This window comes from Neltuma alba, unplaced genomic scaffold (assembly GCF_004799145.2).
Source record: "Neltuma alba isolate B1F8T4 unplaced genomic scaffold, ASM479914v2 tig00010614_pilon, whole genome shotgun sequence".
In the NCBI taxonomy this organism is placed as follows: domain Eukaryota; kingdom Viridiplantae; phylum Streptophyta; class Magnoliopsida; order Fabales; family Fabaceae; genus Neltuma; species Neltuma alba.
The window spans coordinates 228,740-300,828 of record NW_021635471.1 but is presented as its reverse complement, the minus strand read 5'-3'; the positions used below and the strand labels follow the sequence as shown (position 1 = coordinate 300,828).

Below are 72,089 nucleotides of genomic sequence, written 5' to 3'. Positions count from 1 at the left end.
ATATAAGAGGAAAAGTTGGAGTGATTTCTATTGATGAGAAAATGGTAGAAAATTGATTGAGATGGTTTGATCACGTGCAAAGAAGGCCTTGGGACATGCCGGTAAGAAGAGTTGAGAAAACAGTATAGAGTCCTCTAAAAAGGAGTAGAGGAAGGCTGAAGACAACGCTTAATGAAGTCATTGAGAGAGATCTTTTAATTAACAATCTATCCAAAGATTTGGCTTTGGATAGAGCTCAATAGCGTCGTGTGATCTATGTAGCTAACCCCACCTAGTGGGATAAGGCTTTGTTGTTGTTGTTGTTGTTTATTAATATAATTAATACTTATTGAAAGGCTGAAGCTCAGATTTAGTGTTTTGCAGGGGACAGAAGTGTACTGGATGTGTTATAGAAAAGCTTATTCAGTTCCAAATCCAATCTTGGAGAAGATTATTCACTTGAAGTAGGAGAATGGTTCAAGACTTGTAAATATATTAGAACACATTGTATCAAATCTAAGTTGATACTAAAACACATTATTTCCTATATTGTATCTCCATTACAAAATTATTGATTTTGTATTTCCATTAGGCATAAGTAGGGCTATTTATTGTCATATTGCTTTTATTAGTTGTATTCATGTAATGATGCTTTGATGCTGTCAAGGTATGGTGTAAGTCCCAATGAGGCAAAGACAAATATAATCAAAATGAAAATGTGTTCATGAATATGAATTTATGACAGAACAAATACACAATGCTATCAAATACATAATATGACTTTATGACAGTGCAATACACAATGTTGTCAAATATATAATCTGAACCTTTACATAGATTACATAATCTAATAGTCAAGCCTAATACAACACCTAATATGGGAACAACAAAATATTTCACCTCCCTGTCACAAAATCATTGTTGATCCACCTACAACAGCAACTTCAAATCTGCTTATGCTTTAAAATCAACATAGGAGAGGTGTCTTTAATGTCAATATTTTGAAAAGCAAATTTGATTCATCTTCAAAATCCATCCTGCATTAGCCTTGTTTCAAATAAACAAATGAACATAAAAGGATAAAAGAATGTCATGTGTTTGACAACCAATCATGTTTCAACTTCAAACATGCACAGCAAATTTCAACACATTGGCATTAACATAAAGAGATGAATAAGGTCTCTAAATATCATCATGGAGGTATAATCCAATAGGACACTTTGATTAGCATGAGCCTTTCATGTTAAGATGAAATCAACTACCTAAGGGACAATATTATGCTCCAAATATAGAAAATAACATTCAAATATCAAGTTCTACAAGAGTTTATAGAAAGTTGCAGCAATTACAAATTACAGCAAGCAAAATCAAACCCAATAAGGCAATAACACATTTCTTTCACGAACTAAGAAAACTTGCAACCTGTATCACTTAACTAAGAATTGAAAATGAATACCAAATGCCCAAAAATTTATAAAAGTCAAGCAATGATGCTAAAGGAATCTAAATGAAACAATCACACTGCCTTTTAAGGGATCACAGAACCATGCTTGATGCGAATCACAGTAGTGCTACAGTTTTTGACAATACACATTAGCAATTACTTTAGCAGTTGAAAATGTTTGAAATTTCTAGTAGATAAATATTCTTTCCAGGAAAACCAATGAACATCTTGAAGGCTAAGTCACAGGGTTATTTTATTCTAATAAAGAAATAGTAGTTTCATATTGAGAAGGTTTTTTTCATTAAAAAAAAAAAAGATTGAGAAGGTTTTGATCATATAATAATGAAGATACATAAGGATGGTTTTCTCTTCAATCAATTAAGAAAAGAAGCTTGACAAGTATGAAGGATATATACAATGCTTGGACAGAGACCCTTTGATACAACTAGAAAGTTCTCGTACAACGAGTAGCAAGAGTTCTATGAATGTGAGTGCCTTTCAGAATGTGGAATAGGATTTAACAATGGGCATTTTTCAAAGAATAAGTGTCTTGCTTTATTTTCCTTTTCTCCTTTCAGTTTCACATGATCCAGATGGCAACAAGAGAACTATAGGTTGACTAATTTTGATGAATGCCTTAACAACAATGTTTTGTCTATCAAGTAATGCGTCCTACATGGCTTCTGATAGAATCTGAGCTCAAATTTTCAGTACATGTGCCAAAGTTCAAGAAAAATTTAAACTAGAAAAGATGTAAATTCATATTGTTGAAAGCCATACAAGGATCTAATGAATAGTTATTCCCAGAAATTTCAACTCCACGAATTCTAAGCAACAAGAAGACTTGAGTCCAGATTCCTTGTCCTCAGAGTTTAGATTACTTGTTATCATGATCTAGATTCTGGCCATCTTATGAAGCAAGCCTCGTCAAAGTTGGGATCTCAATTAATCATTATTGTAATCTCAAAATTCTAGGGGCATGCTAAATCTGTGCTCGCAGACTACTGGGGAGTCACCGAGAAGAGGAGTGCCGAGTAGAAAGGAGGGATTAGGGTTCATTGTTCTGTCTGCCAACTAATATTCAGAAGGTGCCAGATCAAATTAAAATGCTCCTGATTTGTTAGCTTAGTATTGGTCAGACCACAAGTGAGGTGGCAGTCTAGGTTTATGTAAGAATTTCTCCTTATTCTCTCCCTTCTCCATAATTACATTAGTTTAAATTGTTTTTAATTCTTTTTCCCCTAAAAAAAATCACCATCTCTCTTTTCTCCCTCTTTCTTTTTTCCTCCTGATGGTCTCTCGAAAAATCTCTCCTCCAGTTGCCTTTTGACAAAGATGATGAAGACATTGATCTGGAATGGACAAGCCTCCCAGATGCACATCTTCCTATTAACTTGTTAAGGTCAACTCAAACTTCACCCTAATATCATGATCTTGTTTCTCTCTGTCCCTCATAGACAAAAATGTAACCCTCATCTTCACTCTGTGTAATATCCTTATTTTTATAGCTAGTATTTAGTTAAATTTATAAATCAATATATTTTAGTACTAAGTTAATAAAAATTTAGGTATAGGCAAATTATTATTATTGTTATTGTTATTATTTTTGTGTGAGTGTGTGTGAATGTGTCTATGTGGATGATATTTTAGAAAATTATACCATGGTATAGAAGTCCCACATTGACTAATCATTAAAGTGAAGGAGCTTGAGGAGCCTATATATAGGAGGTAGTGGGTAGAACTTGAAGTGAGTAAATAATTTTCGCACATATCTAAAGTAGTCTCAGAAAAGTACTAGTTTTGAGTATACTAACTGTTAGATCGGACTAAAATTTGGTAAACCCATTTGGGACATCCAAATCATTAATTTCAATGGTTAGATTATCATTTTGATCTCCAAGTTACAAGTTATTAGATATAAACTCTATTGTGGTATTTTCAAGGTTGGACTTTGATTGTATTTGACTGTTAGCTAGGAGACCAGGTAACTAAATTTCTATCTGTCGCATGCTGTAGTATGAAGTTGGTGAGCAACTTTATAACTAATTCGATAAAAGTATATTATGTATAAACTGTATTGTGAGACGCTATTTTAAAAAAGATTGACGTAGTTTGTATTGCAAGAAATTGGTTATCATGATTATGATATGCTATTATGAAATTCAGTTGATTATGCATATAAATGTGTCATTTTGAACCTGTGCATTTATTTTGGGTGGGGAAAGGAGATAATTAGAGTTATTGAGATTCATATACTTGCCACGTGATATTAGCCTCCATACGAAGCTCTATGGTTGGTCGCTATTATTGTCCCACTAGTTCTTCAAGGGACTACGACACCCCACTAGTTCTTCGAGGGGGGACCCATGGTACATTGAGTGCTCTGTAGTCTTTAGTCGGTCCACATCACTTGTGTGGTGAGCTTGTCAGAGTTGCTAGTCAAATGGGAAGAACTCAGCCCATGGGTTCAATAGGCGAAAATAAGGAGGATATAAGGATGGATTTGGGTTCAGGAATTGCATATGACATAGGATATTCATTGATATTTATATCTTTTAAATAAATGAAAAATATGTTATTTCTTTTGAAATGTATCAACTGCATGAGATTAGTGGAAATATTTGTCTTATATGATTATTGTGAGTTTAAATGTTAAATAGATGTCTATCAACTATTATTAACTCTGTATATCCCACCTAACACCTCGCTAGCCCATGTTAAGGTGTGTGATAGGTAGGGATTTATTTACTGAGAACTCTCGTTGCTTTACCATTTTCAGGAAACAATATGTTAGCAAGATCTTTGGGAAAGACTTTAGAGGCTCAATAGCTGTAGTTGACAGTGTAGACGTTCTGGACCTTATTTTATACAATCTTTTCGTATATTGCCATGCATTAAGACTGCATTCAATTGGGACTTATTTTACCTTTTCATATTTTTATGTCATTTGACTTATGAACGTATTATACCATCTATCTTTGATTTATTTTGTCTGAATATGGGACTAGAGTGCTGGTAGTGGGCCTAAGACCCTTAGATTGCATGTGATTAAATTATTGTGGATCCACAATGTGATAATGGCAATTTTCACAAGTTTAATTATTGCTAGTATTGACTACATAGTCAAACTTGAACTGCTATTATAATTTATTGAGGCGTGTTGTCTTATAACCTTGTTAGCTATGATTACATATATAGGTTATTCTTTTTCTAACCATGATAGTCTTAATTGAGGTCAAATGCTTTTTTATCATGGTCAGCCCCTTAGTGATGTGATTACTCCTAAATAACCATGATAGGGTATGTTTAGTAGTTTTATTCCTTTTTATCATGGTTAGTTCTAGTTAGTAAGTGGCGATGTTACATTTTGGTATCAGAGCCTGGGGTTTTTCCTTTTTGTGATTTTGAATTACTTCCTGCATGCATATAGTGACAATATACATAGTTGCATAAACTTTCCTGAAATGTCTTTAGTTTTCTTGTGTTTTCTTTCATTTGGTTAGGTTCCATCCTTAGGTGGGGAGAATGGCAAGACCATGAAGGACTGAACCCATAGTAAAGGAGGCTTCTTCTTCTCCAGAACAACCTCTTGATCAACCTCATGATCAACCACCTGAGAAACCTCAATAGCATAATAACGAGGGTCTACTAACATAGGTATGACAAATAGTGGTTGAAGTCATGGAAGAAAGGCTTAAGAAGTTAGAGGAGGATATGATTGGAAAAAGAAATTCTAAGATCAGAGCAAAGGGAAACCCAGTTAAGAGTAAGAGTATAGGTGACTTGCAGTCTAGAGAGCGGGGTGCTCCAAGTACTGAGAGCAAGAAAGAAACTATCTAACGAACTCCTCTAGTGGATGTTTCAATGAAAATAGTATGGAAAGATGTGAGCCGTCATAATCCCCCAAGATTTAAGGGTGACATGAATCCAGTTTAGGCTGAAGGTTGGATTAATAAACTGGAGACCATTTTCAAAGCTGCCCCTTGCACTACTCAGCATAAGGTGCAAGTAGAGGGATGAGCTAAGCGTTGGTGGGAAAGTGTGAGCCCATTCGATGACTCACAAGTTACTTGGGATGAATTCAAGAGGATGTTCTTCAATCACTATTTCCCGCTACCCCATGTCAAGATAAGGAATCAGAGTTCTTTGCCTTGCAACAAAACAATATGCATGAAGATGACTTCATCGCTAAGTTTATAGACTTGTCCAAGTATGTGGCATTATTGCAGAGGGATGAGGACTCAGGTTGGATGGCTAGGCAATTACAAGAAAGAGCTAGACCAGACTTGAAGCAACAACTGGCCCTGGTTCTAGTGACTAATTTTGGAGATATGTGTACCAACCTTCGAGTTGCAGCTAGGCGGACTCGTGAGGCTGAGAAAGCTCGTAGAAGGGATTCTCAAGGGCAGTTTTCCTCGTACCCTAGACCAACTAAAGGGGTTAGTAAGAGAAATAATATGGGCATAGGAAGTGTAGGTCCATATAGAAGGAATCATGGTTTAAGCCATAAAAAGTCTATACAGAAGGGTTCGACCTAGAAGAGCATAATCTCAAGATCTCAGTCTAATAGGAATCTAATCACTCATCATGAATCAATAATGTCAACCCCTACTATCCATAGACCTTGCTTATAGTGTCAAAGGAACCATCCTGGAAAATGTTAGAAATGCTACAAGTGTCACAAGATGGGACACATTGCTCGTTATTGTCCTAAAAATCAGCATAACACTCAGAACTCCAAGGACACTTGATCAAATAATGCCAGGCCGTGTCTTTACTATTACTCAAGAAGAAGTAAGTCCTCCCCCTAATGCCATTAAAGGTATGATATCCCTCCAAGGACATAACGTCGAAGCACTATTTGATTCTGGTGCTACCCATTCCTTTGTTTCTCATCAATATGTCTTGCATTCTAATTTACATATCTCTGAGATGCCTTTTATTTTGAGTATGTCTACTCGTGCAGGTTTGTTTGTTAGAACTACTAAAGTTTGTTTAAACCTTGCGTAAGATTTTAAAGGCCGTAGAACAACAATAGATCTAATTTGTTTACCATTATAAGGGATGGATGTAATTATTAGGATGGATTGGTTATCACGTAATAATGCTATGCTAGATTGTAGAAAAAGAGTAGTTGTCTTCCTTGAAGATGTGGTGCCTATAGGACCATCTAGTGGGTCAATATTCTTATCTGCCATGCAAGTAGATGAATGCATATGAAAAGGATGTCAAGCCTATGTAGTATTCTTCTCAATACAAGTAAATAACGAGGAAGGAATCGATCACATTGATGTGGTTAGGGAATTTCCTGAAGTCTTCCCTAAGGAAATGACCGGGTTACCTCCTGAATGAGAAGTCGAGTTTACAATTGATTTGATACCAGGCATGACACCTATATCCAAGACTCCTTACTAAATGTCTCCATCTGAGTTGAATGAATTAAAAAGACAAATAGAGGAACTTCTCAAAAAAGGGTTTATTAGACCCAGTGTATTCCCATGGGGATCCCTAGTGTTGTTCGTTAAGAAGAAAGATGGGAGCATGTGTTTGTGCATTGACTATCGACAGCTGAACAAGGTAATAATCAAGAACAAGTACCCTTTACCTAGAATAGATGATCTATTAGATCAGCTGGTGGGATCTTCAGTCTTTTCTAAGATTGATTTGTGGTCAGGATACTATCAATTGAGAGTTAAAATAAAAGATATCTCTAAGACTATTTTTCATATAAGATGTGGACACTATGAGTTTCTGGTGATGCCATTTGGGTCGATTTAATGCCCCGACAGCGTTTATGGACTACATGGATCGAATTCTTAGAACTTATCTGGACCATTTCATAGTTGTATTTGTTAATGAAATCTTAATCTATTTAAAAAGTAAAGTAGAACATCGAGAACACCTAAGAGTTACACTACAAGTATTGAAAGATCACAAGCTCTATGCAAAGTTGAGCAAGTGTGAGTTTTGGTTTAAGGAAGTAAACTTTCTAGGCCATGTGGTTTCAGTAGAGGGGGTAGCAGTAGACCCGAGTAAAGTAGATGCTGTGCTGAAATGGGGGTCACCCAAGTCAGTTACAGAGGTTAGAAGCTTTGTGGGATTAGCAGGATACTATCACAGGTTTATCAAAGGATTCTCTCAGATCGTCATTCCATTAACGAAATTGACAAATAAAGATCAACCATTCATTTGGACTAATATGTACGAAGCTGCATTCCAAGAGTTGAAATCCTGATTAACAACCGTACCTATTCTTACTATCCCTAACCCGAATCGACCATACACCCTATATACTGATGCCTCATTGAAAGGTTTAAGTGCCATATTAAAGCAAGATAGGAAGGCAATAGCATACGCTTCACGACAACTAAGATCCCATGAGGAAAATTATCCAACTCATGATCTAGAGCTAGCAACCGTGGTATTTGTCCTTAAGATTTGGAGACACTATCTTTATGGGTCAAAATTTATAGTGCTTAGTGACCATAAGAGCCTAAAGTATTTGATTGATTAGAAGGAATTAAACAACTGATAGTGAAGGTGGCTAGAATTCCTAAAAGATTATGATTTTCAATTGAAATATCACCTGGGTAAGGCAAATGTGGTAACAGATGCCCTAAGCCGAAAAACTGTTCACGTACTCTATATGAACCTAAAGAGTACTATTTACTAGAGAGCTTGAGGGATAGCAGGGTTTCTCCTAGTTCACCTACCCTATTACGGTCAGATGTTAAGGTGATTGATTTAAGGGAGGAACTTGTGACTTCTCAACTGTAAGATGAGAACCTAAAGAGAATTAAGGAAGAGTTACAGAAAAGAGAGATAAAGGATTATAGCTTTGGGGAGGATGGCATTTTAAGATACCAAGAGAAGGTGTGCATTCCAGGTAATAGAGAAATTAAGAGGCTGGTACTAGAGGAAGCCCATTGAAGTAAATATACTATGCATCCAGGAGCCACTAAGATGTATCATGACTTGAGGCAACAATATTGGTGGCCAGGGATGAAGCAGGATGTGACAGAGTATGTACAGAAGTGTCTCACTTGTCAAAGAGTCAAGATCGAACATTTAAAACCCCAGGCTTGTTGCAGAATCTAGAGATACCCAAGTGAAAATGGGAGAGTATCTCTATGGACTTCATTATGGGATTACCAAGAATGCCGGCAGGTTTTGATGCCATATGGGTTATCGTGGATAGGTTAGTAAAGTCCGCCTACTTTTTACCCATTCAAATGAACTACTTGATGGAAAAGTTGGCACAAATATATGTCTTAGAAATAATTAGACTTCATGGAACCCTGACTAGTATAGTCTCAGATCCCGATCCCGGGTTCACATCAGGATTTTGGAAGTCGTTACAAGAGGCAATGAGATCCAAATTGTATTTTAGTACAACATACCACCCACATACTGATAGACAAACCTAATGAACCATATAAACATTGGAAGATATGCTTTGAGCATGTGTTATTGAGTTTAGAGGGAGTTGGGATAGCCACTTATCATTAGTAGAGTTTGCTTATAACAATAGTTACCATTCTAGTATACAACTGGCACCATTTGAAGCATTATATGGCAGAAAGTGTAGATTGCCATTATATTGGACCGAGTTGAGTGAAAGGACTATTATTGGCCCTGAGTATGTGGATGAGACCACTAAGAAGATTAAAGTAATCAAACAAAAGTTACTGACTGCACAAAGTAGATAGAAAAGTTACGTTGATCAAAGACAAAGACCGCTAGAGTTTGAAGTAGGGGATCATGTGTTCCTGAAGGTATCTCTTACTATCAGTATTGGTAGATCTATGAAGGCTAAAAAGTTGACACCCAGATACATCAGACCGTATGAAATCCTAGAAAGAATTGGGTCAGTAGCCTACCGTATTGCACTACCTCCACATTTGTCAAAGGTGCATGACATATTCCATGTCTCCCAATTAAAGAAATACCAGCCAGACCCATCACATATTATAGAATTAGAAGAGGTGGAACTACGAGAAGACTTGACTTATAAAGTAGAACCAGAGAAAATCCTTGATGTTAAGGATAAGGAATTGCAGAATAAGACTATTAGACTCTTCAAAATCTTTTAGAAGGGCATGTCACATGGTGATACTACTTGGGAAAGTGAAGAGAGAATGCGTCGTGACTATCCTTACCTCTTCAATAAAGGTATGAACACGTCATCCTTTATTGAATTTTGAGGACAAAATTTCTTTAGGTAGGGAGAACTGTAACATCCTTATTTTTATAGCTATTATTTAATTAAATTTATAAATAAATATATTTTAGTACTAAGTTAATAAAATTTTAGGTATAGGCAAATTATTATTATTATTATTATTATTATTATTATTATTATTATTATTATTATTATTATTATTATTATTTTGTGTGAGTATGTGTAGATTATATTTTAGAAAATTATACCATGATATAGAAGTCCCACATCGACTAATCATTAAAGTGAAGAAGCTTGAGGAGCCTGTATATAGGACATAGTGTATAGGACGTAGTGAGTGGAGCTTGAAGTGAGTAAATATTTTTCACACATATCTGAGGTAATCTTAGAAAAGTGCTAGTTTTGAGTTTATTAACTGTTGGATCGAACTAAAATTTGGTCAGCCTATTTGGGACATCCAAGTCATTAATTTCAATGGTTAGATCATCATTTTGATCTCCGAGTTACAAGTTATTAGATATAAACTCTATTGTGGCATTTTCGAGGTCAGACTTTGGTTGTATTTGACTGTTAGCTAGGAGACCAGGTAACTAAATTTCTATCTGTTGCATGCTCTAATACGAAGTTGGTGAGCGGCTTTTAACTAATTCGATAAAAAGTATATTATGTTTTGTATGAACTGTCTTGTGAGATGCTATTTTAAAAAGGATTGACATAGTTTGTATTGTAAGAAATTGGTGATCATGATTATGATGTGCTATTATGAAATTTAGTTGATTATGCACATAAATGTGTCATTTTGAACCCTGTGCATCTATTTTGGATGGGAAAAGGAGATAATTAGAGTTATTGAGATTTATATACTTGCCATGTGGTATAGGCCTTTATACGGAGCTCTATGGTTGGCCGTTATTATTGTCTCACTGGTTCTTTGAGGGATTGCAACACCCCACTAGTTCTTCGAGGGGGGACTCATGGTCCACTGAGTACTCTGTGGTCTTTGGCCGGTCTACATCACTTGTGTGGTGAGCTTGTTGGAGTTGCTAGTCAAATAGGAAGAACTTAGCCCATGGGTCCAGTCGGCAGAAATAAGGAGGATATAAGGATGGATTTGGGTTCAGGAATTGTATATGATATGGGATATTTATTGATATTTATATCTTTTAAATAAATGAAAAGTATGTTATTTCTTTTGAAATGTATCAATTGCATGAGATTAGTGGAAATATTTGTCTTATATAATTATTGTGAGTTTAAATGTTAAATAGATGTCTATCAACTATTATTAACTCTGTGTATCCCACCTGACACCTCGCTAGCCCATGCTAGGGTGTGTAATAGGTAGGGATTTAGCTACTGAGACGTTATCTCACTCCCGTTGCTTTACCCTTTTCAGGAAACAATATATTAACAGGACCTTCAGGGAAGACTCCTGAAGCTCAATAGCTATAGCTGACAATGTAGAGCTTTTGAACCTTATTTTATGCAATCTTTTTTTATATTGCCACGCATAAGGACTGCATTCAATTGGGACTTATTTTACCTTTTCATATTTTTATGCCGTTTGACTTATTGAATGTATTATACCATTTATCTTTGGTTTATTTTGTCTAAACGTTAGACTAGAGTGCTGGTAGTGGGCCTGAGGCCCTTAGATTGCATGTGATTAAATTATTATGGATCCACGATGTGATAATAGCAATTTTTGCAAGTTTAAAATTGCTAGTATTGACTATATAGTCAAATCTGAACTGCTATTATAATTTATTGAGGCGTGTTGTCTTATAACCTTGTTAGCTATGATTACATATATATGTTATTCTTTTTCTAACCATGATAGTCTTAATTGAGGTCGAATGCTTTTTTATCATGGTTAGCCCTTTAGTGATGTCATTGCTTCTAAATAACCATGATAGGGTATGTTTAGTAGTTTTATTCCTTTCTATTATGGTTAGTTGTAGTTAGTAAGTGGCAATGTTACACTCTGTAATAAAAAATCATAAAGCTCATTGTTACCCAAAGAGTTGAAGCATCACGTTCGCTGAGGCGATTATGCTCAGAAATTTGAAGCATGTGCCTTGCTGATGCTTGAACCTTGCTCTGCTATCTTAATCTGTGATTCTTGGTAGTCCCGTATCGTGCTTTCACTTTGAGATTGATTTAGCTTGGTGGCGGCGTTCTCTGGAAAGGTTTAGGGCTAATATTGGGCGTTCTTTGTCGATTGAGGCTTGACAGAGAAAAGGGGAAAATTCTTGCCTTCAAGGTTTGGATTCCTCATGCCTAAATCTTTCTTTTCATTCAAACTTTCAATGATGCGGTTGTAGTTTTCCTTGGCTTGTACATGTTGTGAATATTTTCGTTTGAGTTTGAGTAGTAAATTTGTTGATGCTCAGCTATGCGAATTTATTATCATGCTGGTTTGAAATTATTTTTCAGTCTATGCAAATATTTAGTAGACATTCAATGTAAGTATTAATTTTTAACTTTTTTGGTTTGCTTTATGTTACCGGCGAATGAGGAGGACAATAGAAGGGGCCAATGGTGATGGTGGCGCCTATGGGATGATGGTGGAAACTGGAAAGGGTCAGTCATGAGGAGGAAGAGAAAGGATGATAGTGGCCTGGAAGAGTTATCATAATTTTTTAGATTTTTCAGTTAGAATATTATTATTCCATGTATGCACCCATATTAGCATCATTTTTCAGTCAAAATGTTCTCTAACGGTCATCGTTGAAGCAATTAACGGCATAGGCACTATTGCCCTGTTTTCAAAAGCTCATACGCATTTTTGCACCTAACATTTTATTATGCCTGATGCTCTTTTTGAATATTATAATGGGTAAATTTGCCTCTTCACCCTAGGTTTTAAATATAGAAGATATATAAATATATAATTAAAGTAATATAGAGAGTAGTCAATTTTTTTTTTAATTTTTTACCCACACATATATATGTTAAAGGACAATACTTATAAAATTATGATTATAATATTACATAAAAATAAATAAATGAATTTAAAATATTAAAATTTGTTCTAAACAATATACAACTGTAGACTACCTAAAAATAAAAAATAATAATTTTATAAAATATAAATCTCAATTATTTATTTTTTTATTAAATGGTGATATGGAATGAGAAGAAGAAAATGATAAAAAGGATTCATATCCATATGTATCACGCTGGTGGCATTCCATTGGATGAGAGTAAAAAATGACTTATGAGTAACTTTTTAATCATAATTTATGAAATACGGGTTAATATGTGAGAAGAATTTTATTTTGACTCACATAAAATGTGCTTATAAATATTTAAGTAAGTCAATCCAAGCCCGCTACATCCCGTACAACCCTTTTTCAACACTTTAAAGAGGTGGGGGCTATGATTATTAAGGTTGGTATCCCTGTTTACTATGAATAATAACATAATTTTTTTTAATAACTTTAATGTGATATATAGGTCTGCATAAGTGGGTATGTAGGTGTTTGAATTAGCTTTTCAAAAATAATTTTATAATATTAAAGATGAGTATATCAAAAAAGTTTTATTTTGGATACATAAAAAATATTTTTTTAATTAATTATGGTGTTTTCTAAACATCCCCTTAAACAAAGCTAACAATTCGTGTTGGTTTTCGTTGCTAACTACAAAATCTTGAGTTTGAGTTTCCGTGGATGCAAAAAAAATGTCTTTACAAAAATTACTTTTAATTGAGCACATAAAGATCTCAAGGATATTTTATGTAACTCGAGATAAAATTTTTTTATATATTTATTTTTTATTCCATAAATTATAATTGAAAAACTGTTTATAACACATTATAAACGGCTCTTGATACTCAAATTTAACCTGCTTAAATAGTCATGTAAGAAAAAATAGATACACACATTTACATAAACAATTGGGAGACCATTAGTATAGGTGTCTCCATTTCATTGGCCAATGTGTTTTACGTCAAGACCACATCGTCTCTTCGGTCAGCATTCTCGACTTTAGCTTTCTGTTTATTGAATGCGTGGGAACTACATGCGTCAAATTATAAAATTGCTCACTAAGCTAGTGCTCCTTTCGATTCTGTTTATAAGAATCATTTCACTGAATCATATAAATTAAAAATTTAATTAAATTTGATTAAAAATAATAAATATATAAAAATTATAATTTTTCTTTAAAATAATCTTATTTATGATGGGAAAAGAGTATAAGAAAATTATTAAAATAAAAAAAACTATAAAAGAGAATGAATATGTGATGGAGAAAGATGATGGTCTTAAGAATGACATAATAAATATATTAAGTACTAAAATAAATAATTAATATGAATAAAATAAGAAACAAGCCAAGAAAATTTGAAGTACCTTGGAGATGCTTCTTATAAATACGGACGAGATAAAAATAATAGTTGCTTCTTATAAAAAAAAATACGGAGGAGCGAGTAAATCGCAACATAGTTATGGATATCTACATATGAAGCTACTATATTAAATATGTAGGCAAACATAATCCCAAACCCAGCGTCCCCAGTTCATTTCATTATTATTATTATTTTTTGGATATGTAGTTCAACTTAAGCTAAGCCTAATTTCAACCCATCAAACCTAAACTTTAGTATAATATTTATACTGAATTACAAAAATTAAAAATCTTATGAACTTTGAATCATCTGCAAATAACTATTAAAATGTAAGAACAAACGTTTATCAGCTTTCAAGTCCATGTGGATAACCCTCATTATCAGTAATATAACCTCTTAGATTTTATTGTGTGCATATAGTCCCTCAAACTTTAATTGATATGTAAATAATCCCCCAAAATTTTAAGCTGTATGAGGGTAAGTAATGTACAAAATTAATCATACGGGCATTATTTACACAAATATAAAAGTTTAACAGGTTCATTGTGAAGTTCCAAAGGTTATGGAGGTTATCTGTACATGGTCCAAAGTTCATGAAGGTTATATATAATTTAGCCTAATTCTTATAAAACAATATCCTTATTTGGGATTATCAAACAAAGTTATAGAATTCCTTATATATATATATAGATAAACAATAATATGGTTTCTTTTGGTGAAGCTCTTAAAAAATTTAATTAAATAAATGCTAATTCACTAGATTTTTAAGAGAAAATTACCACAACATCAGCAACTGTTTTCGTCAGATTAAACTTTATGAATCAAGTATACTATAATGACAAATTTTTAAGATATATTTTCAGTAACATTCGAAATTAACTCATTGTACAACTATTTCAAAACAAGGATAATATAGTACATGTAACTAATTATTTAAGATTATTAAATTTAAGTGTTTTAAAATTAAATTCCACCTCCTTACGTTATCATTAGTTATAAATATTTAGTGGCAATATGATCGACATTTGAGTTGTAAATAATTAACGAGAAATGAGTGTAAACTATCCAAAAACCAATTTTAATATGTCATTTGGAATTAGACATATTAATGGTTTGCGCATCCCTTTAATTTTTTATTAACTTTTGACAAATTTGAATCACTAGCCTGTAGCCTGATCAAGCATTCAGTGATGAGCAGCTTACCTTTTAATATGTTAATATATGTATTATTTAAAAATTAAAAAAATTAAATTTAGTATACAAACTTAATATCTTTTAAAATATTATAATATTACCAATAAAATTAAATTAAATATAGCCTGTCCAACTTCAGTTTGGATGGTCTTGATTTATACTCATCATTAAAGTAAGAATGAAACTGAATCCCTCATGGCTTGTAATAGTAAGGTAGATGGAAAATAATGCACTTTCTTGGACAAAATATGAGCTCATTCTACAGACAAGGAAGAATTTTCAAAATTTTCTTTTCTATTCCTCAATATCTGATTCCTTTAACTTCTGCATCGTCTAATTTATGAATATTTCAAACAAGATGTAACTAATTAAAATTGTTTATTACGACTACTGGTATTATTTTCCAGTTTTGACATCTCAATAAAGAATTTTGAAACATCTCGTTTTAATTATTTATATCTGATATGGACGCACACAAGTTAAAGGCAAAGAAAACTAGAAAAGCGGGGAAGCTGAATATTGAGAAATTTCAACCAGTGAATATATGAACTATTCTGTCTCCAACGCCATGACTTTAGGAGGACTAGGTTAAAGTATACATTTCGTTCTCTAAATTTACTTCAAATTTCAATTTAATTTTTTAAGTTTAGGAAGTGTATATTTAGTTTCTTAATCTTGACGAGATTATTTTTATTTGAGGAAAAATGTTAGCTCAAGAAATTTACATGGTGAGTTTGCAATTAAATACTTACAAAATATGCCCTACATCATAATTCGTTGATATATAATCATTTTATATTTTAAAATTTAATTATACTTTATCAACATTTAGTTGTAAAGTCACTATGTAAATTTGATGAATCAGCATTTTTGTTAAATAAATCTAACGGTGTTAAAATTAAGGAATGACTAAAAATATGGTTTATAAACTTAAGGGATTAAATTAAAACTTAATGTAAAGTTAGAGAACTAAACACATACTCCGTCCTAAAGGGGAAAAAAGCTCCAAAGTGAGGCAAGCTTTTAAAGAATTAATATAAAAAATTTTAAATGTTATAGCACATTATAAATAGAAAATTAAAATCGTATTGTCTTGTAAATTTTTCACCAAAAGCAAACAATTCCACTAGGCTTTTTGCTCTTCTATGTTTTCATTCCTTCATCATATCTTACCAAACAAACTATTGAAACGATACTCTCTTCTATTATGAACCATACCAAACATACATAACCCTCTCCATTCCATCCTTCATTCATGTTCCATTTAAATAGTTATGTAAACCAATATAAATCTACCCACCCTTTGTTCACACCGCAAGTGCACGGGTTGTCACAAGTAATAAAATAATTAGTAGAGTATCATTCTCATGAGGATTTGGTTCCAAAACCCGATCAAGCACTGATTATCACACTTTTACTTAATTTGAATGATAGAAATATATCAAGAATGAAGAAAACTACTTTTAAAAATAAAAAATTAATAAAAACAAGTTATTCTTGGACTTCAAGGATAAATTGGGATCTAGGATTATTATCTCCCTTGTATTTAGTAACATCCAGTTTCACCTCCTCTCATAAAAGCTTTTAATGAAAATATGTGTTAGTTTAGGATTCAAAATGTACTTGTAAATGCTTTCTCAAGTCAAGAACAAGTGTTTAATTCTATTAGTTGCTTAATCTCTTGTTACAATTAATAAAACCCAATTTTAAGCTTGAATCCTTAGGTGACTATGTAAGGTTAGCAAGAATATCTCTATCTTACCATCAAAACCATCCATTCAACAAGCAAACTTTAAGTTCTCACACAATTTTACCCAAGTTGTGATCAGGCACTTATAAGTATTAAGCAAGGGGTAAAATAAATACATGTATATCATTAATCACGAAATGAGAGGAGGAATCAAGAGTTAATCCATATGAGGGTTCAAAATAATCCTAGAATCAAAGCTTTAGCCACACATGCTCAAAACTCCCATGAGAAAATACATATATTCAGCACAAACATTGAACAAGAGGAAGGAAAAGGAGAATGGAGGAGAAGAACCAAGATGTGAAGCCAAAATCTCTTCCAATCTTGAAATTCCAACTCAGTCTTCACCAAAGTCCTTGTCCTAACACACAAAAGAGCTCCCAAGATAGCCCCAACAGTCTAGAATACCCAACCAACATGTTTCTCCTTCCAAGTGCATTAGTAATTGAAATGCATAACAGCGGATTTTCTTCATTTGTTGTGGATTGGTTGTGGCAAATCAACAGCGAATAGCCACAAATTTCACCCCTTACATTCATTGTAGCAGTGCCTATGGTGAAACAACAGTGAATGTATTAGAAAATGAGAGTTTCCTGCATTGGTCTTCAGAGCTCTTCCATGCTTCCTTCCATCTAAGCTACTCTTCAAGGCTGTCCTACACAACTTGAAAATACTTAGTCTCCATTCTCCTGCTTAAAAGATAAATGTGTAAGTTCTAAACAACACCAAATAATCACAGTTATCTCAAAAGTGTTCCAAAAAGCTAAACTAAACACATTTTCCTTAATGGCTCTATTTCTATGCACAATTAACTCTTAAAGCAGGAAGTTAAGGAGGAAAATGTGATAAAAAGATATGAATTTCTTGGAATTAACACCCTACCTATGATATCTTACTAATTATGTCACCAAAAATGAATAATTTAATACTACTCTGGTCTTAAATATAAAACCCATTTTGTAATGTAATTTACACTATAAAATGGGTCTTATATTTAGGGCTGGAGGAGTAGTAAAGAAGGTGCATGCTGTGCTTAAATTATTGATGTTCAAACCATGCCTCCGTCTTAAAATTTTTTAATTTCTCAGTGAACATCAAAATTCATATTAGAGGCATGTGAATGTAGCCCGTGTTCCATTATATTACACGGCAACATATGTATAGCAAACAAACTAAATGAGACAAAAATTGTAATTATGAATTACAAATTTATCACTATGTGTTAGTTTTCTATTGGCCAAGAAAAAATTGTCGATTCCCCCATAAAGTTGTCACTTTTGCCGCAAAATGTCAAATCGTTCTGCGTTAGGGGTGGGGGCTTAAAGAATTAAATATAAAGATGAAAAGACTTGATGAAGTCCATATGCCACAAGTGTTGATTCTATGATGTTCTAATTGCACAAGTACAAAGTGCTTTGATTGTCTTTTTCCACACTCAATTCTTAATGATTTTATTTTATGTTATCTTTTAGGAAAATTAGTAGATCTTTTAATTTTTGTCATTCGGGATTTTTGATTTTCTCGTTATTTATTATTCATGGCATGAAAAGGATAGTATTAAAAGTAATTCCATGATTATGTTGTATAGTCTGGTTATATGTTTTGGGCTTGGGCTTACTTGCCGTTCCTACCATTTCGGTCAATAGTCAGTAGCTTTATTTAAATGTAGATTCTCGTTATGATTTGTATGGACTTATGTTTTCATAATTCAAAGTATTATTTAGTTGCGCAATTCTCTGATTGTTATTATGGCATCAGAGCATAGGCTAGTCTAGGTCGATCAATAGTGTTTTGAGCCCATCAAATAAAGCCCAATTCACCCAGTCGAAAATGAAAGAACTGAAATACAACCTCACCTCGTAATAATCCAACATTCTCTGTCTCTTCTTGTCGAGTCAAGAGACCCTTGTACACTCAGAACAACGCCGATTAGCGACAGCAACCAGCTCCATGGGTGAAGAAAAGGTCTCCGCGAATTCAGTAATCGATTTCACAAGTCCTCTCTTCCTTTAACCCAATACATAGGGCACATCTATCATCGGCTTGACTCTTACCAGAAGTGATATACAGTGTGGAGTAAGGCAATGATGATAGCTCTCCGAGGAAAAAATAAGATGGGATTCATTGACAGCTCGTGCAAGAAGGCAGATCAAGATCCCAAGTTTCACGATCACTGGGAAAGATGTAACGTGGTTGTACTGTCCTGAATATTGAGCTCGGTCTCTAAAGATCTTGCAAGCAATTTGGTGTATTTTGAAGATGCATCATCCACATGGGGAGATCTTAAGGAGTGGTTTGACAAGATTTCTAGGTCACGGATCTTTTATCTCCATCGTGAGATCCATTCTCTCCATTAAGGTGACCTCTCCATGTATGCTTACTATTCTTAGCTGAAAGAGTTGTGGGAAGAACAGGGAAATTTAATGGCTATCCCGTCTTGCAAATACGCCACTTCTCAAGCATATCATTAGGCAACCCAGTGACAGAAGTTGTTGTAGTTTCTGATGGCATTGAACAAAGCATACACAAACGCTAGGAGTCAAATACTCCTAATGTAGCCTCTTCCAATAGTTAACCAGGCATACGCAATGATCCTAGAGGATAAAGCACAGAGAAACATTGCAAGCTTGGAAAAAATAGTTCCTAATTAAGGGAAGGCAATGATTGTGAGAGGAAGAGGAAGAGGTAGAGGGAAAGGTGCTCCCTTACTCGAATGTGACCACTGCCATAAGAAGGGTCATACCAGAGATAGTTGTTGGAAAATAGTGGGGTTCCCTTCAGATTTTAAAGGAAACAAAGGAAGACAAAACAAGAGACTAAAGGAAATCAAAGCGCTGGACATTGAGAAGCAGAGCCTCTCACAAATACTTGAAGTGTTGTATCCCCAAGCTTTACCCTGGAGCAGTATGAGCTCTGAAGAAAGATTCAGAAACCAACACTTGTGCACTTAGTAGTATAGGTTTGCATAATCTTCCCATCACTAATTTGAATCATAGTAAATAGGTTATTGATTCTGGAGCCACCACTCATATGGTTAGTGATCTAGCTTTATTAGACAATTATACACCTTATAATGGACCTATTAAAAGTATCAGGATCCCTAATGGTGATAGATTTTTCGTAAGTCACATAAGGGATGTTAAATTTCCTAATGGAATAGAATTAAGAGGAATTTTGTATGCTACTAAACTTCACTTCAACCTAATATCTGTTTCATGAATAACAAAAGAAACTCTAGGTGTTGTTTCTTTCTATCCTAATAAATGTACTTTGTAGAGCCTTCTAGATGGGAAGATAAGGGGGATTGGTAGAGTAGATCATGCTTTATACTTGTTAAGATTAGAAAAGGGTCATGCTTATATGAATTCAATTCATGATTGTTGCCCTGAGAAACTTGTTGATTTGTGGCTTTTACATGAAAGAATGGGGCATGCCCCCTAAATTTAATCAAACATCTGGATTTAGTGAAGAACAAATCTATAGCAATAAATCAAAGTTGTGATATTTGTTTTCAGTCCAAACAGACCAAACTCCCTTTTCCCTCTAGCTGTATTAAAATTGTTAAATGCTTTGATTTACTTCATATGGATGTTTGGAAGCCTTACAAGGTTCTTATACATTTCGGATTTTAGTATTTTCTTACCATTGCAGATGATTTTTCTAGAGCCACATGGACTTACCTTATGAAGAGTAAATCTGAAACTGCTTATCACATTAAAGCCTTCTTTTCTTTTGTTTTAACTCTATTTAACATTTGTGTTAAAAGAGTGAGAAGTGATAATGGAAGTGAGTTTGTTAATTATGATTTGAGTAGTTATTTTAAAACGAAAGGTATCATCCATGAAACTACATGTCCTTATATCCCAGAACATAATGGCATAGTAGGGAGAAAGCATCAAACCTTGATGCAAATCTCTAGGGGGTTAATCATTCAATCTGGTCTACCTATTGAATTTTGGGGGGGAGTGTGTTAAAACTGCCACTTATCTTGTGAATAGAACACCAAGTAGGATTTTGAGTTTAAAACCCCTTATCAAATTGTTCATGGTCATGTTGTAGATTATAGTAAATTGAAAGTTTTTAGCTGTTTATATTATGCTACAGATCTGGTCATTACTGATAAGTTTAAACCCAAGTCTATAGCATGTGTCTTTTTAGGTTATCCTCCCAATCAAAAGGGGTTTGCTTTGCTAAATTTGAAAGATAACAAGATATTTGCAAGTAGGCATGTTAGATTTCTTGAAAATGTTTTCCCTTTCAAAAATATCAATAGTACTGACCAAGGGGGAGTATCTAAGGAAATGAAAAAATGTTTTTCTTTGATGATTTTAATGATATATCAATCCAACATAGAGAGGTTACAGGAAATGAACATCCTAAAGAGGAAAACGTTGCTGACCACCTCCTTCCTAATACTAGTGGAGATGATCTAGATCAAATAAGGAGACCTAATAGGGAGAGAAGGCCTCCTATATGGGCCAAGGTTTACATTTGTAACATGAAATAGTCTCTTTTAGAACAGTCAAATTCAGGACAGAACCTTAAGTCTAACTGTAAGTACCCTATTGAGGATTATATTTCATATGATAATGTTTCTTCTTCTCATACGTGTTTTCTTTGCTCTGTTGATAGTGCCTTTAAACCCACTTATTATAATGATGCGATTAAGGATTATAATTGGGTTGCTGCTGTGAAAAATGAAATTCAAACCTTAGAAAAAAAACAAAACTTGGGATATAGTCTCAATGCCTAAAGATAAGAAACTAATTGGTTGTAAGTGAGTATACAAAATAAAATATAGACGTGATGGGACTATTGATAAGTATAAAGTTAGATTGGTAGCAAAATGGTATAATCAAACAGAAGGAGCTGATTATAATAAGACATTTTACTGGCAGTTAAGATGGTAATTGTAAGGACTGTTCTTAAATTGGTTAGTGTAAATGATTGGCCTTTATATCAAATGGATGTGAATAACACTTTCTTGCAGGGAGACCTTAATAAAGAGGTGTATATGACTATACCTCGAGGATTTGGAAATCAAGAATATAACATGGTTTGTAAGCTTAAGAAATCTTTGTATGGACTTAAATAGGCTTCTAGGAAATGGAATAAAAAATTATCATTGTCTTTACTAAATGGGGGTTTCTTACAAAGCAAATATGATTACTCATTATATTTCAAACATTATGATAATGGTTTTGTGATCATCTTAGTTTATGTAGATGATCTTTTGATCGCTGGTGGCAATAAGCAAAGAATTGAACAAGTCAAATGTTTTCTACATAGTCATTTTAAAATCAAAGATTTGGGGATCATGAAATATTTATTAGGGATAGAAGTCGTTAGGTCCAAAGAGGGTATTATGCTTTCCCAAAGAAAATATGTTCTGGATCTACTTGCAAAAATAGGTCTGAGTAGGTGTAAGCCACTCATACTACCAATGCCACAACATCTAAAATTAGTAGCATTTGAAGAAAAGAAACACTGAAGAGAAGATTTGCTCCAAGAACTAGAAAAGTATAGGAGACTAATTGGTAAACTGATTTATTTAACAATGGCAAGGCCTGATATTTCCTTTCCTGTGCAGGTTCTTAGTTAGTTCATGCAATTGCCTATGAAGTCTCATGTGGCAACAACTATAGGAATACTAAGATATCTGAAGTAGTCACTAGGACTTGGGATCCGGTTGAGCTCAAATGGGGATCTGAACCTGAGATGCTTCTGTGATTCGGAATGGGGGTCGTGGAAGACCATGAGGAGGTCAGTCACATGATATCTCCTCATACTAGGGGATTCCCTCATTGTCTAGAAAAACTAAGAAGCAGACAACAATGTCCAGATCTTTAGTTAAAGCTAAATACCGAGCTTTGGGTTCAGCTGTATCCGAAGTAATTTGGGCTAGAGGTTTATTGTCAGATCTGGGAATTCCTGTGCAAAGTCCAGTTAATGTATTATGTGATAGCATATCAGACATCTATATAGCTGCAAACCTAGTATTCCACGAGCGAACTAAATATATCGAGATAGACTGTCATTTTGTGAGGAAAAAGGTGATAGAAGGACTTGTGAAGTTGCATCATGTGAGGTCTGCTAATCAAGAAGTAGATATTCTAACCAAGGCTGTAGGAAAAGAAATGCAACTAAGGTTGTTTAGCAAGTTAGGTGCTTGTGACTTGTTTCAGCCCCCAACTTGAGGGGGAGTATTAAAAGTAATTCCATGATTATGTTGTATAGACCGATTTAGATGTTTTGGGCTTGGGCTTACTTCTTGTTCCTAAGTCCATTTTGGTCAGTAGTTAGTAGCTCTGTTTAAATGTAGATTCTCGTTACTTATGATTTTATAATTCAGAGTATTATTCAGTTGCTCAATTCTCTGATTGCTATTAGATAGATCAAAAGTTCTTAACCACAAAATTATTTCAAAATACTTTTTTTAGTACTTGTATTATATATAACCCGAGTCGATAATAATGTCCCAAAAGCGTATTGAATCTAAAAACTTGACTATTAGATGATGTCAAGTATGGGAAATCTTGATCTAATGTGATAAAGCTTCAACTTAGATAAAATTGAGCTTAATATACTGTGTATAGAAGTGATCAATGGACCCATAAACTCAAGCCTTGATACTTCAAGTTAAGATGTGGTAACCTTCCTGACAAACCTATGTTTTTACATTCATTTTTATATATTTTTGGTGGGTTTTTGTTATTATTATTGGTTCTTAATTGCATTATTTGAGCATAATTTATATTAGAGTACTTTAACTTGAATTGGTGCATAATAGGGGTAAAATTGTCATAATTGTGATTAATTAATTTTTAAGGACAATTAATATTACCTTATTCTTGAATTGTAGTTGTAGGTTTTTGGTAGATTTAAAAATAAAAAATAATTAAAAAAAGAGAAGGAAAAATATATTAAAAAATAAAAAAATACTAAAAAAAGGTCGAAGCAAAACGCTGCGGTTTGCTCCTACCTTAAAATTTGAAATTATTCATCATCTTCATTCTGGGAGGAGGAGACGCAGACGAGCAGGGGCAAGCAGAGGCATGCGATGGCGGAAAAGAGAGAAAGAGCGAACAGAGTGACCACGAGACGAGGACCAGGGGAGCTCAACGGCACCATTCATCATCTTCTTTTTCTCCTTCTCGGAGTCAACAGAACCAGCAAGAGAGGGAAGCTGACGGCAAAGTTTGGTGGCGAACAGAGTGGAACAAGGGAAAAGAAGCGAACAGAGGCACTGGATTTGTTCTCCATTTACCTTCTTCTCGGTTGAACCTTCCTGGTGGCAAGGAGCTCGCGACAGTAGGAGAAAAACATGAACAGAAGCAGCAAACAGAGGCGAGCATTCAGAACAGAGGGAGAGAAGCAGGAGCTCGACGGCATCACTCATCATCTTCTTCTTTCTTCTTCGTGATCTGTTCTTGGTGGCAGAGGCAAATCAGCGACAACGAGTGGAGGACGTGAGCGACGGCTGGAGGCGTCCAACAGAACAGAGCATCTTCTTCCTCTCCACGTTGCGACAGAACTAAGGACCAGAGGGCAACGCTGAATCACAGCTCCAACCCTCAGCTTCTCAACCTCCATCAATCCAAATTCATCATCATTGCCGCTGTTCTTCACTATGTGTACTGTTTCGTCGCTGTCTTTGATCTCTTCACCGTGTTCTCCCAACATGAATAGTATTCTTCCATGCCATCCTATAGCAGAATATTGATCATGGAATTTTTCATGACAATCTATGGCTAACTTTATAATTCTCTAATTCAACAATAATGATAGGAGGTCGGATCATCAAAAAGGAGTTTTAGTTATTTTAATTTCTTGTCTAATAGTTGTTTAACAATTCCTAGGTCTTGGGATAGTTATTCTGATTATTGAAAAATTTGTATTGTTTAATCTGATTATATTTGGAGATTATTGTGACTAGATTACTATTTAGCATTTGATATTGGGCTGTTTATAGCTTTAATTTCAATTATAATATTGTAGTTATGACATTTGTATTGACTTTGGAGTTAATATATTGTGATTTTCTGAGGTAACTTGGAATCTTGGATCATATTATCTTTTACTAGCTTTAATTTTGTTGTTTTGGATTTAAGAGTTCTAATTAAGCATTGGTTTTTAGCATTCTTAGTCCCATTTTACTATTCTAGTTGCAATTAGTAAGTTGAGATTTTGAAAAATATTTTGTGGCAATTCGAGGTGACTCGGTTGTTGGATTAAAAGCTTAATTATAATTCTTAATTTATTGTTTTAGCTCCCATATCTATTGGAGCGAGGATTGCCTGCGTTGTTGAATTAGAGGATTAATTATTATCATTGTTTACTTGCATGTTTATTTTCATTTCTTTCATCATCATTCATTTTAATCATTTTTATATAAAAATATAAAAAAAAGTTTTTTAATTTCCACTACAAACAAAAGTTGAATTAGCAGCAGTACATTTCTAGCGGTTAAATAAAACCGCTACGAATTTAGAAATTTCTAGTGGTTTTCAAACAAACCACAAGAAATTTGTAGCGCTTTGACCAGAAACTGAGTGGGCCCTAGACTTTTCTAGCGGTTAGTAGTAAACTACTAGAAAGTGACCGCCATAATTGTTCGCGCGTTTTGGAGAGAAGTTTGCGCCATACTTCCAGCATTTAATTTCTAGCAATTTTGCTGATGGAATTACTAGAGAATGCAAATTGTCATTCCATTCTCTAGCGGTTACTAAACCGCTACTAATGCAACCAACTTTTTAGCGGTTTCTCTTAAAACCGCTAGAAATTTTTTATTTTTCCTAAGGAGTTGTGAGACGTGGCTGAATGCAGGTGGTGGCGCAGTGTAACAGCTAGAAATTTCTAGTGCTTTTATTTAAAGCATTAGAAAATTCTAGCGGTTCCTCAAAAACCACTAGAAAATCGCGGCCTATATATACCCCCTACCGTGTTATTTTCACTGTTTTGGTGAATTTTGAAGCGGAGCTCTGCCGAATTCTCTACACGAAGTATATCCAGAGCCAGTTGCAGATCCATATTTTCAGGTAAGAATAGTAATTTATTTATAAATAATTTTTTTATTTTTTATTTTATTTATTTTATTATATTTTTTATATTAAGTTTGATAGACTAGCTTAATTTAGTTAGAGTTAATAGAAATTTTTTTTATAGTAGGTTAGCTTTTATAGAGTTAATAGAAGTAGTTTTTTTTTATGAGTTAACGGCAAATTTAAATATAGAAATATCTATTTTTCAATTAATATTATTTGATATTATTATTTAAAGCTAATAGAAATAATTATTATTTGATATAATTATTCATTTTTAATAACTGTTAGTTGTAAAATATACTTTTAATTACAATTGCTATTTGCTATTATTAGGATGAGTCATCGAGCAGGGAAGGAGCTGATTGATCCTAAGAGAGTAGGACCCAGCGAGTATCGTGGTGGTGGGGGTCATGATGCTGGTGAGCCATTCCTGAGCATTCATGACTACGAACTGAATGAGGAGGATATCCTGAGCTTTATAGAGCATGATGATATCCAGCAGACTGAGGAGGGTTATTTCTTGGGGGATAAACAACCCCATGGTGACGCTGATGTGGAGGAGGAGCAGGTTCAGGGGAATGAGAATCCCCATACTGAGCAGCGTCCTACTTCCAGACGCCAGACTAGTTTTGAAGTAGAATTTGAGGGTAAGTGTTTATTTAACTTTTTTAAATTTGACAACTAGTTAATTTATGTAGAAATTGTTTTAATTAATTAATATATAATTAATTTCTTAATTAAATTTTGCAAACTTTAAGAGGAACAGGTCCTATAAGAGGCTGACAGCCAGAGAGTTGTCTATGAGGACGAGCTGATAGTTGGTTGTTCTGCTGAATGAATTGGGCCAACCGACTAAGAAAGGTGGCTAGCTGTATAATAAATATGTGTGCCTTCTTGGTTAGCAGTTGATCCTGTTCCCCATTTATGTGAAGGATTGGAAGAAAATCACTCTGGAGAAGAAGCAACAAGGTTGGAAAATGATGATGAAGATAATATAAAATTATTATTTATAATTTTTTAATTTAAGTAAATGAATATATATATTTTGTTTTAAAATTATTTAATTGTTTGATTGTAATTTTTTATTTATAATATTTTTAAATTAGTTAAATGAATATATATATTTTATTTAAATTACTTAATTGTTTGATTATAATTTGTTATTGCTGTAATTTATTTTTATTTATAATATTTTGAAAATAGTTAAATGAATATATATATTTTATTTAAATTACTTAATTGTTTGATAATAATTTGTTATTTATTTCATTAATGTATTACTTATAATAATTTTAAATTAGTTGAATGAAAATATACTTTTATTTAAATTACTTAATTGTTTGATTATGATTTGTTATTGCTGTAATTTATTTTTATTTATAATATTTTGAAACTAGTTAAATGAATATATATTTTATTTAAATTACTTAATTGTTTGATAATAATTTTTTATTTATTTCATTAATTTATTACTTATAATAATTTTAAATTAGTTGAATGAAAATATATTTTTATTTAAATTACTTAATTGTTTGATTATGATTTGTTATTTATTTTTTATTTATAACATTTTTAAATTATTTAAATGAATATATATTTTTTATTAAAATATCTTAATTGTTTGATTATAATTTTTTATTTATTTAATTTATTTTTTATTTATATTAGCGAAAGGAATATAATTCTTTATTTTTTTAATTACAGAGTAAATTTATACTGGGAGAGGAGTTGAGGATGGATACAATTAAGAGACTTGGGGTGGCATGGAAGAACATGAGGGCTGACGTGTAGCGGGAGAAGAAAGGTGACAGGATGATGCCCTTACAGGAGATACTGGCAGATATACTTGGCGGAGTGGCAGAGCAAGACTGGTCGAGTTATGTTTATTTTAAGATGTTGGTTGAGCAGATAGTATGATAATATTACATTAATTATAATTTTTTTTAATTTTTTGTCTAATTTAACTAATTTAATTTAATTTTTTTATATTTTGTTTCAGGCTCTTTCCCAAAAAAATACTGGGAGCGTTCGGCAGTAGACAATACATCATAGGGCTAGATCTAAGAGCTTTGCTATCACCTATGATGAGATTGTAAATACTTGAAAAGAATTTGTTAAATGTGTATATTATTTAATTTGTAATTAATAATTTCTTTCATTTCATTTACAGAAGGAAAAGACGCAGCAGGAGTGGGGATACACGCCCACCTATGATGAGATGTGGCCGATTCTGTACAGACCTTGAGACGGGCCTGCATCAGATGAGGTTAAGGAGATTACAGTAAGTAATTAATTAAATATTAATATCATATCGTAGTATAAATATTATTTCAAACTAATTAATATCTTTATATTAATTTTGATAGGCACAGATGACTCAGGTCAATACCGAGCTGCGTGAGTCTTAAGGGTTTGCCTTGGATCCCACTGCCTCACTTTTAGGGGATCATGGCTGAGCATAGTACCCTTGTCGAGTTAGCAGGCTCGGTCTTAGACCTACACCGACTAGGTTGCCCCGCTCGGGTTGCACTGGCCCTTCATACATTGCGGGGAGCTCTCAGGCGAGCACAGGAGCAAAGTGGTCGGGTTCCTCATCCTTAAACAAGCTACGACAGGAGATCAGGTAAGAGATGGAGGCTAGGATTGAGAAGCGTGATCGTCAGTTCCAGTTGTAGCTTGACCAGTTGAAGGCAGCTGTTATGGCCATGCATGATGTGGTAATCACTATCTCTCCAAACATCCTGATTCCCGAGATCCCTGATGTACACCTACCACCAATCCAGCGCCTGCACAACCAGCAACCAGTCCAGCCCCAGCACAATTAGCAGCCTACCCACCCCCAGCAGAACCAGCAGGAGGATCTAGCGCCCGACGATCACAATGATGCTGCTTCTGCCCCTCATCCCTGATTTTCCCTGTTTTCCTTGTGTAGGATTTTATTTGGATTTGGATTCTATTATCTTATGTTTTATGTAGATATTTATTTAAATTTTATTGTTTATTTGTTTACTTTTATTATTTATTTCTATAATTTTATTTATATCAAGTATTAATTAATATATTGTTGCACTATATAAAACATGCTAAACATATATCCTTTTAACATTAAAATTTATTCTGGGAATATGTATTTTAATATTTAACATATCATGGAATTTTTTTAATTTTATGCATAAACATATTATTGATACCTTTTAATACCTATTTATTATTTTATTATTTTTGTAAAATTTAATTTAATAAATATTAATTTATTCTAACTAACATTTTCTATAACCGCTACAAAACTAGAAAATGTTAACAATTTCTAGCGGCTAGTTAACCACTAGAAAAGTCACCCCATTATAGTGAAATTCAAATTTCCCTCCTCCTTCGAACTTTCTGGTGGTTCTAAACCGCTAGAAAAAAAAGAACCATTGGAAAAAAAAAATTTCTAGCCGTTATAAACCACTAGAAAATGGATAACTATTGGCATATTCAAATTTCCCTACTGGCTCGAAACTTCTAGTGGTTATAAACTGCTAGAAAATCTCTAACCGCTAGAAAAATGCTTCTGAATTCAAATTTCTAGCTATTAAAACCGCTAGAAATTTCTAGCGGTTTATAACCGCCACAAAAATATGATTGTTATGTATCTGTTGGTAGCCTCCTTTATAAGCTGAAGAACTCCATCTGAAATTCATTTTAACTTCTCTTTGAGCTTCCCATGTCATATGTTCATGAAATTTGAGCAATATTAGTGATTGATAGGTCATGGATCAACTTGCACCAGTCGACTCCGCAATACTTGGCTAGTCTAAACTATTTCTTAGATTTTGCTTTCGCGAATGCCGCCGTAAACGGTAAGATTCAGTGTCCATGTCCTAAATGTAATTTCAAGAAGTGGCATCCCAGAGATATTGTTAGAGAACATTTGATCTTTAAGTCTTTCCCGCAAGAGTATGTATTTTGGCAACTACATGGGGAACGACTAGATATGGTTGCCGAGTCAGTTCTAGTAGTTTCACGGATAGGAGTTCGAGTAGATGAAGCCGATGCCATGAATGATGTTGTGCGTGATGCTTTTGGCGTTCATGAAAGTGAGGATCCCAACGAAGATGAAGTAGAGGGGCCTCAACCGGAGTTTCTTAGAAACGAAACAGCTCAGGAATTTTTTGACCTCATGAGCAAAGCTAATAAGCCTCTTTATTCTAGGTGCACAAAGTATTCTAAGTTGTCCTTCTTAGTGAGGTTGTATCATATCAAATGCTTGTGTGGTATGGCTGATAAGGTGATGTCCATGCTATTGGAATTATCGGGAGATGCTTTCCCTCAAGCTAAATTCCCTCTATCTTTTTATGAAGCAAAGAAGATTATTAACAAGCTTGGCTTGAACTACAAGAAGATAGATGAATGGCCAAACGACTGTATATTGTACTGGGAAGATGATGTAAACAAGGAGATTTGTACGAGATGTAAGACGTCTCGCTATAAGTCGGTATGGAAGGGGAAAAAGCAGAAGAAGAAACCATCCAAAATTTTCAAGTACAATTTATTATAATGTGTTACTTGTTCCGTCTCTAAATATTCGATATTTGAAATTCTCAATATAATTGATTATAATGTGTTACTTGTTTAGTCTTTAAATATTCGATATTTAAAATTTTTACTACATTATTTTTTTAGATACTTTCCTTTGAAACCGTGGTTGCAAAGAATGTATATGCCATAAAAAATGGTCAGCACATGAGGTGGCATGTGATTGAGGAAAATCCAGATGGCAGGTTAAGGCACCCACGAGATTCGGAGGCGTAGAAAACATCTGATGCAAAATTTCCAGACTTTGCTAGTGATCTTAGAAATGTACGTCTTGTATTGGCAATTGATGGTTTCAATCCCTTCGGAAACATGAGCACAAGTTACAGTATCTGGCCAATGGTGTTAATTCCATACAATCTACCACCTTAGATGTGCATGAAGCAGAGCTCCTTTTTGCTTTCCATGATCATTCCTAGCAAGAAAGCACCAGGAAATGATATAGACGTATATCTGTAACCGTTGATACATGAATTGACCGACCTGTGGATGAATGGTGTTGAGACATATGACTCATATGACAAGCGACTATTCAATCTCCGTGCAGCCTTGATGTGGACAATAAGTGATTTTCCTGGTTTTGGAACTTTGTCCGGCTGGAACGTGCATACTGGGTTGGCTTGTCCTAAGTGCAATTTTGATTCTGTGCCATGTTGCCTTCCACACAGTCACAAGTAGTACTTCATAGGACATTGATGGTTCCTCGATTCCAAGCACAGATTTAGATTGCAACAGATTCACTTTGATAGGAAACAGGAGAAGAGAGATCCTCCTGTTACGTTGTCTGGTGTGGATATTTTGAGGCAATTAGAAGATGTTAATGTCGAGTTTGGTAAGAATGTGGATCCTGAACGACTGGGCTGACAATCTCGTGGGACATCTAATATGCAACTTATGCAATGGTTGAAGAGAAGCATATTTTCACTTTTCCTTATTGGGAATCTAATTTGCTACGACACAGTTTGAATGTTATGCACATTGAAAGAAATGTGTGCGATAATGTGCTATATATGTTGCTCAATAAAGCGTGAAAGTCCAAAGACCATCTCACAGGTAGAAAAGATTTACGGGCCTAGGGAATTCATGAAGAGGCTTGGCCTGATAAAAACGACAAGTTTTAACTAGCTAAATTCACCTTGACGAACAGAACAAGGATATCTTCCTTTTGACCCTGAAGAACATAAAAGTACTTGATGGATATTCTAGCAACATTTGAAGGTGTATTGATCTGTGGGCTCAAAAGGTTACTGGGTTAAAAGGTCATGACTCCCATGTTCTTATGCAATAGTTACTTCCATTGGCCTTGAAAAACACACTTCCGTCTTATGTATCAGTGGTTTTGGTGGAATTTTGTTCATTTTTCAAGAAGTTGTGTGTGAAGGTCTTGATAGCGGAAGAGCTTGATCAGCTGCAAAATAAAATAATTCTTACACTTTGTCACTTGGATATGATATTTCCTCCATCATTCTTTACTGTTATGGTTCACTTGACTGTCCACCTTATTTAAGAAGTAAAGGTTGCTGGCCTAGTTCACTATCAATGGATATGAACCCTATAGAGAGGTACTAGATTATCTTTTATCCCCACCTCTTTAAATTTCACATTGTTATTTCATTTGCTTGCAATAATTAATGGAATATTAACCTGCAGGTACTTGGAAAAATTAAAATCATATGTTAGGAGTAAGGCGTGGCCTGAGGGGTCAATAGTAGAAGGTTATTCCAAAGATGAGGTCCTAACTTTCTGTTCATGGTACTTTGATGACATGGAGACATCTTTTAACCGCTCGCGTCACTTACATTATTCTTCTCCTGGTCCTTCCACGTCAACTATATTTCCTCCTGTTGGGAAACCAGTTAGAGGATATGAATTCTTCAGACTCACTCCCATAGAGAAACTCCAGGCACACAGACATGTTTTGGTAAATTGTAACCAAGTTGAACCCTTTATGCAGTAAGTATTATATAACCTCACTAACTTTTACACTTCATATTTGTTTCTCACTAGCTCTTTTAACAAATTACACTTCACTGTAGTGAGTTTAGAAGTTACCTCAGGCAGCAGCTATGGGGGCATGCGCGTTCCATTGACATTGATAAAAGAGTCCACAAAGAGTTTCTTGGTTGGTTTACATATCAAATATGTAATGACAACAGCCCATACACAGATGAATTCAAAGTTCTTTCCCTTGGTCTGTTAAACCATGTATGAAGGTTTACCACTTATAACATCAACGGCTTCAAGTTCTATACGGTTGGACGTGATCAGGGATTGCTCACACAAAACTCTGGAGTTTGTGGGACATTCAGGACGAGATCTTATGCTAGCAGTAGTGACGGCGATATGCACTTTGGAGGCGTCACTTACTATGGAAAGCTAATTGACATCATTGAGTTGAGTTACCAGCTTTTCATCGTAACTTTGTTCAAGTGCTCCTGGGCAAATATGACAACTTCACGGGGACTCGCTGCTGACCACTTGGGCATCACCTCTATTAATTTCTCTAGACTTATTCATATGGAGAATCTGAAGATGATAAGCCATATATTCGTGCTTCCGAGGTACACCAGGTTTACTATGTCAAGGACGAGAAATATAAAGACTAGAATATGATCGTTCAACTCAAACCACGGGATCCTTATGATATGGGTGATGGTAACATTATTTACGATAGCGAACCCTTTTAACCCCTGAATTTTGAAAAATTCTTTCCTCAAGGAGACGATAATTTGACAATTATCAGGTATATGTCTTTTCTTAAATTATTTAAATAATTAACTACTAATTACTAATTTTTTCTAAATATATTATAATTCTAACATAATTTTTTTAATATCTCCTTTCAGGCAGGATGATGATTAAGAATAGTAGTTTCAAAATTTTTTATCATTCAAAAAATTTTTCTTTCATAAATAAATATGTATAAATTAAAATTGGTGTAGTTTTTTAAAAAGTAAAAAATTACAATTTGTAGCCGTTATATAACCGCTACAAATACCAGCGGTTATATTATATGCTAGAAAATGTAAGGTGTTACATCCTGAATTTTGAGCCTAGAAGTACCATAATTAGTCTAAATTAGGCAGACTTCTAAACCCTTTTTGGTAGAGGTCCCAGAGATTTCCTGGAAGGACAGAGGGATTCCTAGGGACTAAATCGCAAAGACAAAGTTTTTTGGAATTGAGAAAAGAGAAAGTTAGAGACTCTAGTGAAGTCTCGAGGCCCCAAGACTAAGAAATAGAGATGAATGTAAGTCAAAAGTTATGTTGGAGGCCTCAATGAGGTGAATTTTGAGGTTAAGCCAAATCAGGGGCAAAATCGTAATTTTATAAAGTGTTGGGCTGTTAAGGGCAAAAATGGAAATTATGCCTGAAAATCCCAGAAAATGGGAAATGCAGGCTAAGGTTTGAATAGCTTAGAAAAATTCTAAAAAAAAATAAGAATAAGGTTTAAAGGCCTGTATAAGGTTAAAATGACCAAAATGCCCCTAGAAGGAATTTGTGAAATTCCCAGGGTTTTGACTGATTTTGAATATTATTGAAAATGAATTATTTCAAGTACAAGAAGGCCTCATATAATTGGAAGAAAATGAGAGAAGATACTTGAGGATTTATCATAGGTTTTAGAAATAATTCTGTCCCTAAAAAGCGAAGAGGTTGGCTTTAATGGAATTTAAAGTCTATTTACATACGATCATGGAAAAGTCAAAGTCAAATGTCTAGAGGTTAAATTTTGACTTAAGAAAAATTAGAGGAATTCCCTGTGATGAATAAATAGTATTGGTACCTAGAGATAGCTTCTTGGAGTTGTGGACCGGTAGAAAGAATTCGGTCAAAATCACTTCGAAATAAATATTATTAATTATTTTAATGGAAGAACAAGGGAAGAGCATCACTCTCTCTTTGGGTATGTTATATAATTCCATGTAGATTTATTTGAGGTGAGAAAAAGGTAGCAGAACATGTCCCAGTGGTCTCGGGTAAGTCAGGACCAGAAAAAGTACCTTATACGGTGTAGAATGACAAGATAGATGGAGAAATACCTAAGGGTTATATTTGCACGAATTTTATATTCATTTCCTCCCTATTTTAATGCCTTAATGATGAAAGAATATGGAGGAGACAAGTGTATGGTTAGATGGGAAAAGAAGGTATTATGTGTATGGCTGGATGCAAGACATGTGTACGGTTAAATTAAAAACATGTGGCTTAATGATGTAAGCATGATGTCATAGGACATTTGTCACCATAAGATTAGAAGAGAAAATGGACGGTCCAGATCAAGCCACGTATTTTTAAGATCAACAGCTCAGATTCAGTCTTGTTTTCTATAAATACCCCCTCCCCACCCCTCATTTCGTCCAAGCTCATGGAAACCTTAGGAAAGCTCTAGCAAAATGGTTTCTAGAGAGAGAAAGAAGAGGGAGAAAGAAAGGCCAAGTGGTTCTATGCAAGATCAAGCTCTAAAACAAGGTACGTTTATGGTTTTTCATGTAGTTTTCACTACTCTTGTTGTTGTTGAGCTTGGTCATGGATTTTAATGATTTTTGGGAGCTTGGAACCCTTGGAGGAGGTGCTGCACGAAATTGTTAAGTATGAAGGGGAGATGAAATTATGTTATATTAATGTTCAATGGCTTCAAAGGAACACGAATAAAGTGGTTTTATGCTGAAATTAGTTGAATTTCATGATTGTGTAACTTGAGGAAATGTTTCAGCTAGACCTAGTTCTTGTGCTTAGGATGTGATTTTGATGATTTTGATGCTTCCAATGTGTTTAAAATAAAAAATTGTGTAGGGATAAGAGGAAAGAATGAAGTTGGAAGTATTGGAATCAAAACTGAAAATTAAGTGGCAGATTTCAGTTTTGGCCTAGGACCAAGGGAAGGAGCTGGATTTTTATGAATCTAAGCTCATATTTGGATTTCTTGGGCAAAATTGTGTGAGATTGGTCTAAGGGAACAATTTTTACAAAGCTAGAACACTACATTATAACTTAAGGAAAAAATGATTAAGTTTAAGGACATAAGTCTTTTATATTGTGTAATTCTTGGTCGTAATGAGTAATGTGACCTTTGTGGCTATGATTAGGACCATGAGGCATCCAAGAGAAGGTTTAGATGTGGTTGATCAAGCAACCTTAATGGTTGGAAGCAAAAGAGAGTAAGAAGAAAGCTTAAGGACACAAGGTAGCAAACTTTACCCTGCTCTTATGTGCTTGATATTTGTTTGCATGTATGACATGGTCTATGTTTATATGGTTTTATGAACTTATGCATTGTGATTGTGAATATGTTTGAAATGTTTCATAGGCCTATGTGTTTTATGGTTAATGCATGATTATTTCCAAACATGTTACTATGTTATAGAAATGTTAAGTTGCAAGCATGTTATGAATGCCAAGCTTCCCATGTATGTTTGAGTGGTTATTTTTTGCTACTGAGATTCTCCCGAATCTCACCCTCCCTTAGCCAACCATATTAGGTCAAATGATAAAGAGAAGGCATGCATGAAGAAGGGCAAGAAGATGGAAGCAAAGAAAGTGGAGAATTTACATGCGATTCAATGCAATGATTGACATCGCTAATTATGTAATTAATTGTGGATATGTCAAGCATGAAATGTGATGTAATGTTTGATATATAATGTAATGGAATGCAACTCAAAGTATATGAATGAATGGGAATCCATAAGGCTAGCTGTTGCATGTTCGAATGAGGGGAGAATTAAAGTAAGAATTGTTTAATGGATAAAACGTGGGTCCTGGAGCAGTCAGTTTCCAGCTCCAGTTTGACCTATTAAATGAATGAGTTAAGCCATGAAACTAGGCAAACATATTATACACATCCCAAGCTTTAGAATGATAGATAAATTACCTCAATTAGATGTGTACACTAAGAGATACGAATTCTCAAAGTTGGACAAAAAATCTAGAACTTAAACAGTGAATAGTAATCCGAGTAATTATGTTGAAAAGTTTAATCTACGGGCTTGTCTCATGAATCGTTTGAACCATAACGCTTCCAAACGTGTACTCTAAGGGGTTAAAAGTAGGATCTTTTACAAGGCCGTTACAAAATGAATGAAAACGCTGCAAAAAAACCACTACAAATGTCTCACTGATCACTATAAATACCGCATCACTTCTTCATTTATTTACCCCATCTCTTTTCCTTCATCTCCCCTTGTTCTTTATAATTCTCTCTTTTTTTCTTACTCTCGATATGATGGTTTATTTCTCTTCATTATATGGTAAGGTGATTTTTATTTTATAAGTCTTAATATCTTTTATTTGTCTTTATTTATAATTTACTATCATATTTATTTCTCTTTTTCTTTTTCACATTTGTCATACCCTCCTCAACTGATTCAATCACTTCTCAACATAACAGTTTAGGTTCAATATTATAAATTATCTCATCTTCAACTCAACTATCTTATTAAATTAAATTCACTTCATTTGACGCAATCATGACTTAATTACTTATTATTTATTACAAAATTCAAATGTATAACATGTAATACATTGGTAATTATACATATTAACAAAAATTCTCTAATATAATCTACTTAATGGTTTTTAAATTTATAATATTATATTTTTTAATAATCAAACATCTCAATTTATTTTGTTTGCCTGGAATAAACTTTCTAGCAGTTCCCAAACCGCTAGAAAATGAAAAAAAAGAGGGACAAATTTCATAAAATTTAAATTTGCTGCCACATTTCTAGCGGTTCCTAACTGCTAGAAATTATTGGCGCCAATTCCAAAATTTCAATTCTTGGTAAAATTTGATTTCCTCCAAACTTTCTAGCGGTTATTAACCCTAGAAATTTTTGGCACCAAAATGAAAATTTTTGTTTCCTGGCAAAATAAAATTTCGCTCAAAACTTTCTAGCGATTATTAACCACTAGAAATTTTTGGCGCCAAAATAAAAATTTTTGTTTCTTGGAAAAATGAAATTTCGCTCAAAACTTTCTAGAGTTTAATGAACCGCTAGAAATTTTTTGACGATTTCTAGCGGTTTATAACCACTACAAATTTCGTCTCATTGCCGTTCGACTACTTGTTTTTTCTAGCGATTATTTTAACTGCTAGAAAGTTTCTAGCATTTTGACCATACTGTGTAGTGGTTCCCATAACCGCTAGAAATCTGTTTCTTGAACTTGATTTTCTAGTGGTTTGTCTAACTGCTACAAATGCTATTTGTTGCTATTAAAACAGCTAGAAACGTCATATTTTAACTGCTACAAAATGCATGTTTTCTTTGTAGTGTTCAATTTAATTCATGGCATTTAGTTAGCAATCTATAAAAATAAAATATCCTTTTTATATTTTAGGTTACTTGTATTGATTTACTAGAATTTAATTTTGTTTTTAGCTCCTCAAAGTGAATACGACCCGAATTGTGCACTATATTGTATTAATTCAGTAAATTTTTTGGAGTAACCCCAAAGCGACAAATTAAGGATATTATTTTAACTACTGATCTACTCAAATACTTGCTCATCCCTTTGCTCCCCACCAATTGTAAACTTTCCATTTCAAGTGTTGGATCCTCATTTTTGTTTTGTTCTCATTCATTCCTTATAATTAAGTCGTATATATCAAAATCAGGTTTGCTCCTGTAATTGTATAAAGACATCATTAGAAGCTCATAATTGCATATTCTTTGAAGAATAAGAAAGAATTGGCCCTTGTTGTAACAGCACAAACTTGTATGTTTCGCACACCGTTAAAGGAATGTATTATATTTAGGATGATGGCCTTGGTTAAGATTTAGTAGGGACTTGATACCTGTGACGTTTTTAATATGTAGGGAGCTTGTTTGTGTGGTCAATGATAGGCTGACACTTGTGAAGAAGATATTTAGGATTTCAAGTATGAGTGTAGACATGATTTGATGTGGGAAGTCTCGTATTGAATGGAATTGGGTTTAATAAAACATATATATATATATATATATATAAATCTAGAAGGATTCATAAAAAAAAAAAAACCCTTGAAGATTTGGGCTAAGACATGATATCTTTAGAAGTGGTATCAAAGTTTCTTTTATTTGGAACTTATGTAAGAGGACTTTTTTTTTAAGCTACTTATAAGTATCTTCATATTGGAGATAATTCTGCTCAAGACACTGTTTAAATGTGTACACCTCTCCCAATGAAGATTCAAACCTTGGTTCATTATATTGTGAGGAATTAGTCTCTTTTCTTAAATGTAACCCTCATTGGGAGACAATTTTGAAACCCATGACTGCACCCCACATTTAGAGCCCAAAATAGGACTGTGTGACATCATTTGAAGCCCAATTGACTAGGTCGACCTTGGTCATGGTTGCAACAATAAGGGAGCTGATAGTGTAGTTAATCATGGACTTGTATTTGAAGGGGGTTGCAAGAAGTAGGAGTAATGAGTTGAAGGCAAGCAAGTGCTTGTTAGACTACTTGAAATTTTTAGGACATATTATTGTGATTAAAGAATTTACATAATGTGCGTTGCCGGCATCCAAGTTTATCTGTTTTTGTTTTTTTAATTAAAAAGAATATAAAAAGTAGGTACGTATTAGAGACATTTTTTTCTAATGTAAACATGTCTTTTACATTGCAATATTTGCATGAGAAAATTATAAGGAGAATTGCTATGAAGTCCTAAGAAATGAACATAATTACTAAAAAGTTCTAATGACAATAGAGCATCATAAAATGACAAGTCCTCGGATAGGAAAAGACAACTGGTCACTTGTTATTAAGACTTACTGATAATTCTCCCAAAATTATAAGGCTTAGACACCCTTTAGAAAGGACTTTTCGGCCAATGATCTTATAATCTAGTGGCATAAAAACTTTCCTATAACTAAAGGTTAGTGATTCAATTCTTCTAATTGGGGGGAAAAAAGCAACGATTTTTTCACTAAGGAATGGAATGACTAGAAAAGACCTTTTAAGCCATCTTTAACCCTTGACAATCGTATTTACATTCAAAACATGCCTAATCACAATTCTTTGCCATTCTTCCCACAACTGAGTAGTGTTACTGTTCACAGCTTATCAACAAACTGTTCATAACTTATCGCAGTTAATTAAACCGATGAGTGATATAGAGCACTCCTCTATTTTTTATTATAGTTTCTATCTTGATTCTTTAATTTATAGATATGTCATATAATATGCCTTCTAATTATTGCCATCAAATTCCCACCCCACAACTATATGTGCATTTTCATGTCCGTCTTCAGTCAGATTTTAATACTTGCACTTTAATGAAATTGTTTTAGAGGTCGCCACTTATGATTGAAAGTTCTACGGTACTTATAATTAGTGAGTTCAAGAAATGAAGGGAAGTCATTGAAGGCCAAGTGGAAATGGTATATTAAATAAGCCTTCAATAACAAAGAATGGTAATTGATTCGCTAGTAAAATCAAATCCGTAAGTAGAATATCTTGCAAATATGGTTGTGATATTTTTAACATCATCTTTTACTCCTTCATTCTTATATAGTTCCTCCAAAAGAGTTCAATGATAAGAAGAGCATCGACTAATAGAAGTTTCACAAGTTCCTTATCACTTAGCACCACAAAATGTTTGACTTACGGTGGTGACAAAAGTCCCTGCTGAAAGTCAAAAAGTTGCCACTAAATCATTACTATATTGAATTTCACTGATACTAATAGGTGGCAACAAAATAAGTCACGACCAAAAGTGTACCTCTATCACCACTAAAGGGTGCCTTCGGTGGAGACCCCCTATGTTGCTGCTGAATGTCACTTTCATTGGTTCCAAATGTTGTTAAGGGAGATCGGTTGTATATGTTGTGTTTTCATATTAGGCTGATAGCCCATCCTACTTGGCCCATTACGGGTATGTGTTTTGTATTATAAGTACTCTTAGCTTACTCAATAATATTTGATTGGTCATTCCACCAAATCCACATTTCTGTGTGCTCTGTTCTCATGGTACCAAGAGCCAGGTCCAGTCATTGAGCCCAGTCCATGGCAGAAGTTGAAGGCCTCATCGTCTCTTTGCCTGCAGAACCTTAACATTGTCATTTGACTAAGGATATTTTGGAATTCGAGCAACCTAGTAATCATGTTCTAGTTGATTTCCCCCTTCAATCAGAATCTTCTCTTGTGCCCTTGTAGTTTGGCTCACTATTAAGACCCCATAAAGATGCCGATACTCACAATTTTCCGCATCTCTCACCACTAAAAGAACTTAAGAATACACTACTTGCTGCCACCAAGATTCATACTGTTCTCCACCTTGCTATTCATCTTCTACCATGCAGTTGAGTGATTTATGACAGCTCATCATTAATTCTTCTCCCTCACTACCAGTGGTTTACTAGTTGATTTGTCTAAATTGCTTCAAGATCCCTTCAAGAAATCATCATGATGACTGATAAGGTAGTTTCTAGAGTGAAAACCTCTAGCATCCTCATAATTGATGCAAATCACCATCTTTACTTGCATCCTTCCGACACACAAGCTACAACCTTGGTTTCTCAAGTGCTCATCGGTTCGAACAATTACTTAATTTGGAGCCATGCTATCCGTTTGGTGTTACAAGGTAAAAACAAGTTGGATTTCATTGAAGGCACATACACCCGTGATTGTGAACCACATTTCAAAGAGCAATGGGATCGTTGTAACGCGGTGGTCATCTCTTGGTTGACCAATTCAGTAGACAAAGAAAGAGCCAATGGTATAGTGTTTCCTGAGAATGTGCATATTGTTTAGGTTAATGTTGTCACATCCTGAATTTTAGGCCTAGAAGTATTACAATTAGCCTAAAATAGGCAGCTTACTAGACCTTTTTTTGGCAGAGGTCCTAGAGATTCCCTAGAAGGACAGCAGGATTCTCAAGGACTAAATCGCAAAGAAAAAGTTTTCTGAAACTAAGAAAAAAGGAAGTTAGAGACTCAGAAGAAGTCTCGGGACCCAAGAATGAGAAATAGAGATAAATGTAGGCCAAAGGTTATGTTGGAGGCCTCAATGAGGTGAATTTTGAGGTTAACCCAAACTAGGGGTAAAATCGTAATTTTGTAAAGTTTCGGGCTGGTAAGGACAAAAATGGAAATTATGCCCGAAAATCCCAGAAAAATTCTAGAAAATGAAAAATTGTAGGTTAAGGCCTGAACACTTCAGAAAAATTTCAGAAAAATAGGAATAAGGTTCAGAGACCTGTATAAGGCTAAAAATAACGAAAATGCACCTAGAAGGAATTTATAGAATTCTTAGGGTTTTGACTAATTTGGAATATTATTAAAAAAGGAATTATTTAAAGTATAAGGAGGCCTCAGATAATTGGAAGGAAATGAGAGAAGATACTTGAGGAATTATCATAGGTTTTAAAAATAGTTTTATCCCCAAAAACCGAAGAGGTTGGCTTTAATGGAATTTAAAGCCTATTTATACACTATCCAGAAAAAGTCAAAGTCAAAGGTCTAGAGGTTGACTTTGGAATTAAGAAAAATTAGAGGAATTTTTTGTGATGAATAGATAGTATTAGTACCTGGGGATAGATTCTCGGAGTTGTAGACCGATAGAAAGAATTCAGTTAAGATCACTCTGAAATAAATATTATTAATTATTTTAATGGAAGAACAAGGGAAGAGTGTCACTCTCTCTTTGGACATCTTATATAATGCCATGTGGATTTATTTGAGGAGAGAAAATAGTGCCATAACATGTCCTAGTGGTCTCAAGAAAGTTAGGACCCTAAAAAGTACCTATACAGTGTAGAATGGCAAGATAGGTGGAGGAATACCTAAGGATGGTATTTTGCACGAATTCTATATTAATTTCCTCTCTATTTTAATGCCTTAATGATGAAGGAATGTGGAGGAAACAAGTGTATGGTTAGATAGGAAAAGAAGGTATTATGTGTACGGCTAGATGCAAGACACGTGTACAGCCGGATGCAAGACACGTGTATGGTTGGATTAAAAGCATATGGATTGATGATGTAAGCATGATGTCATCATGATGAGGTAAGCATGATGTTATGGGACACTTGTCATCATAAGATTAAAAGAGCAAATGGACGGTCCAGATCAAGCCATATATTTTTAAGATCAACAGCCCAGATTCAATCTTGTTTTCTATAAATACCCCCTCCCTCCCTCATTTTCAGCCTAACCTCATGGAAACCTTGGGAAAGCTCTAGAAAAAATGGTTTATAGAGAGAGAAAGAAGAGGGAGAAAGAAAGGCCAAGTGGTCCTATGTAAGATTAAGCTCCAAAACAAGGTATATTCATGGTTTTTGATGTAGTTTTCACTACCCTTATTGTTCTTGAGCTTGGTTATGGATTTTAATGATTTTGGGAGCTTGAGCTCTAAAGGACATGCTGCATAAATTTCTTAAGAATAGGAGAAGATGAAATTGATGTTAGAATAATGTTTAAAGCCTTGAAAGGAATATGAATCAAGTGGTTTTATGTTGAAATTGGTTGAATTTTATAACTGTGTAACTTGAGTAATATTTCGACCAATGTTCACCGATTAGCTTAACCGCAAGTGGACAGGTTGCAAGTAATATAAAAAGTATCGTTTCCTTAGAGACTAAGGCTAGATGAGTTGAAAATCATAATTGTGTTCTTAATTAGGTTAAGTGAGACAATTGTTGTAAAAGAGTTTGTGAAATGAAATTAGGAAAACAATGGTTTAAGGTAGTATGAAATCAACTTGACTTTGAAACAATTAAGAGACTAGGAATATTCTTTACTAAAATACTTCATGAAACTGGATTAATCACTTCTCAAGTAGTGCTTTATAATAAGTTTAGTTAGCTGGGGTTTGCAGAATTGATTAAGCTTTCTCAAGTCAAAACCAAATGTTTGCAATCACAATTAAAACATAACAATCTCTTGCATTTGTTTGAAAAGGTTGCACTTTAAAAACCAAAACCCATTTAGTCTATGCTAGGTCAACAGATACATCTCTATTCTATCAACAAACCATCTATTTACTCAGTTAAATTTCCAGACTAGCATGTTTTTACCAAAGTTCATAGATTAACTTAACTTTCTCAAGTCAAACTAATCAAACAATCAATCCAAATGATGGCCAGACATAAGGAAACATTAAGCTCAAAATAAAAACAACTGAATATTATCATTAACACTCAAGAGATAGTAAAACCAAGTCTCAATCCATACAAAAGATCAAAATAACCCTAGAAAAATGGATTTAGCTATACATATCAAGTAAAGAACTACAACTATAAGAGTAGCTAGTAGTCATAGCAGAAACAAGAAGGGAAGAAGAAGAAAACCCAGAAAAATCGAGTTACAAGCTTCGAATTTGTTCTAGCTTCGAGCCCAAAGATTTCAAGCCTCCAAAGCTCCAAACCCTAGCAGAGCGAGCCTCTAAAATCGCCCCAAAGTTGAAGTATATCCAGAAAAACTAAGTATCCCCCTCTATATGCCCTAATTTTTTAAGTTAAATCATAAAACGCACAGTTGTGAGGGGTCATGTGCCGCGGCGGATTCCTTTAGGCGCTGCGGCGGATTACACAGAATGGCTTTGCTTCAAGGGGCTTTGGCGTCACAACGCATGTGATAATCGGTCGTGGCAGATTACACTGAATAGGATTCCTCTGAGACAGCTTAGGCACCGCGGCGGATTCGGTCAGGCGCCACGGCACCTTTTACAAAAATGCACTCCTTCCTCTCTGTTCGAGTCACCGTGGCGTTTTCTCCCATAAGTTGCGACGAATGACCTCTTTTCAGCTCTCCACTTCTGGTCTCTACTCCTTACTCGCCTCAGGCTTTTTTCCTGCAAAATTGACTTTCAAACCAAATAAAGGAGCACTAAAACAGGTTAAATAAATAGGAATTTTGAGAGGTTATCACACCCCCAAACTTAGACTTTTACTCGTCCTCGAGTAAAACAACAAACCAGCAACTAAGTAACAAATTGCACATCAAAGATTGTAGGAATAGTTATATCCTCATCAAATGTTCAAGAAAATATACAGGATAGGAAATTACTGAATCACCCAAAGAAACAAGTTTCATGAGCTTAAAACAAACTTTCAATGATTTTGGAGTGTGAGTGTGTGTATAGAGTCAATGAGCATCTCTCATGATATTGTCTCAGTGGAATGGGAGACTTTAGCCAACATACTAATCTTTAACAACATCCTTTCATAAGCCTAACTTCTTCTTCTCTCTCTGTCTACAACCCACCCCATATACATTTGAAATCAAAGGAACTTTTCGGCTTATAACGTGACCAAGAGGTGATGGCTTAGGAAAGAAAGGGAAAATAGAGTATACAAATACTTTGAGATAAATAGATATTCAATAATCAGAACTCACTTCAACCACTTTCATCCTCCCATATATATTTTTTGTTTTTTTTCTTTCTTTTTTTTCAAAGGACATTAAAAACTAACTCTCAGCTTAGTTCCTAACACTTTAAATTTTCAGAATATTTGAACTACCCCTACCAACCTTTCAAAATCTCAACATTTCATCAAACTCCTTATCCTTCCAACTTCCATTTATCTCAAAGCTAGGGACTTCATGGTTTTTCTCAATTGTTTTGGGTTGGGAAGAGGTTAGGGTTTGAAACAAAACTTGAACATATATATATTTTTCGGCTCAAAGTATGGGTTCAAAGGACAAAATCTTTAAGGTCAGCTTGAAAGGCTTAAACGCATTTAAGAATTGCCCTAATCCTTTTTCAAATTCATATAGAACAAACCATAAACTTTGAGAAATCAGAAGAAGGTTCTGAAACAATTTAGTTGAAACAAAAGTATAAAGGCTAAATTATCTACTCAACCTCAACATAACCACTTGAAATGTCTTGACCCTTTTAGTGCATTAGTTTCTCCAAACTTAAAGAAACGCAGGTTTTAACCTCACAATTCAAGCATCAAAGAGCAATTTAAAACTTCCTATCAAGCATGGTAACTAAGCATTTTGTTCAATCATTGGACCATTCATACATTCTCAACTAACAACTCACCACTTCAGCTCATCTTTCATAAAATCAATCAAGCAAAAATTTAAGCTGACAAAATTTCTACTGTTTCAACTATTTTAAAAATTAATCAACAAAGAGACCTTTCAAAACTTTTCAAATTTAACCCTGTTATCCACAAAAATTTCAAATTTAACCCTATTATCCATAAAATCCCGTTATCCATAAAATCCTGTTTTTCACAAAAATCAATCCTCACCCCCAAACTTAAAACTGACAGTGTCCTCACTATCAACAAGAGAAAGTAAAGATCAGGGCATATAGTCAGAATCAAAAAACAATATATTCGCTGTATGAAAGGTCAAAATTCGCTTTTCTTCTTGTACAAGTATAGCAATATGCACAACTATCAATAGTATCGCTATCAGATAACCATAATGAAATTAGCAATTACTAATAGTATCCACAAATTAATCAATGAAAAGATCCATTAACAATTCACATTTTCAATCAGTTCTTAGCAGTTAACGCAGTTATAATCAACACTGATAGATACTGCTCAAGAGTCACAATCAGTTTAACAGGCCATCAGTAGCCTTTTCAGAACCAGATAAGCAAATAACAACACCCAAAATAAATCAAGACCCAAGAAATTTCAAGAACACAAACAAAAACAAAAGCAATAAAACAAGCAACAACAGCAGCAGAAACGGCCCCAGCTAGTCATCCTCCTCCTTGGACTGCTGATCCCCCTGATCCTTATCACCTTCTGCAAAGGGATTGACAGCCATATCATCGCCCAAGCCAATACCAGCACAAGAAGTTCCAGCTTCATGTTCCTCTCCCGGTGACTCTGCCTCAGTGCTTGTATCTTCCACATCCGGTGCGTCAATGTCAAGTTTCCTCGCCATCTGGACTAACAGTTCCTCCATGCGTCTCTGTCTACGTCTCCTGTGATGTATCTCTCTGTCTAATTTCTCGTGGAGGAGATCCAAGCTTCGAGTGGTAGGGTCGACACTGGCACTGGCTTGAGCTTCCTGTTCCCTCCTATATTCCTCGAGAAACTATTCAGTGTACATGGCTTCAGTGATCCTTTGCTGTTCTCATTCAGGAACCAAATTAGAGAAGTTGAATGGTGAAACCGGCTTGAACTTTTGATCTTTTTCTTTCTACCTCCACTTTAGTTAACAGATTCGAGATGAGATAAGGCATGACAAGATTGGTGTTGTGGGCTCTACTAGCATCCCATATGGCATCAAAAATCAATTTCCCTACATTCACTATCGCTTTGATCATAAACAGATATATCAGAAGTGCCAGATTCCGTGGGGCTTCACTGAGATAAGTGGTCGGCATAATGTTTCTTGTGACAATATGCAACTAGATTCTGGCCTCAGGTATCATATCCTTTCGCATAATATAAGCCTGGCCCTTCTTAGGTCTTACCCATATCTCATCAGAACCGATGAGTGTTGTTGAGATTGCACCGAGAGGAATCTCCTTTTGATTGCTGAGATACCACTGATATTGGTACTTTTCAACCTCAGGAAGCTTATAGTGATCTCTGATGCGCTCTGGAGTAATAAGGACATGCTGCTACCGTATAAACATCTCATTACTCAAATTTGTTGCCACCCTAATATAGAATTTCCTGACCAGCTTCTCAGTCCCTTCCTTTTTGGGACCAATCAGATTTAAGAATTTGAGCCTCCTTGCTTTTTTATAAAACCCAAATTTGTTTGTGCAAGGAAATTCCCTTTCTTGATGCAACCCTCTCCTTTCAATAAGCTCCTTGATTGGAGGATCAGAGGAGGTAGCACGGGCTTTCTTCCTGGGGGCCATTTGATTGTTACCTGCAAAGAGAAAGCAAAGCACACCACACACAAACTAAGCAAACAACACACCACAACCACAAAACAACCAACAAAGAAAAAGAAGAAAACTAACCTAAAAAAGAAAAGCTCTCCCCCAAACTTAAATCAAAGAGCTAGAACACAAGTCAAAGCAAACCTCTAGCAATCCCAACAGCACATTCTCACCATTACTTAAGCCCTTTCTCTTTTATCAAATAGTTTCAAAGTCAGACAACCATCAGTAGCTGCGAATTTATACTATTTTCACTGAATCAGAATAACATTTCCAAATCAGTTACAAGTGAAAAAGAATAACATAACTTGGGTAATGAACCGGTGTTATTTGAAAATTTGGACAGGCACCGCATTTTCTCAAATCAGTTCTAAGCTATGATCACTCAATTTCACAAGTATTACATTTTCATCAATACATGTTCACAAGCAGTTGGGCAATGTGGAATTATCACTTGGAAATTTTCTATTAAAAAAAACCTAACCACAGTGCAACCTCAGAGAATCAAAATGCCCCCATCTAGAGTTCAAAAATCACCTAACCACAATGCACAATCCTATCAATACCCATCTCCAGCAAAAATAAACTAAAATAAAATAAATAAAAGAGCAAGAAAGAACAAACCTCTAGCAGACAAAGCAAGAAGAAGACATGAACAAGGGAGGGAAAACACCGAAGCACTCTAGCAGATAAAATTGGTAGTGCTGTAGAGGGGTTAAGGCGACGCCGAAAATGAGAGAGTGTGGAGGAGATATTGTGATGGAGATGGGAATGGGGATCAATGGTGAGAAGAAACAGAAGATTGGCGTCAACGGTGAGGGAAAGAGAGGTGACCGGCGGTGGGGGAGAGTGAGGCAACCGACGGTGGGGGAGAGGGAGAGAACGGCGGTGAGTCGCGCTTGAGGATGAGTAACGGTGCCAAAGAGGGAAGAATTTCAGCAAGGGAGAGGGAGAAGGAGAGACTGAGTAGTGGCTTTCAAATGGATGGGTGTAAAGGGGTTTAGAGATAGGAGATGGGAGGAAATGACCAAAGGGTTAAGGATGTAAAATGAAAACATTGAATTTACCCTCAAAACTGGTCAGATATGCAGGGGCAAAGTGGGTATTAAGAGAAATAAGTAAGGTTAAAATAGGAAACACAAAGAAGGAGTTCAGAGATTGCGAGAAGGTGCCTCGGCAGATTCATCCAGGCGCCACAACGCCTTTTACAGAACTGCAAACGTCGGTTAAAACAAGGGCGCCGCGGCATCTATGTTCAAACGCCGCGACAGTTTTTACCGAGACAGATCGAAGACCAAGGACAAAGGCGCAGCGGCAGATTCATGCAGGGGCCACAACGCCTCCTACAGAGAGAGGATATTAAAACGGACGAGGCACCGCGGCTTCTAATCAACTGCGCCGCGGCGCCTCTTACAGAGAAGGCCTAACTTGAAAAATTATCAAACACTGACTGGACCTAACACAATCAAACACCCAACACACAATAAAACAAGAATAAACACAAGCACAATAAAAAAAAAACAACAAAACACAGACAACCACACAAAAACAAAACCCATAAACTTCAATTTAACACAAGCTCCAACATAATCAAAACAACCAATTAAAGTCACAATATCAATGAATTTTCAATCAAATGCACTTGATATTCCAAATGTATTAACAAGGTTAAGGTTAATGCTAGAGGTTAAGGTTAGGTGCTCTTCTCTGGTTACGCTAGTTAGAAATCAGCCACTCCCTCTGCTAAGCTCTAGAGTTTGAGGACTAAACCACCAGGCCCACAAAAACAAAGATCAAATGTAAATCTACTAAAACAAAACCGAAATAGAAAAAAAAACACATAAAAGGCAAGTTTAGAGCTTGGGTTGCCTCCCAAGTAGCGCTTGGTTTATAGTCTTCAGCCTGACTCTTCAGCTCTGTTATGATTGTTCAGCAAAGTAGATCGTAGAGACTTGACGATCTACCTTTCCACCCTAATAATGCTTCAAACGATGGCCATTTACATGAAATCTTTCACCCTTTTCATTTTCCAGTTCCACTGCACTATGGTTAGCAGCTTGTACCACAGTGAATGGCCCTGACCAGCGTGATTTGAGTTTGCCCGGAAATAGTCTCAATTTTGAATTATGAAGTAACACTTTTTGCCTCGCTTCAAAGACCTTAGGGAGAATTTTCTGATCATGATACTTCTTGGTCCATTCCTTATAGAGCCTTGCACTTTCATAGGCATTAAGGCGAAATTCCTCTAATTCATTCAGTTGAAGGAGCCTTTTTGCACCAGCAGGTTGAAAGTCAAGATTGAGCTTTTTTATGGCCTAGTAAGCTCCATATTCCAATTCTACAGGCAAATGACATGCTTTTCCGAACACCAACTGATAGGGAGACATCCTAATCAGAGTTTTATACGCTGTCCTGTAGGCCCAAAGAGCATCATCCAGTTTTAATGACCAATCTTTTCTTGTGGCACCTACTACCTTCTCAAGAATACTTTTGATCTCCCGGTTGGATATTTCTGCTTGGCCATTTGACTGAGGGTGATAAGCCAGAGTTACCCTATGCTTTACACCATATTTCTTCATTAGAGCTTGAAATTGATGATTGCAAAAGTGAGAACCGCTATCACTAATGATAGCCCGAGATGCTCTAAATCTAGTGAAGATGTTTTTCTTTAAGAATTTGATCACCGTTTTAGCATCACTGGATACAGATGCCGTAGCTTCAATCTATTTCGAGACATAGTCCACAGCATCCAGAATGTACTCTTGATTGAGAGACTTTGGAAAAGGCCCATGAAATCAATTCCCCATACATCAAAGAGTTCAACTTCCAGAATATTATTTAGATGTATTTCATTCCTTCTTGATATGTTTCCCACTCGTTGATACCGATCATATCGGATCACCAAGGCGTATACATCTTTAAATAGTAAAGGCCAATAGAAACCACTTTGAAGGACTTTGGCAGTAGTTTTCTCTCCTCCAAAGTGCCCGCCATAGGCAGAAGAGTGGCAACACTCTAGAATATCTTGCTGCTCAACTTCCGAAACACATCTTCTTATCATCTGATCGGCACATCTTTTGAACAAGGTTCTTCCCAGAAGTAATTTTCGCATTGTGAAGAAATTTCCTCTTTTGGTAGGAGTTAAGGTCTAGTGGCAAAGTTTCACAAACCAGATAATTAACCAGATCTGCATACCATAGAGTAGTTGAGTCATCCATAAAGAACAAACATTCATCAGGAATAGCTGTATTGATCTCTTAGCAATGATCATGCCGAGCTTCACTACTTAACCGAGACAAACGGTCTGCCACTTGGTTTTTAGTGCCTTTCATATCAACAATTTCCAAGTCAAATTCTTGAAGCAAAAGGACCCAGTGAATCAGGTATGCTTTGGAATCTTTCTTGGTAAATAGGTACTTTAGGGCAGAGTGGTCTATATAGATAGTCACTTTAGTGCCTACAATATAAGAGCAGGATTTCTCACAAGCAAACACCACTACCAGCAATTCTTTCTCTGTAGTAGTGTAGTTAAGTTGGACATCATCCAGGGTTTTACTTGCATAGTAAATGGGATGGAAGACCTTTTCTGCCTTTTGTCCCAGCACTGTTTTAACGGAAAAATCACTAGCATCTGCCATAATGATGAAGGGTAGCTCCCAATTAGGTGCCACTAAAATTGGTGCTGATGTAAGCTTCTTCTTTAACTCCTCAAAAGAGTTCATATAAGCGTCACAAACTTGAACTCCCTATCTTTCTCCAAAAGATTGCACAAAGGCTTAGTGATTTTAGAGAAATCTTTAATGAAACAACGATAGAATCCCACGTGACCCAAGAAACTTCTAATACCCTTAACACTTGTTGGTGGAGGCAATTGCTCAATAACATATACCTTTGCCTTGTCAACTTCTAGGCCCTGTTTGGATACTCGATGACCAAGGACAATGCCCTCTTGCACCATGAAGTGACATTTTTCCCAATTCAGAACCAAGTTAGTTTCTTCACATCTTTGTAGAACAGCCGCCAAATTATCTAAGCAGCAATCAAAAGAATCTCCAAAAACAAAGAAGTCATCCATGAACACTTCAATTGTTTTCTCAATCATGTCAGCAAAGATGGCCGTCATGTACCTTTGGAATGTTACTGGTGCATTGCAAAGACCAAACGGCATTCTTTTGAAAGCAAACGTGCCATACGGACAAGTAAAGGTTGTTTTCTCTTGATCATTTGGGGCTATTACAATTTGGTTGTATCCTGAATATCCATCCAAGAAATAGAAGAATTCTTGCCCAACAAGTTTATCCAATATCTGATCAATAAATGGCAGCGGGAAATGGTCTTTTCTGGTTGCTACATTTAACTTTTGATAGTCCATGCAAATTCTCCACCCAGTCACAATACGAGTTGGAACTAGCTCATTTCGGGTGTTAGCCACTACAGTTATACTGCCTTTTTTAGGGACGCATTGAACTGGGCTCACCTATGAACTATCAGAAATAGGGTAGACTATGCCAGCAGAAAGCCATTTAAGGATCTCTTTCTTGACTACCTCTTTCATAACCGGGTTTAATCTCCTTTGATGCTCAATTGAAGGTTTGTGACCATCCTCTAATAAAATCTTATGCATGCAAATAGAAGGACTGATCGCTTTGATGTCAGCTATGGACCACCTAATAGCTTTCTTGTGGTTTCTCAAGACCCTTAACAGTTTCTCCTCTTGCAACGTGGACAACTGAGAAGAAATGATCACAGGTAATGTAGTAGAACTAGCCAAGTAGGCATACTTGAGATGTGACGGTAAAGTCTTCAACTCTAACACTGGCGGTTCATCAACAGAAGGCTTTAGTGGAGAGCTTAAAGCACTAGTCACATCAAGAGGCTCAAAAGTCTTAGCTTTTCAATACGTAAATGCTTCAATACTCATCATTTTTGCATACGCTTCAACCTTGCCATCAATACTACTTGTTTCTCCAATCAACAATGCTTCCAAGGGATCTTTTGTCAAAGAGTTAATCAACTCCTCTTGCACTGCAGAGTCAATCACATCGATAAAATTACAGTGAATAGAATCACTTGGAAACTTCAAGGCTTGATTCATGTTGAATATCACCTTCTCATCATTTACTCACATGGTGATCTCACCCTTTTCTACATCAATGAGGGTTCTTGCGGTAGCTAAGAATGGCCGTCCCAAAATAATGGAGATATTCTAATCTACCTCACAGTCTAACACAATGAAATCAGCTGGGAATATGAATTTATCTACCTTCACCAAGACATCTTCTACAATCCCTTTTTGATACGAGATACTTCTGTCAGCAAAGAGCAATGTAACAGTTGTTGGCCTTGCTTCACCCAAATTTAATCAATTGAAAACAGCTAGAGGCATCAGGTTAACACTTGCTCCCAAATCGCATAGAGCTTTTCTATTGAAGTGTTTGCTTATGTTGCATGGAATATAAAAACTGCCCGGATCTCTCAATTTGGGTGGGAGTTTTCGCTGCAAGATGGCACTACAATCTTCAGTAAGGGCTATTGTTTCAAATTCACCAAATCTCTTCTTCTTGGAGAGAACATCCTTGAGAAACTTAGCATACTTAGGCATCTGCTCTAATGCTTCAGCAAACGGGATGTTGATATGTAATTGCTTAAACATGTCCACAAATTTCTTGAACTGGACATCTTCATCTTCCTTCCTGAACCTTTGAGGAAAGGGAAGTGGTGGCATCTGTGTAGAAGGATGAGTTGTCTTCCTCTTTTTATCATTAACCATTTCACCCTCTACATTTTTTCCTCGAACCACATCATTGAGATTTTCTTCTGTTTGTTTCCTTTTCTTGGTTTCTTCCTCTTTTACTATAGCACCTTCTTTTGAAAGCTCATTTGTATCAAGGTCAATCACCACACTGTTAGTGATGTCTTTATTGGTCTTACTAGGCCTCTGAATGTCAGGTAGTTGCTTTCCACTTCTCAAACTGATAGCTTTGCACTCTTCATTACCATCCCTTTTTGGATTGGGAATGGTATCACTTGGTAGGCTGTTTCTTGTGAGTACATTCATTTATGAAGCTAGTTGACCCATTTGAACCTCGAGATTCTTGATAGTAGTTTCATGGAGAGAGAATGTTGCCTTATTCTCAGCCCTTACAGATTCTTGATTTGCTAATAACTGAGCAAACATCTTCTCAATTTTGGATTCCTCCTTTTGAGGATGCTCCTGTTGCAATTGATGTTGTTGTGGTTGGCCATGAAAACTAGGAGGCCCCATTTGTTTAGTACCAGACGATAATATTTGTGGCGGGCTCAAACTTGGCCCATTTTTCCATGAGAAATTTAGGTGATTTCTCAAATTTGGATTGTAGGTTTGAGAGTAAGGGCTCCCATGTGGTCTTCGCTGCATATTATTCATATAATTGACTGTCTCTAAGGTGTATAGGCACTGATCAGAATGATGTTCCTCATTACAATGGTCACAAGTGTATCCCAGAGCCTGAAGTGCATGAACTCCTGTAGCATTTCCTTTCTTAATCTGCAATTCCAGATTGTCAAATCTCTTAGATATCGCTTCAAGTTGCGATGCAATATCTCTTGATGATGAAGAGCTAGGCTCCTTATATCTCCCCAGAACTTTGCCTTCTCTTGTTATATTGTTGCATAGTGCTAGATGCCACCTCTTCATACAATTCATATAGCTCATTTACCTTCATCTTTCTGATTCCTCCATTTGAAGCGGTATTCAGTATTGTCACTGTCTTATCATTCAACACATTCCAAAAGGCTTCCATTAGAACATATTTCTTTTGCTCATGATTTGGACAATTTCTCCACATATCTTTGAATCTTTCCCAAGCCTCGTAGAATAACTCATATGGATGCTGCTCGAAAGAAAGCAATTCACCCCTTAATATAGCACGTTTGCCTCTTGGAATAAATCTAGCCTTGAACTTAGATACAAGCTCATCCCAAGTCTTAATGGAGTGTTCTGGTAAAGAATTCAACCACGTTTTCGCCTTGTGAGATAACAACATGGGGAACAATCTCAATCGCAGTGCATCTTTAGTAACTCTATTTTGTTTGAAGTTCTTACAAACCTCTATAAACTTGGTCAAATGCTTATTTGGATCATCATTAAAATTTCCTTCAAAAGTACCCATAATCCCTAGTAGTTGAATCATAACAGGCTTGATTTCAAAATTCCTGGCTTGAATGTCTGGTAGCCAAATACTTGACTGAAAAGTCTGCCCTTCTTTATCCAAATAGTCATCCAGAGTGTACACGTCGTTCTCATCTTCTTTCGCTATGTTTTCTTTTGGTTCTGTTTCAAGTGGTGGTGGTAGAAGTAGCTAGGGTTGTTGTTGAATCTATGGTGTGTTTTTAGTTTCTCCTGAACTGGATTCTTCTTCAATAACTTCTTCCAAAATAACTTCCAATCTTCCATGCATGCGTCAGGGGTTACCTGCGTGTTCAAATCGAAAACAAAAGTATCAAACTTATCAAGAGAAATGAACTAAATAAATACTACTACTACTACCTATAACTATCACTACAAATGCTAACAGAAACTTAAGCGTAACCAATCACACAATAAGGACAATCAACCGCAAACACTCTCGCCGTTAGTCCCCAGCAACGGCGCCAAAAACTTGTTCGTCGATTAGCTTAACCGCAAGTGGGCAAGTCGCAAGTAATATAAAAAGTATCGTTCCCTCAGAGACTAAGGCTAGATGAGTTGAAAATCATAATCATGTTCTTGATTAGGTTAAGTGAGACAATTGTTGTAAAAGAGTTTGTGAAATGAAATTAGGAAAACAATGGTTTAAGGCAGTATGAAATCAACTTGACTTTGAAACAATTAAGAGACTAGGGTTATTCTTCACTAAAATACTTCATGAAACTGGATTAATCACTTCTCAAGTAGTGCTTTACAATAAGTTCAGTTAGCCGGGGTTTGCAGAATTTATTAAGCTTTCTCAAGTCAAAACCAAATGTTTGCAATCATAATTAAGACACAGCAATCTCTTGCATTTGTTTGAAAAGGTTGAACTTTAAAAACCAAAATCCATTTAGTCTATGCTAGGTCAACTGAAACATCCTACCTTTAGCCCCTCAGAGTATGCGTTTGGAAGTGTTATGGTTCAAGCGGATCACGACACAAGCCCGTGGCTTAAAAATTTCAACATAATTACTCAGGTTACTATTCACTGTTTAAATTTCAGATTACAGATCCAACTTTGAAAAATCATAACTAATTCTATAAAAATCGTATTGAGGTGTTCTAAATTATACGGAAAGCTCTTTGTAATATCTTTAAGATAAAAATATCCAATTGGACTTATCCTTGCCCAATTCGTACAGTTTAATCAATAAAGATTACTGTTTATTTGGTAAAATCTGAAACTTTCAGCTTCTATGCCTCAACTTTGAAAATTCGTATCTCCTTGTGTACACGTCCAATTAAGGCGATCTACCTCTCATTTTAAATCTTGGGATGTATACTATAAGTATGCCAAATCTTGTGGCTAAACTCATTCATTTACTAGGTCAAACTGGAGCTACAAACTCACTACTCCAGGACCTACGTTTTGCCCCTTAACTACTCTTTACTTTAATTCTTTTTATTTCTTTGACATATATAACTTGGGATTACTCTTTCCCATTCATTCTCATACATTTATATTCATGCCATAAACATTCTAATTAAATACATGTCATCATTGGCATCCATAACATAGTTTACAAAATAGGAGAATTATACATTCATCAACAGTCTCATCCATTAGCAAGAATAATTCTCCGCTTACTTCTTCTTGCTTCTCACGCCATTATTGCCCATCATTGATTGACCTAAATGGTTGGTTATAAAGGGGTGAGATTTGGGGGAATCTCAGTAGCAAACATTACCATATATATGCACAAGATGGATGCTAGTGTATGGTATGTAGTTTTTCATAAACTTAAGTTAACTAGTGACATGCCGTCATGCTTTATGCTTGGTATAAAAATGCATGGCTATGGGAACATATTAAAAACAGCATTTCCAGCAACAATCATCATGTCACAACATCATTCAAACAACAAATACAAACCAACACATGAGCATACCACATCAAGCACATAAAGGGTAAGTTCACTACCTTGCACCTCAAGCTTTCCTCTTACTTTTCCTTTGACTCCCTTGACTTTCCAACCATGTGGGCATTCGGTCAACATCACCAAACATCCTCTTGGATGTTCCAAAGGTCCTAAACATAATCATAATGATCATACAATCTATTAGAACCACTAGGTTACATAAAGTTTAAGACTAACCTTCTTGAACCTAACCCTTTTTCTCTTAATTTTGGATTGATGTTCTAGCTTTGTAAAACTATTCCCTATCATTTTGATAAAATTTGGGCAGCACTTCCCCTTAGGAAAATGACTTCCCATCATCATCAAACTATCATAAAATCAACATATAACTACCATAAACCAACATAGAGAAGTTTGGAAGCCTTACCTTGGTTCCAAGTCACTTCCCCTCTCTAGAATTCTTCTCTTTCTCTCTCTAGTTTTGATTTTGCAAGAGTTTCCCCTCTTAAAATGGTCTTGAAAATGAACTATGGGTGGGGGTATTTATAGGCTTTATACTTTTCATAATTCCACATATGCCCTTCTTGCATAAGACTTGATCTTAGCCCTCCATTCAACCACCCTTTCCACGTGTACACATCTTAAGCAACATAGCCTAAGAAGATGACAAGTGTCTTGGTGAGTCATGACTTCAAGAAGCTTGTAGATGCTTCTAGAGATTTTGAGTTCCCTCTAGGTTGTTCTATACTCTTCTTGATTGCTTTAGATTCTTCTAGATGGTTCTAGATTTTTCTAACAACTTGAACAATTCCTTTCATGTCCATTCATCAACTTGGCATTAAAATAGGGAGGAAATAAATGGAAAATTCGTGCAAAAATATTTCCTTAATTATTTCTCCACCTATCAAGCCAATCTTGCGCCGTATCGGATATTTTTCGGGTTCTGACTTACCATGTACCACCGGGACAACTTCTTCTTAAAATTTTGGCCAATAAAAGGTACATATATGGTGCCCTTTTAGAGGAGCATAGATGAAAATAATTAGCTCTACTGACAGGCTACATAACCTTACTGAGTCATGCAGTAGAGATTTCACTATAATGAGTAGACAAAGGACTGTCTAAAATATAGTCGTACTGCGTTCTGATTTGTATGCTATCCATAAATATCTTCTGCTGACTCAGCGTGATGACTCGTCGATGTCATGATTACGCTTGGCGACTCAGCATGATGACTCTTAGGTGTCATGATTATGTTTGGTGACTCAGCATGATGACTCGTCGGTGTCATGATTACGCTTGATGACTCAGCATGATGACTCGTTGGTGTCATGATTACGCTTGATGACTCAGCATGATAACTCGTAGGTGTCATCATTACGCTTGGCGACTCAACATGCTGACTCAGCGCCGTCATGATGGTCTTTAGATATTTTCTTTCTCATTTTCCCAGAAATATTATTAAATAATACTTAATCGGGGTTACCTTCTCCGAATTCTTTCTATCGGCTCGTAACTCCGTTGATCTGTCTTTGGGTTTCATTCTTTCCCTTTCATCACGGGAAATTCCTCTAATTTTTCTCGGGTTAAAAGCCAAACTCTAGACAGCTATTTTGACTTTCTCTGGATAGGGTATAAATAGGCTTTAAATTTAATTAAAGCTAACCTTGTCAGTTTCTGGGGATGGAATTAATTTTACAATATGTGTAAATTCCTCAACTTACTGTTCCCCAGTTTTTCCTGGTTATTTAAGGCCGTCTCATAGCTTAAATAATTCAATTTAAGTTACTATCTCAAATTGCTCAAAACCTTAGAATGACTTCAGGGCATTTCTGTCATTTCTAGCCTTATATCGGCTCTGGGATCCTATTCCCATTTTTCTAGAATTTTTTTAAGTCATTTGGGCCTTTTTTGCTAACTCTGAGCATTGACCGACCAGAACTTTTATTATTTACAATTAGATCCCTACTTGGCCTAGGAATCTTTTCTTTGTAATTTGGTCCCTCCTTAGGCCTAACCTTCGGAACCATCTCTTGCAAGTTTCTAGCATAACCTCTGGCCCTTAGTTGTTTCCAGTTCATCATTCTTTAGTCCTTGAACACTATTGTTTTACACATTTGCCCTTGGAAAATCTCTTTTTCCTTCCGAGGGATCTCCGGGACTTTCGTTGCATTGGACTTAGTAATCATCCTTTCCTTGTGCTATTACTTGTATCTATGAGCCAAAATTTGGGATGTTACATCAACAGATACATCTCTATTCTATCAACAAACCGTCTATTTAATCAGTCAAATTTCCGGACTAGCATGTTTTTACCAAAGTTCACAAATTAACTTAACTTTCTCAAGTTAAACTAATCAAACAATCAATCCAAATGATGGCCAGACATAAGGAAGCATTAAGCTCAAAATAAAAACAACTGAACATTATCATTAACGTTCAAGAGATAGTAAAACCAAGTCTCAATCCATACAATAGATCAAAATAACCCTAAAAAAACAGATTTAGCTATACATATCGAGTAAAGAACTACAACTATAAGAGTAGCTAGTAGTCATAGTAGAAACAAGAAGGGAAGAAGAAGAAAACCCAGAAAAATCGAGTTAAAAGCTTCGAATTTGTTCTAGCTTCGAGCCCAAAGATTCCAAGCCTCCAAAGCTCCAAACCCTAGCAGAGCCAGCCACCAAAATCGCCCCAAAGTCGAAGTATATCCAGAAAAACTGAGTATCCCCCTCTATATGCCCTAATTTTTTAAGTTACATCATAAAACGCACAGTTGCAAGGGGTCAGGCACCGTGGCAGATTCCTTCAGGCACCGCGGCGGATTACACAGAATGGCTTTGCTTCAAGGGGCTTCGATGCCGCGGCGCATGTGATAATCGGCCATGGCGGATTACACCGAATAGGATTCCTCCGAGATAGCTTAGGTGCTGTGGCGGATTCGGTCAGGCACCGTGGCGCCTTTTACAGAAATGCACTCCTTCCTCTCTGTTCGAGCCGCTGTGGCGTTTTCTCCCATAAGCCACGGCGGATGACCTCTTTTCAGCTCTCCACTTCTGGTCTCTATTCCTTACTCACCTCAGGCTTTTTTCCTCCAAAATTGACTTTCAAACCAAATAAAGGAGCACTAAAACAGGTTAAATAAGTAGGAATTTTGAGAGGTTATCAGCCAAAGTTGGTTCTTGAGGCTAGGATTGGATTTTGATAATTTTCATGCTTCCATTTTGTTTAAAATGAAAAATTGTGTGGGGTAAAGGTGAGAAAACATGTTTGGAAGCATTAGAATTTAAAGTGGAATGTTGAGCCCTAAGACTCTATGTTCAGCCAAATCAAGTTGAGTAGGGAGGAGTTTGATTGTGATTATTTTGAACTTAGAAATGGATTCTACATGCAAAACTATGTGGGAATAGTATGTGGAATTAATTTTAGGAAGGTTGGAAATCAAGCTCAAAAGTTAGAAACTAATATAGTTCAAAGAAAACAAAGTATTGATTTTGTTGATTACCATGGCTCTAATGAATGAATGGAAATGATGTGTTGATGCATTTAGGGTCATGATACATTGAGGAAGATGAATGGCAAAGGTTGAGCAAGCAACCTTAATGGTTGGTAGCAAAAGGGAGCAGGAGGAAGTAAAGAGAAAGCTTAAAGACACAAGGTAGCAAACTTAACCTTACTCTTATGTGCTTGGTATTTGCTTGCATATATGACATGCTTCTATGTTATATGATTTTATGAACTCATGTGTTGTGATTGTGAATGTGTTTGAAATATGCCATAGGCCTATGTGTTTTATGATAAATGCATGATGATTTCCAAACATGTCATTATGTTATAAAGATGTTAAGTTGCAAGCATGTTATAAATGTCAAGGTTGCCATGTATGTTTAGGGTGGTTATTGTTTGCTATTGAGATTCTCCCAAACCTCAACCTCCCTTAACCAACCATAATAGGTGATATGATCAAGCGAAAGATACATGAAGTGGAAGCAAGGAAAGAAGAGAAGATTTGGGGAAATTTGGTGTATTTCGTTGTATACTGTATATACTAATGTATGTTATAAATATGCCATTGATAGTATGTGATGACAAATGATAATGTTGGCTTGTGTAATTAGGTATAATAATGTATGGGAATGACTAGATTATGAATGGAATGGTATTATGTATGGAAAGTTTTAACCATGAACTGTTAGTGCAAGTTAAGGGATAAGCTATCCCTAATTGAGCAACAAAATAGTGACAGAGTAGAAGTATGGCAAATAATTGACTCTGCTCATGAAATTTGGCATGATTAAAGTACACATCTTCATCTTTAAAACAAGTGGTAGAACACTTAAAACGGATGTGTGTGCTAAGAGTTATGCCCTCCCGAAGTTGGACCTGTATTTTGGAACTTAAACAGTGAATAGTAACCTGAGTAACTATGTTGAAATTTTTAATCTACAGGCTTGTTTCATGAATCGCTTGAACCGTAATGCTTCCAAACGCGTACTTTGAGGGGTTAAAGGAAGAATGTTTCAGATCTCAAGGAGAGATTTCACAAAGTGGATGGCTGACATGCATGCCTAGAGATCTGGATGTTAGAGGACTTGAGTTGATGAAGGTTTATTATGATAGCAAGGTTGCTATATATATTGCTAATAATCCTGTTTTCCATGAGCGCACGAAGCATATTGAAATATATTGCCATTTCGTGTGAGAGAAACTACAACAAGGAGTCATTGACTTGGAACATGTAACTAGTAGAAATCAGTTAGTAGATGTCTTAACTAAAGCTCTTGGAAGGGAAGATCATGAGACCATGATACGCAAGTTAGGAGCTATCAATCTGTATAGTCCCCAACTTGAAGGGGGTGTTAAGGGAGATAGGTTGTATGTGTTATGTTTTCATATTAGGCCGATAGCCCGTCCTAGTTGGCCCATTATGGGTATGTGTTTTGTATTATAAATACTCTCAATTTAATAATATTTGATTGGTCATTCCACCAAATCTACGTTTTTGTGTGCTCTGTTCTCAAATTTCGCCACCAAAAGTTAAAAAAAAATAAATAATAACAACTCATCACCCACTTGCCACATTGTGCACGCCATCCACCTACTTGTCACTTGTCACTTGTCACCATATCATCTCCCCTGTCACGTCGTGCCATGTTAGCCCTTAATATTTTCACCTCTTAAATACACTTGCTCAAATTCAAACCGTCGACCTCGTTGTTGTTGTGTTGAGCCTCCCGCCTTGTGAACTATGATGAATTCTCATCTTTTTATTGCAAAATTAAATATATACATCTATATGATAAATATTATTGTATAAATATTTTAAATTATACATATGTTAACGTATATGTTAATATTAATATATATTATAAATATTATGTAAAGATATATTAATATTATATTTTATATTTTAATATATATTGATAAAATATTTATAATATTCTTCTTAAATAAATTAAAGTATTTATATAGTGAATGAAATATAATAAATTCAATAATTTTTTATTTATATTCAGTATATAATATTATTTAATATATTACTTAAAAATAAAAATTATTATATAAAAATAAAAAAGTCGTTTACAGATTACGTCATGTATTTTTTCGTTTCTTGAAAAATTTATTTTTGGGAAAATCACTAACAGGTCCCACAGAAGGAAATTTATTACTCTGAGGTCCCACGAAATGTCAAAATCACTGACAGGTCCCAAGGGACCTCAGAGTAAGATTTTCATTTTGTAAAATGACATTACTGCCCCTCATATTCCAGATTCATATTTACTCTGTCATTACGATTTACAACCTCAGCAGCGACTATTAACAACCTAATAAGAGGGCGTTAACAACCCTAGCAGTATCCGTTAACAACTTACTTTATAGAATTATATAACCTCTCCATAAGAGTAATTATAACCAAATAATATAATACAACAACTTTAACACTAAAATGGGAAGTTTTTTTATATCATTAAGAATTTTAACTAGATCCAATAGGATTATAGTAATATTTTAATGCGAATATCCATTTACAATCTCAACAGCGATTATTAACAACCGAATGAGAGGGCATTAACAACCTAAGCAGTAGCCGTTAACAACTTACTTTATAGAATTATATAACCTCTGCATAAGAGTAAATTATAACCAAATAGTATAATACAACAACTTTAACACTAAAATGGAAAGCTTTTTGATATCATTAAGAATTTTAACTAAATCCAATAGGATTATAGTAATATTTTAATGCGAAGATCCATTTACAACCTCAATAGTGACTATTAACAACCGAATGAGAAGGCATTAACAACCTAAGCAGTGTCCGTTAACAACTTACTTTATAGAATTATATAACCTCCGCGTAAGAGTAAATTATAACCAAATAGTATAATACAACAACTTTAACACTAAAATGGAAAGCTTTTTGATATCATTAAGAATTTTAACTAAATCCAATAGGATTATAGTAATATTTTAATGCGAAGATCCATTTACAACCTCAATAGTGACTATTAACAACCGAATGAGAAGGCATTAACAACCTAAGCAGTGTCCGTCAACAACTTACTTTATAGAATTATATAACCTCCGCGTAAGAGTAAATTATAACCAAATAGTATAATACAACAACTTTAACACTAAAATGGGAAGCTTTTTGATATCATTAAGAATTTTAACCAAACCCAATAGGATTATAGCAACATTTTAATGCGAAAATCCATTTACAACCTCAACAGTAAGTATTAATAACCTAAGGAGAATTGTTAGCAACCTTAGCAGTGTCTGTTAACAACTAACTTTATCGGATAATATAACTTCTAACTATAACTAACTAAACTATAACTAAATAGTTTTAAAGTTAATCTTATATAGTTGTTAGAGGTTATATTATCCTATAAAGTCAATTGTTAATAGATACTGCCTTGATTGTCAACAGCTCTCTTTGGGTTATTAATACTCACCATTGAGGTTGTAAATGGATCTTCGCATTAAAATGTTGCTATAATCCTATTGGGTTTAGTTAAAATTCTTAATGATATCAAAAAGCTTCCCATTTTAGTATTAAAGTTGTTGTATTATACTATTTGGTTATAATTTACTCTTATGTGGAGGTTATATATTCTATAAAGTAAGTTGTTAACTGATACTGCTTAGGTTGTTAATGCCTTCTCATTCGGTTGTTAATAGTCACTGTTGAGGTTGTAAATGGATCTTCGCATTAAAATATTACTATAATCCTATTGGATCTAGTTAAAATTCTTAATGATATCAAAAAGCTTTCCATTTTAGTGTTAAAGTTGTTGTATTATATTATTTGGTTATAATTTACTCTTATGTAGAGGTTATATAATTCTATAAAGTAAGTTGTTAACGGATACTGCTAGGGTTGTTAACGCCCTTTCATTAGGTTGTTAATAGTCGCTGCTGAGGTTGTAAATCGTAATGACAGAGCAAATGTGAATCTGGAATATGAGGGGCAGTAATGTCATTTTACAAAACGAAAATATTACTCTGAGGTCCCTTGGGACCTGTCAGTGATTTTGACATTTCGTGGGACCTCAGAGTAATAAATTGCCTTCTGTGGGACCTGTTAGTGATTTTCCCTTTATTTTTCATCTAAATTAATTATATAAATTTAAAAAAATGTGTTGGTAAATGTCTACGTATATTTTCAGCTTTTATTATTTTTATTTATTGACTACTAACTTATTAGAAATTTTAGAATAAATGTATGATTTATATTGATATTTTAAGATAATATTAAATAATTATATAATATCATATAAATATATTTAATATATTTTTTAGACAAAAATGTGATTATATCTAATCTATCTATAAGGATATTTTGATTAAGGTGTGAAGAAAAAATATACCATGTGCCTTGAGGATAAATTTGTTAAATTTTCATAGGCTTAATTATATGATTTATATTTATTAATATCCATCTCTTCACCCTCCCAACACACCAAACAAAATATAAATATCATATATTTCTTATGCACACCGGGTCTCATCCTCCCTCCCTCACTCTACATCATCTCTCTAACAAAAATAATACACCAACATCACATTATTTCTCAAACTCTCTCACTCTAAACATAGTGATATGTGAAAATACTTTATTTATTGATAATATATTATATTCATAAACAGAATTATTGCAAAAATATGATATTTTTTGAAAATATATTATTCATCTCTTCATCTCCCCAACACACCAAACAAAATATAAATATCATATATATCTTATGCACACCTCCTCTCATCCTCCCTCTCTCACTCTCGCCTACTTTACATCATCTCTCTAACAAAGACAATGCACCAACATCACATTATTTCTCAAACTCTCTTGCTCTAAACACACCAACATATGAAAATACTTTATTTATCAACAATATAAGCAAAAATATGCTGATTTTGGCGGGGGAAAATAAAAAAAATTTCAGCGGTAATAAGTGCTCTATTGTCATTGCTAAAAGTGGAAACCTTTAGCAGTGACACAAAAAATTGCCGTAGAAGCTCAACTTTTTGTAGCGACACAAAAAGTTGCCGCCAAAAGTCAAAAGTCGCTACGAAAAGTTTGACTTTCAGTAGTGACATTATTTGTTGCCACAAAAAATCTGACTTTCAGCAGCAACTTTTGAAGTCGTCGCCGAAATTCGTCACTAAAAGCCATATTTTTTGTAGTATAGGTTGATGTTTCCTGAGTAAGAACGACTTTTGCTGCTGATCAATGCTTCACAAAACTCACCATATCGTCCAAACCTACCAAAGCTTTTTGTGTATATATATGTTTTGAAGAATATTTCTTGGGTCTTTCCATGTTTTACAGCTTCACCTTGTGACAATGGAGAAGACCAACCGAAATAATCATTTGGGTGTAAGAGTCTTCTTCTTCTTTTTTTTTCAAAAAAAAAAAAAAGAATTTCATGGGGCACTTTGTAAATACAACATTATGGCATCAACAAATTATAATCAGAAATATTCAAATGAATTATTAACGTACGTTTTTCTTGTTTATTATGAAGTATGTACATTTTCAAAAAGGATGCATGGCCATAAGCGTGTGTGTGTGTGTATGAATCACCTTCTGTGTCCTCCTTAATTAATCCCATCCATTGCTCATGATTATGCAGATCACCGATCGAATTAATTTGACCGCTACAGAAATTGAAAGAATATATATGTGCGTTTGCGTGCATAATAATTTTTTATATACTTGATGGTAAACCAATATTTAAACAAAACATGAAGTAAGGAGTAGAACTATATTTATATGGCTGCAAGGTGCCACTTTTATTGTCAACAAAACCTGGTATCAAAAGAAACGCTTCACTAGTCGCAAGTATATCATGCCAGTCATAACAAGGTCAGATGGACACAATTATCAAATTCCAATATTATACAAAGCTTCCATTTTACTTCACTACTTGAAGGATAGAAAATATGGTTTGAACAATGGTGAGAAAGAGGATTACAATTGCAGCAACAGTGTACGACAATAATCACGTCTTAGAGTTGCCTTCATTTTGTGCCAATAATAAAATAAAAGAATGAATGAAAAATACCACTACAAAATGGTTTTTTAGATTGAATAGAAAAGCGCACGCGCGCACACATATTATATGTTGAGGCAGAAGTTGGTGTAGTACTTAATTGATGGTTATTAATTTGATCATTAAATCTGTTGGCAAAATATTTAACGGTTAAATAAATAACAATCAAATAGGTTTAACTTTGTTTTTTGACGGAACAGGTTTAACTTCTTTATTTGTTAAAATTTTTTTATTAATTGACATTTACAACCGTCAAATGGAAGATATTTAAAGATAAATATTAAAGTAAGTTCTTATAGCTATTATATCATTTAGTCATAAAACTTGACGGATGTATTGAACGATTGTCAATTAAGTCCCAGCCAAAATGGTTAAAGAACCAAAACCAGAATGTTTATATGGTGATTGTCTTGAACAATCATCAATTTAGTTTCACCTTTTTTAGCAGTTGAATAACGGCTAAATAAAGACAGAGGGTAAATGAAGCCTCAATATTAATTTGCACAGGTAAAATAATAATACCTCCTGTCCTTAATATAAGAGCTTGTTTGATTTTTATTTTGATCCTAAATATAAGACCCTAATCTACTTTCTCTCTCATATTCATCCTTTTTTTTTTCAAGGTAGTCTTGTAATAATATTAGTTATAGCCAATACACTTGATTAATAAGGATATTTTAGGAAAAACAATACCTATTTATTACAAATAACTAACATAAATAATTTTTTTAATCTACTCAAATTAGTCAACTAACTCTTATATTAAGGACAAGAGGTAGTAATATAAAAGTTGACCAAGAGTTTCTGTTATCTAAATTGAGTCCTTGATAATGACTTATCTGTATTGTCATAAATTATTCATAATTAAAAGCAGATAAGGGTGAAAAAAGAACTACAATGGGGTATTATACACAAAGAATGTAACAAGGTCCGAGCAAATTCAAGAAAATGTAACAAAATTAAGAAAAGGCATCATCACGAATGAAAAGCACAGGATGCATACTGGCAACGTGACAGGTGTACATCTTTGAAGGTGTAGTAACAATTGAGGAGTTTATTAAACAGAAGTTACCTTAAAAATAATAAGCAAAAAGAGAAGTATAAGAAAGAGGAGTAAAGAATGATGCATACGTACGTGGTGTTGTTGCAAATAATTGGAGGATAAATTTGTAAGCTCTACCATTCGTTGGGCAGCTTTAGTATGAATTGCTTCTGTCATTTAAACTTAGTCAAGAAACAACAGATCCACACAAGAACGGTGAGCTGATCTGAAGTAGAAAGGAAAGTTGATATGCGATGCTCAGCAGCACACACGACACTCCTTGAGGAAGGCTCATAATTATACTGCATCCATTAAAAAATTAAAAAAAGAGAAAGGAAATCTTCTATAGTCCCACTTTTTATCTGTATTCCACTTCTTTTGAAAAGTTGAGGAAAGAAAGCTGCTGTCTAGTTGCTGGAAAGATTTTTGGCAATTTAAAAATGAGAATGGTGATATTGAATATATTTCGAGCAAATGAAATTTTTGTGATTTATCTTAATCATATGTTCCTAAACGCACCTTGGTCATTAAGAAGAAACATATATACTACCTATAATCTTTAATATAAGAGGTAGTTGAATATTAAATTCGGTTTTAAATATAAGATATCAATCCATTTTGTCTCTAGTATTTATCAATTTCTCCTCAAGTAATTCCCATAGTGATTATCATGTTAAGAAGTTTTCATTGGTAACTCCAATGAACACGATTAAAATTTTGAAAAATTTTGTTAATTTAATACACTCCTTAATATGCAAAAATGTGTTATGTAAAGAAACGTGGACATAAACTGGCGCGCAAGACCTTGACTTTTTAAGACCCCACTAATCACCACTTTTTGTTTTTTTTTTTTTTTTTGGGATAGAAGGGAAAACAGACAAAAGCAAACCACCCTACTAAAGCATCAAAGATAAAAAGCAACTCCGTGAGAGGGACTTCATGAAATCCAGGAGGCAGGTCAAGGGCACGCCTCGCTAGGCAATCAGATTCAGCCATCACTTCACGGCCGCAGTGAGTAGTTTCCACTATCCATTCGCGCCTCAATATAGCATGGCACTCATTTATTAAGCTCCAATGTTCGTGCTCTTCGCTTCTTCCTCCACATATCAGATCTAGTGCCTCAGCCACAGTCACAATGAAGCAGGATCTGTCCATATCCAGCATCCCATGCACATTTCATTTCCATTAAACAAACCCAAATCTCTGCTGTTAGTGCATCTCCAGCTCCCAAGTTGAACATAAAAGCTGCGAGTCTGGCTCCATTATGGTCCGTGATTAATGTAACATCGGTTATCTCCAACCTGTTACTAACCTTTTTAAACTCCAAATTTTTTTATAACACTAACCATGGTAGAAAAGAATCTTAGTATAATATTTGAAAAGGCTACCATGGTTATAAAAAGAAATTTGATTTGCCAAGAATGTTAATCATGATAGAAAAGACCTGAACTAATTATTCAAAATGTCTATCATGATTATAAGAGTTTTACTAAGCAAATTATATGAATACGTAACTAATAATATTTCACAATAACTGGGCCTTGGGCTTTGCAAAGCCCAGCACATCACAATTCATCTCTAAGCCCATAACATGATATTTTCAGAATAAAATTTGTCCAAACCAACAGTAGTCAACTACTTTCAAAAGTTATTGTGGGTTCACAGCTTACAGACCCAAGCAACCCAGCAATAAAAGTAACTAAGACCATAAGTCTCGATTAAATCAGAGTATGCAAAAAGAGCTATATGTGGCAATATACAATACTCATCACATGACTAAAAGGAAGCTATACAAGATAAACTTGATAGCTAAGCCTTCGCTGCCTTCCCTGACGGACCAGCCCTAGAGCTATTATCTGAAAATGTTAAACCACAGGGTGAAACAAAAGCCTCAGTAACCAACAATCCTACTAATTAGGCATACAAGTAAGTGCTTGAGAGGTGTCAAGTGGAACAGTTACTAAAATCATAACATTCACAATTGTCACATGGTTATATATATATACATATACATATCAAAATGCAATATCTCACTCTCAATTCCACCTTATTTCCTCACACCTTATTTCCTCTGACTGAACCCATGGGCTAGTACTGTCCCATGTGACTGGTAGTTCAACATAATAAGCTCATCGATCAAGTGATGTGTGTTAGGATTATAGTTTTGATGATAACAAGTCAGAATTTCAGGGTTAAGTATTTTGATCGATAACGTGATCGAGCAATCAGTTATCGCTAAGGTTTCAGATAAATGATCAAGTATAAATCGAGTCTATAGTAGTCTTTTTGATCGAAGAACTATTCGATGAATAATTTATCGATAAAATGATCGATAATCGCTAGCGTAAATATCACATAAGACTTTGGGAAATTATCGATAAGCTGATCGATAATATCATGTAAACAAACGAGTTACTGATAAGAGACCCAAATCTGAAGTGTATTTATCGATCAAGTTATCGATAAATCAGTCATCAATAACGACTTCGATAAAAGGTAACACTCTCTACTTGTTCTGCACATTAGTTCTGTTACAAGTTTATCGATCATATTTTTGATCATTTGTTTATCGATTACGTGCTCGAACTTTATGCTCTAACTCTCTGAATGCAGGTGATCAAATTCACTGATAGATCGATAACTTTATTGATCACAAAATTATCGATCACATGATCGATAACCAATGTCCTTATCTACTCTTACTCAGTTTTGCTACAGCTAAATTATCGATAACATTATCGATAACTTTAACTTATTTGCTTAACAAAAGTTTTCACATAACGTGATCGATAAAGAGTCTAAGAATTGACATATTCGCATTAAGTTATGGTGAACGAATGTTCGATCAAGTTATCGATCACTGGTTTTTCGATAATATGATCGATCATCCAATTCCATGAAAATCATGTTTTCACAAAAGGTGATCGATAACCAGTTTCCTTGCCTTATAGGATTAATCTTCTCTTCATAATTTATTCGATCATTTGTTCGAATATTCATTGTTCGATTAAATGTTCGATCTTTTCAGATAGCCTGTGTTCTTCATTGAATATATATATACCCATGGTTTATCGATAACATTATGCATTATATTTTTATCGATAAGTTGTTCGATCATCAATGACTGAAGCTTCATTTCAATAACATTTAAATTATCGATAATCTGTTCGATCAATTATGTGATCGATCACTTTTTCGATCATGCAATGATTTCCTCTTTCTATGATAATTCTTAAAGTCAATGATCCAACACTTGATCGATAATTTTAGTAATCTACTTCGAAAAGTCTTCATTCTGGTTATCGATAACTTGATCTATCATCAAGTAATCGATCACTTTTTCGATCAAACTAAACCAGAATGACATTTTGCTCTTCTTACTGATAAATGATTTCGGCACAAATCCTTGAATGATAGATTAGCTTTCTGTCTGTATTCAAGATTTAAGCACTCACCACAAAACTCTCATTTGTTCTAAGTTTGAAATATGCAGATTAATGAAAAACGAGTGCAACGGCTCTTCAACGAGATTACGTAGGCTGCGACCTACAGTGTCAGAAACTCAGACGCATTAATGGCGGAGCCATTAAAACCAGTGAAACACGCAAACGAAGTCACAACGGCTAGAAGCCCTTCCGTCTAACGGCTATTTAACGAGATCAACTATAAAAGGCGCGAAGAGGCATTAATGAAGAGATCGAATACCGAACTACCACCTGCGATTATTCAGTTACGCATTCAATACTCTGTTTTTCACATTACTACTGAGCATCAGTGTTTATCATTGAATTCACTCTGTAAGAGAGCCATTCACTACGTTTATTAAAAACTTGAGAGACACTCAAGAGTGTGGACTCTTGAGAGGGGTTGTATCCTTACGGGAGTAAGGGGGAGTGATTGAGCGAGTCAATTACTGTACCGAGGCACCAAGAGCCCTGTCAATCTTGGAAGATAGTGAAATACTCAGAGGTGTTCTGGGGACTGGAAGTAGGTCACGTGGATTAGACCGAACCAGTATAAATCTTGTGTCTCCTCTCTGCGGTTAAAATTCTCCTTACTCTGACTCTCTGTTTTTTATTTAATACTTGCACGCTTTTAGTTTCAAGTTTTTGTAACTCACCCAATTCACCCCCCTCTTGGGTGAGATTGTTTCTAACAATGTGAACAGGCCAAAATCCACAGAGCACAAGATCAGACCATGGGTTCCCCCTCTAGTCCACTAGCGGGGTGTCATACGCCCTACAACACATGATAGGGCCAAAGGATCAACCAGTGTACATCTGGCGTCCTCCCACCTTATTACCTCTATAATGTGTACAAAAATCCACCCCCTTATTCTCCCTATAACATGTCTCCCACCAATCAACGTTCACCGTCCCCTCTCGTATTTATACTCATGAGAATAGTCATTTACCAATAACATAATAACTTTCACATTTACCAAAATCGAGATTTCGAAATTTCAATAATCAACATCAATCCTCAAACCATTTCTCAATAAATTCTTGTTCCACATGACAAATTTATAAATTCATAATTTCATACTATTTTTCAATAACATAAAGTATCTCAAGGCAATTTCAACAATGATGCCTTTCATTGTTCAAATAATAATTCAATGGCATTTCAAGAATCTCATATAATTCGAAATCACTCACAAACATCATACAAGCATACATAACAAGTGGAAAGTGGTTACCTTTCACCAAGGCTATAAAAAGAATTACTACAAAGTCAACCCCGTGCTCAAACCAACAATCCAATAATCAATCTACACCATTAATATAACCACAAATTAGTATAAGCTAATTAGTTAAGCTTATATATATTAGTTAAATTCCTAATTTAATTTAATTATCATTCTAAATTCTCACAACTCTTATAATCCAAAATTAAGTACTTTAGAACTAATTGGTAATTTTCTAACAAGCCAAATTATTTATTTACATCCCTCAACTTATTTACTTTAATAAAAGAATTTTCTAAAATTTCTAAATATGAAATTAGTATATTCTAAATTCTAAAAATCACATTTAAAATTTAAGCATCAAAACCGGACCATCAAAAATTCAATAGTGTCTCAAATATTTATATATATAA

The 72,089-nt window shown here is 34.9% G+C and overlaps 2 protein-coding genes and 1 pseudogene across 2 annotated transcripts in view; 1 reads left to right on the top strand and 2 right to left on the bottom strand.

Annotated features, from left to right (window-relative positions):
- LOC114757628 (uncharacterized) overlaps nucleotides 1-2,461 on the top strand; it is a 4,976-nt gene extending 2,515 nt beyond the window's left edge. The window contains exon 3 of the mRNA XM_028946715.1: nucleotides 2,399-2,461. Coding sequence (XP_028802548.1) covers nucleotides 2,399-2,461 — 63 coding nt within the window. The remainder of the gene's footprint in view (nucleotides 1-2,398) is intronic.
- Nucleotides 2,462-49,294: 46,833 nt separating this feature from the next.
- On the bottom strand, nucleotides 49,295-53,379 carry LOC114757627 (uncharacterized; annotated as a pseudogene).
- On the bottom strand, nucleotides 53,380-54,472 carry LOC114757626 (uncharacterized). The gene is made up of 2 exons (XM_028946714.1): nucleotides 54,020-54,472; nucleotides 53,380-53,847 (listed from the first exon to the last, which is right to left on the bottom strand). The coding sequence occupies exons 1-2, from the start codon at nucleotides 54,470-54,472 to the stop codon at nucleotides 53,380-53,382; spliced, it is 921 nt and encodes a 306-aa protein (XP_028802547.1).
- Between the last annotated feature and the right edge of the window lie 17,617 nt (nucleotides 54,473-72,089).

Excerpts from the sequence above, each read along its gene's own strand:
- LOC114757626 (XM_028946714.1), bottom strand. The coding sequence starts at position 54,472 with ATGGGTACTTTTGAAGGAAATTTTAATGATGATCCAAATAAGCATTTG. Across the intron at positions 53,848-54,019 it reads GAGGAATCAGAAAGATGAAG|ATTAAGAAAGGAAATGCTAC; the intron begins GTAAATGAGCTA and ends CTGGAATTGCAG.